General features: G+C 41.0%; 4 protein-coding genes across 13 annotated transcripts in view; 1 reads left to right on the top strand and 3 right to left on the bottom strand.

Annotated features, from left to right (window-relative positions):
- The window catches only part of LOC309340763 (OX-2 membrane glycoprotein-like), a 21,433-nt gene extending 15,683 nt beyond the window's left edge, over window positions 1–5,750 (bottom strand). For both annotated transcript variants that reach the window (XM_081859826.1, XM_081859827.1), the window contains exon 1: window positions 5,623–5,750. In XM_081859826.1, the coding sequence (XP_081715952.1) occupies window positions 5,623–5,634 (12 nt within the window). In that variant the 5' untranslated portion in view covers window positions 5,635–5,750. The remainder of the gene's footprint in view (window positions 1–5,622) is intronic.
- An 8,035-nt stretch (window positions 5,751–13,785) lies between these two features.
- On the bottom strand, window positions 13,786–44,839 carry LOC309340435 (uncharacterized protein). 2 transcript variants are annotated; one of them, XM_081859203.1, is made up of 10 exons: window positions 44,604–44,839; window positions 40,546–40,811; window positions 38,470–38,593; window positions 36,576–36,733; window positions 32,618–32,688; window positions 31,005–31,204; window positions 17,648–17,983; window positions 16,993–17,310; window positions 15,393–15,544; window positions 13,786–14,453 (listed from the first exon to the last, which is right to left on the bottom strand). In XM_081859203.1, exons 2-10 carry the CDS (start codon window positions 40,630–40,632, stop codon window positions 14,349–14,351), a joined length of 1,551 nt encoding a protein of 516 aa, XP_081715329.1. In that variant the 5' UTR covers window positions 40,633–40,811; window positions 44,604–44,839; the 3' UTR covers window positions 13,786–14,348. The 2 variants fall into 2 exon arrangements, with proteins under 2 accessions (XP_081715329.1, XP_081715330.1); XM_081859204.1 differs by lacking the exon at window positions 44,604–44,839 and having other exon boundaries at window positions 36,576–36,730; window positions 40,546–41,623.
- LOC309340863 (uncharacterized protein) lies at window positions 19,646–25,832 on the top strand. Of its 8 annotated transcripts, none has more exons than XM_081859957.1 (6): window positions 19,646–20,677; window positions 21,042–21,130; window positions 22,304–22,350; window positions 23,097–23,131; window positions 23,879–23,923; window positions 24,450–25,832. In XM_081859957.1, the coding sequence occupies exons 2-6, from the start codon at window positions 21,105–21,107 to the stop codon at window positions 24,648–24,650; spliced, it is 354 nt and encodes a 117-aa protein (XP_081716083.1). In that variant the 5' UTR covers window positions 19,646–20,677; window positions 21,042–21,104; the 3' UTR covers window positions 24,651–25,832. The 8 variants fall into 8 exon arrangements, 7 of the variants coding, with proteins under 7 accessions (XP_081716083.1, XP_081716082.1, XP_081716080.1 ...); XM_081859956.1 differs by having other exon boundaries at window positions 22,301–22,350; XM_081859954.1 differs by lacking the exon at window positions 21,042–21,130 and having other exon boundaries at window positions 22,301–22,350.
- A 2,077-nt stretch (window positions 44,840–46,916) lies between the features above and the next one.
- LOC309340690 (suppressor of tumorigenicity 14 protein homolog) lies at window positions 46,917–70,309 on the bottom strand. Its single transcript, XM_081859572.1, has 18 exons — window positions 70,109–70,309; window positions 69,795–69,963; window positions 68,756–68,880; window positions 67,638–67,705; window positions 66,368–66,564; window positions 66,240–66,278; window positions 63,661–63,877; window positions 62,370–62,512; window positions 61,352–61,449; window positions 59,455–59,567; window positions 57,653–57,786; window positions 54,960–55,064; window positions 54,258–54,371; window positions 53,109–53,228; window positions 51,845–52,028; window positions 50,535–50,809; window positions 49,902–50,038; window positions 46,917–48,981 (listed from the first exon to the last, which is right to left on the bottom strand). Exons 1-18 carry the CDS (start codon window positions 70,187–70,189, stop codon window positions 48,823–48,825), a joined length of 2,478 nt encoding a protein of 825 aa, XP_081715698.1. The 5' UTR covers window positions 70,190–70,309; the 3' UTR covers window positions 46,917–48,822.
- Window positions 70,310–71,273: the final 964 nt, after the last annotated feature.

The raw sequence follows: 71,273 nt of genomic DNA, 5'->3' as shown, positions 1-71,273 counted from the left end.
CAAATGTTGTTGGACTTCCAACTCCCATCAGCCTCAGTAAGCACGGCCAGTGGTCAGGGATGAAGGGAGTTGCAGTCCTACAGCATCTGTAGGGCACAACATTGGTTATCCCTAATGCAGTGGGTTTTGATTCTTAAATTTCAGGAGGGCCAGTGGCAGTCCAGCCTGCTAACCTTGTGTGGAAGCTTTCTAAACCACTATTTTTAGAACACACCACAGAGAGCTACGATTTAGCTAAGTGATTGGAACTATGCTGCATACATACCATGCATTTAATATGCATCGGATGCATATCAATTTCCACAAAGAATCCCGGGAATTGTAGCATGTTCAGGGTGCTGGGAGTTATAGCTCTCTGGTGTAAACTACAGTTCCCATGGTTCTTTGGGGAAAGTCATGTGCTTTGAAGTCATGTGCCTCAAGGACAGCCTCTCTCCATATGAATCAACTTGGACTCTGCAATAATCATCTGAGGACCTCCTTCATGATTGGTCCAGAGGGTGGCAACACAAGTACAAGCCTTTCTGCAGGGCCCCCTGTTTGTGGAATGCTCTCCCTAGGGAATCTTGTCTGGTGCCTTCATTACATATCTTTAGGCACCAGGCGGAAACGTTTCTCCAGAACCAGGCCTTTGGCTGATTAGCATGCTAAGGGCTATTGGTTTGCTTTTGTTCTCGTTGTTATTATGTATTTTGAATTTTGTGTTCTCATTTTGTATTTTTTATGTTGTGAACTGCCCTCTTATCTTTGGATGAAGGTGGAATACAAATTTAATAAATAATAATAATAATAATAATAATGTGCTTTACATGTATGATGTTTATTCAGCCTAAGTCAGAAGATGGAGTTGGTAGATATATGAACTGAGTCAGCAGATTGAGATTGTAAATTTTGGGATTGAGTAGGCAGTTGGAGACTGTCAATTTTATCAGGGAAAGTATTTTTTCACATTGTTACTTCTCATGTTCAACTCCAGGCCCTAGCATTGGAAGAAGTTATTCTGGTGATGAGACTCAGAAAACCCCTGGGCTCCAATTAAGCCCTGTATTCTAAATCACAAAACACTGCACAAAATGTGTAGCGCTTTCATACATTCTGAGCTCTTCGTGTTCATGTTCTAGTTGTAGTGCTTACAGCAGCTATCTATGGTAAACCAGTATTAAAACTCCTCCACAATACTACAGGCTGGTTTAAGATCACCAAGTGAGCACATGGCAGTGGTGAAACTTGATGTATCTCAATCTGTAATTCAGTCTCTTAATCATTATGTTATGCCAGCTACTGACAAGGATTAAATATGATTAAGGAACAGACTTATTATCAAAAGGAAATGAGATAATTGTTAAGAAAAGGATGTGTTGTGGGTGGAAACTTAAAGGAAGATAGGCATTTCAGCTTCAGCATCAAGGAAGGAAGCATCTGGGAGAAGAATAACAAGGAACAATGGGGCAAGCAAACTACTTCTCAAAAGAAAAACAAAATGAGCAGTGGGTAGTTAATGCCTTTAAGGTCAATGGAAACTAAATCTAGTCAGTATCTCAGTGGCAAAACGTTCCCTCAAGAGAGCTGGCACAATAAAGGGAGAGGGATTAACAGGATGTCAGAAGTGAGAAAGAAAAGCAAGCAATGTGATTTGTGTTATTGCAGAATGTATTTCTAGAATCTCAAAACCCTAACACATTTTGTTCTCCTTCATATGACAGGCACACACACACAGTGCTTGACACGTTGACTATCTTTTGCACCAAGCGGTGATGCGCATGTGTGAATGAGCACTAATAGATTAATCCCCACCTTTAGAACTTTTGGATTGGCTCAGTGTCAAAACATGATCAATCCCTTTCTCCAAGCAGTGCAAAACTCCTGGCTGCAACACCCAGGTTAGGTTCCCCTCAGAAGAAAATTATTAGATCTTTACATCTGTGCTTATTTACACATATTAAGGTTGAACAAAGGACACTGGAAGCTGCCTGCTAATGCAGTGGTGATCCAGTGTTGTCAGCTCTCCAGGCTTTGAGGCTGGGATCTCTTGTCAGGTCAGCCCATCTTGGAGATCCCAGAGATTGAATCTGGGACTGCACTGCAACCTTTCCCCTTCAGCATAGATGAAGGCACAGATTAAGCACCACAACTGACCCTCCAACAGATTTATTTGGAGAGGGGGTTGTAAACTGCATCATGCTAAGCAGTTTCTTTCCATTCATTGGCTTGTCCCACTAAAATGCGTTTACAATCACCACTGATTCCAGAGGGATTTATTGCCCTGTGATTGCAGACAATGACTTGTTAATGACAGTGGAACTTAAAGCACATCTGCAGCATGGTTCTAATGATGTTTATTGGTAGGACCAGTCGAAAAATATATATTAACACATCGAAAGTGTTGTAAACTCGAACCCTCTACACCGCCTTCTAGGAACGAAGCCCACCTTCTCATACTGAACAAGCTGCAAATAAATAACCTACACTGATTAAAATAAAAACAAAATAAAAAAAATCCTTCCAGTAGCACCTTAAAGACCAACTAAGTTAGTTCTAGGTATGAGCTTTTGTGTGCATGCACACTTCTTCAGATACACTGAAACAGAAGATACACTGAAACTTCTGTTTCAGTGTATCTGAAGAAGTGTGCATGCACACGAAAGCTCATACCTAGAACTAACTTAGTTGGTCTTTAAGGTGCTACTGGAAGGAATTTTTTTATTTTGTTTTGACTATGGCAGACCAACACGGCTACCTATCTGTAACTGATTTAAATAAAATTAACTTACATACAGTATTTAAAATGCCTTGGCAAGGAAAAAATGAAAACCAAATAATACCATTATTTCCTTTTGCCCATGTTTTCCAAATCTTTTTAAACATTGTAAGAAAGTGAACCATACACATTACGGTCAAATGTGCAATGCAAATAATTTAGGAGAGCGTTGTTGCATGCCAACCCAATCTCTAAGTAGGTATGCTGCAGCAAAGAAACAAACAAACAAAAAAAAGCAAAACAAAATACCCTTGTGACATCTTAAAGACTGCCAAATTTATTCTGGCATAAGCTTTTGTGGATCAGAGTCCACAAATAGATGCAAATGCATCCTATGAAGTGGTTCCTGGTGTTTGGAAGTGTACCGGAGATAAATGGATGTATCTTTTAGGTGCTACAAGACACTTCGGTGTTTATATTATAAATGTCCAGCCATTTCTTCACTTAAAGATAGTTTCATTTGACTTCCCAACATCAGCTTTTGAACCTAGATTTGGAGAGAGTGTCTATTTCTGTGAGTCCTCTAAGCTTTTAAAACTTTCCTCTGTAGGTGCACATTTGAAACCATACCTGCATGCAGATTACTTACCAGATAACACACTTTAATCAATTTTTTTGTCATAATTGGGCCAGTTAAATAGTAGATAAAAACAGCAATTTATTTACACAGCTTGCAGTTCATGTATTTTTAAAATAAAATGTATGTGCTGCTTAATTTTCAAAGAAACCCAATGTGACTAACAAATTGAAATGTCACAACAATAAAAAATATAGAACCATCTCACTCCAAACCCAATTATAAAGTCAAGAATTTACATAAAAAGCAATTGAAACCACAATAATAGATCAGAATTAAAACCATGCAGTGCATATTAAAGAATGGGATAAGAATTTCAGACCACAGCAGTGATTTTGAGTGCAGACCCAGGAGATTTATATGTGAAATCTCCTGCCAGTAACTATGTTAGTGACGTTATGGAAATAGCACCCAGAATAATACAGTAATGATATAACCCTTGGAAATGATGAGAAGTTGGGGTTGATGGATTTTAGTACCATAAACAGTCATGCTTGAAATCTAAACTGCACAGAGCCTGTTCAACCTAGGAAACCACTACATGAGTCAAGCAGACTTACTAATATTACAACATCACCCCCAAGGGTATAACCTGTCTAAAATTTGTGGTCTTCATTAGTTTCTACCCCACATTAACAGTATTCACACATACACACAGATAGCACCAAAAGGATTCAAAAACAAAAAGGTTGCAACTCTGTTGCACATTTATCTGTGACCTAGCCCCATTGAACACAGTAGGATTTGCTTCTGCATAAGAAAGAATAGGATCAGGCTCCATGGAACTCAAATCCTGTTCTGCATTTCTCATGTTCATGCTTCAAATATTCCTATTACATTCACTAGAAGACAAGGGTGATGGCTTTTCTTTTCTTTTCTTTTTTTTCTTGCCAAAGTGTGAAAATAATCCTATACATAAACACGATCTTACTTATAAGCAAGAGTGTGGGTTTAGCGATTCTCATGTGTGCCATTGTTTTTGCTGCAACCACACAACATCTTTGTCATATTCCCCTCTCCCCATATCTGCCCCTCAGTTTTAATCCATATTCAGTCTTTTTGGGGGGTGGGGGTGGGAAACCCAGGAGTCAAATACCTGTTTGCATTACTAGGTCCCCACCTAGAAGCACCCTGAATCTCATGCAGTTCAGTAAGATTTACCTTTCAGTTAAGCATGTGGAACATTGCAGTCATAAAAGCACCTTTGTGCTTCTCCTGAGCAGTGCCAAATTTATGTATAAGCTAAACAAACTATAGTTTAGGCCCCCACTCTCTTGGCCCCCCCAAAAAAAAATTAAAGGAAAAAAAATGTGTAAATTGTGTTTCTAAAGGAACTTTTGTTATTGCCAAATGACAATGTGTTTGCATTGTAAATTTCCTTTATTCGACCGATAGTCAGAAATAAAACACAATACAGAATTATAAACTAAAACATCATAGGGGTACATAAATAAGATAGGGCCACAGTACTAAACCTCTCACAGATAACCCACATCAAGGCATTCAGTTATACATTTCCGACACTTGAGTGCCAGGAAAAGGAATTTAGCCACTGACAAAGTTGTTTTCCCAGAAGATTTATTTAGCAGATATGCTGTCTGCTTTCCTCTTTGATGTTTGCATTGTTAAGTTTGTTATGAATAAAAAATCATTTTAAGTTAGAGCTTAGTAATTATTTCACTATTAATATACTTCTTAATTGTATTTTAGTTCAACAATTACTTTGATAAAATACCTATTTCGTTATGTGCAAATGGCTTTAGATATCTATTAGGTCCATCAATTACCATATAGCATATATTCAACACACAAAAACAGCGACAATTTATTGTTGACAAAGGACAGCTGGACATATAAAGGGCCCCATTATCTTCAGTAGCTTAGGGCCTCATCAAACCTTAACCTGGCCCTGCTCCTGAGCAATGGCATCGCCAGGGCAGGGCTGGGCCGCACTCCAGGCAGCCGAGCAGAAGGGCTTCCAAATGCAGCAATCTTGGATTACCACATTTTGAAGTGAGCACACGCCTCATGACTATCTAAAGTGAGATGTGCCCCTCGTAAGCCTATTTGAATCCAGAGGCTAAAACTAATTGCGCCACTACTCTTGAGCTAATTGAATGCCGGAGGCAAACTGAATTCAGGCAGTACGGCTTTGGACCGATTTAAGCAAACACCAATTTCAGCCTCATTTGAGAACATGCAGGCACTTTCTCTTTACTTTCTCCCTATGTTCGGAGACAAATCCCCAAGCTTGTGCCTTGGACTTGCATCACAGCAAGCATCTTACCTTGGGACGCATGCTCTGGTATGAAGAAGAGTGCACACGAGGGCAGTTGCTGCCTCCAGTGAAGGCTGGAAAAGCCACAGTGTGGAAAAGGAAAGCAGGAAAATGCGTTGGGAATGTCTAATCTCCCGTGTCCTCCCTCCCTAATGGTTGGGGGGTGGGCAGTGAACTCTGAGAGACAGAAGTCTAAAGCATGCTCTTAGAGCTAAACAGAGATTATAGAGCAGTAACTGAGAGCACAAATTGGCCATTACCTTATTAGCGTCTGTTTTGAAAAATGATGCTTCTGCTAGATGTGTGACTATGGTGGGGAGCATATAGTTAAAGAAAGGAAAGGATATTTGTATAAAATGTTTGTGGGATTATCAGGGGCCCTAACTAATGATGCCCTTTACTAGGGAAATGCTTTAAATAAAAATCCGAGGTCTTTACTACTGTTCCTGTTCTATTTTATGACTGTGCTTTAAACAAATCCCAAAGTCCTGAGACCATAAAATTTTCTAAAGTAAGAAATGACCTATGGGTTGTAGTCAAGTAAGTTTTACTCAGGAGTAGCCTATTGAAATTACTGTAATGGCTCTAACTTTGGCACGTTCATTCATTTCAGTGGATCTGCTAAGAGTAAAACATGTTTGAATACCACCCTATATATTCTACAGAGCCGGAGTATTAAATATTGTTTCTTAATATTGTAAATGCAAGGCAGTTGGTACACAGAGGCATAGCTGGCACACATAGAAGGAGTAAGAGAAACTACAAGCAATGAGGAGATGTCCCTACTACGCCAAGAAGAAATGTATACTCAATGCTGTGCCCATGTTTTCCTCTGCCTCCATCACCGCAGGCATTTGGACCTTAGAGGTTTGCCCAGAAGTGGGGGTGGCCTTTATGTACCCCATCCCCGGTGTTGATACTATTGAGCTAGGTGGACCAATTGTCCAACTTGGGATAAGGAAGCTTCCTGTGCTCCTCAGTTCCCTGCATCTTGATTGGCTGATGCTTGGAGCTCTAGTCTAGTATTATGAAGGAGAAAATCTCCATAGCAGCTTTCATCGGGGGAAGGCATTAACTCAGTGGTACATACAGACATACAGACATATATACATCCATCCATCCATACCATTTAAACCATGATGGCCTACATCATGGGAAAAAAATACAACAGTTCAATACATTAACTACAACATAGTAAAAGTAGTCATAAACAATAAACAAAACATTAAAAAATACACAGTCAAACAACAATTTCCACATAAATCACAACAAGATCTAAAATAAAACACCAGCAACAGCTTCAGCTGTTCAGGAGCCTCAGCTACTGGTAGAGCTTCTGTGTTGCATGCGGAACACCTCAGCTTTCAAATCCTGTCATCTCCAGGTAGATAGGCCAATGATCTGACTCAATTTAAGGCAGCTTTCTATGTTTCTGCATTCTTGTCTTAACAGATACCCTTTAGGACCTGACTGGAGTTGGTTACTCATTCCCAATTTGTTCGTCCCGCCTTTTGTACAATGCTGAATGAGCATCCCCAATAAGGAACTACATTTTAGATTCTGTTTTGAATATTCATGGGAAAAAAGGAACTGAAAATTTGTCACTAGGATTGCCATAAGTCATGACATGTCCTGGTTTTGGGGTGTAAAAATGGGGAAATCACAATTTTGCGGGCATCAGGAATTTTACTTTTTAAAATATGGCAACCCAACTTCTAACCGACCTCAGCCTCCTCCTCTCATGTGTGCAGCCAGTGAGTGAGCAAGGCGGTCTGGAAGAATGGTCTGGGTTGCATTCTTTCATAATAGCTCTTTGAGTCATAATAGCTCTTTGAGTCATCCAGCTGCCACTTCCTAAGGAACACAAATTTGATTGCTGCTCTTAGAGCTCCTAGATGACTGGTTTATTGAGCTTTCTTCCTGATTTCCTTGCACGAAGTTTACATACAGGATATATATAGTTGCCATATCTTGAAGAACAAAAAGAGGACAGCCTGAGACGCTAACAGACCAATGGGAGAAAGAGAAGAAGAAGAAGAAGAAGAAGAAGAAGAAGAAGAAGAAGAAGAAGAGGAGGAGGAGGAGGAGGAGGAGGAGGAGTTTGGATTTGATATCCCACTTTATCACTACCCGAAGGAGTCTCAAAGCGGCTAACATTCTCGTTTCCCTTCCTCCCCCACAACAAACACTCTGTGAGGTGAGTGGGGCTGAGAGACTTCAAAGAAGTGTGACTAGCCCGAGGTCACCCAGCAGCTGCATGTGGAGGAGTGGAGTCGCGAACCCGGTTCCCCGGATTGTGAGTCTATCGCTCTTAACCACTTCACCACACTGGCTCTCATGCAGGCCTCTTTTGCTGGCTCAGGCTGGCAGCAGCCATGGCATGCAGAGCAGCCTGCACCCAAGCTGCCCACACCTGAGCCAACCCCCCCCCCCAATAAATACCCCCAAACCCCTGGACATTTCCTATGGCAAGGACAAAATTTGGTGTCCTCCACTTAAATATTTATTATTTACACAAAAATTCCTTTTTTATTTATTATAATTTTGTGTGCCCTCGGCTTGGTGCCCCTTGCAGTGAAATCATCCTATGATACCCTAAATCGGGCGCTGATCCCATTTTCATTTCTGAGTTGTTCACAAGATATTTCTCTCATCCATTCATTCCACACTTTTCACAGTTTGGAAATAGGTTTTGCAAGAGAAATTGACCCCTGGCTCAAACCAAACTCAGCCATTTTCTGGTTCGACTCAGGTGCAAAAATGTATTGCCCAGCCTTGGTCTCTTCCCTTGTTTATTTCTTTGTTATTGTTATGTTAATGTCAAAAATTAAGAAAAACGTAAAAAAATAAAATGCAAAAAATTATTCCAGCTATTATCATAGTATTATTTTTGCTTTTGAATCTCTCAACTGCTCATTTTTTGGGCTCTTGTGTATAGCAAATCTCAAGAGATGCCAAATGAGGAATAGCATGCTATCATGTTTAACAAAGAAAGAAAAAGAAAGACATTTCTGGGATCTCACTTCCCCAATAAATCTGTTCAGCTTTGAAAGGCTTGGGTTGAGAAGTTGACAAATTAAAAAGATTCTGTAAAGACTGTAGCTCAGTTGGTAGAGCATGAGACTCTTAATCTTTGGGCAAAGATTTGGGCAAAATAGTCTTGCATTGAAGGTGGTTGGATTAGATGATTCTTGTGGTCCCTTCCAACTCTTTAATTCTATAACTGAACTCTCTCCTCTACCACCAGGTGCCCTTTGGGAAGGGTCCTGATTACTTTTTATATGTTAATTACTACTTCTTTTGTTTTTTAAAAATACATCTTACTGTAACATGTAAGTTGCCTTGAATCCCCCCCCCAATAAATTATTATAATAATATGGCCTCTTCTTTAACAGTTTCAAATTACTGTTATTGTTATCAGCAGCCATAATTACGTCATCAAAATGATGGTGTCTTCTCTTTAACAGCTCCAGAGGAATATATATATATTCTTTCTTTCTTTCTTTCTTTCTTTCTTTCTTTCTTTCTTTCTTTCTTTCTAAATTACTGGATGAATTTGCACTACCCCGTTTTGAAAATAAACAAAAATTAAGCACATCTGTTTCCTTAAGCAATGAAATGAATCTATAATTTTTGTTCCAGTGTTAAGGAAAAAGCTTAGCAGTCAAACCAGTCAGCTTTTTAAGCGTTCCTGCTGAATTTGTACAAGAGCCATCTTCTTTATTGTCACAGATTCATGAAACTGATATAAAGGGGAAAGCAGGTTTTTGAAAAGGATACTCTTGTATAGAGCATTGTTTTCAGCCTGCCTGTTTAACAATGAAAAAGTCAAGAGGTAACAGACTATTTTAAGAGGTATTCAATTCATAGATCTTAAAGGGGCACCCAGTTCTGAGATCAGATAAGGCCTCGGACGAAATTGGCAGAAACAGCAGTAAACAAAACACAATTGCACTGAATTAGTTCTCATTAAACAGATAGTGCCACTCTAGTGACTTTGGAAGAGTAACGGCATTGTCTGAAGGCCTTAATAGGCGATATAATATACTGGTCTTCTAGCACCAACTTTGTTCAATTTCTTTTAAAACATTTTAGGCTCTTACATAGATTATTGAAACTGCTGTGTCCTGAAGAAACAGACAATATCCTTAACCCAAATATGTTTTCGTGTGCAGGCTGTTTCTTTGGCCCTCTTGAGGTCCTGTCTTCCAAGCCATTGTAACCATGTGAAGGTCAAGAGTGGGTCTACACTTATTTCCCTTTCCATTCCATCATGGTATAACAGCTCAACCCCATCCTGGTGTTCACACATAGGCAGCCGCGTACCATGAGCTCCCAGCACCCGGGGTGGGCATGCGTGCTGGGGGGAGCATGTGTGTGTGCCAGGGAATGGGTCACAAAGGGTGGAGGGTGGAGGATCTCACCCCAGCCCCCCAGCCCTCACCGCTGACACCGCCAGAGCGACCCCCACACAAGAAGAGCCACACTGTGTTGCCTGCCCACCCACACAGGAGGAGCCTGGCCACTCAACACAGTACTTGGCAGGCATGAATGAGGCACACCCACAGCAGTGCCCCCAGCATGGCCTGACACGGTGCTCCTCTCTGTTGGTTCCGCTGACTCTGGGAGAGGTATGTAACAAAGGAAATCCCCTGTGTTGCAAAAACAGACAATATTAAGCAATACAGTCATACCTCGGGTTGAAGTTGCTTCAGGTTGAGCGCTTTCGGGTTGCGCTCCGCAGTGACCCGGAAGTAACGGAACATGTTACTTCCAGGTTTCGCCGCTCGCACATGCGCAGACGGTCAAAATGATGTCATGCACGGAAGGAGCGAATCGCGAATGGATGCGGGTTGCGGTCGCTTCAGGATGCGAACAGGGTTCTGGAATGGATCCTGTTCATATCCAGAGGTACCACTGTATTGTATTTTTTTTTTTAAAAAAATGACTTTTATTAATTTTCCAATAAAAAACATCCAATTAATATATCCAATCATAATCCAATTAAAATAAAAAACTAAAATAAAGAAGACCAAATTATAATCCAAATTATAATTATTAATTTTTCAGAGCTCCCCATAATCTGGACCTCTGAAGCATATCTCCACATCTTAGTTCTGCCTCTCCTAAGCAAGATTGTTATTTAAGCAATGACAGGCAACACGAGGCTAATAATGTTCTTGTGTATATAATTTTTATTAATTTTCAACTTTTAACAATTATATAATACCATAACATAACAACCGTTATATCATTTGCTCTGCCAAGCTTTCGACTTCCCTCCATCCTTTTTCTGGTTTCCTTTTGTTACATTTTATTTTGCACATTTATAACATCTCCATCCTATATTTAACGTTACTTGGCTGAAATAGAATGTTGATTCTTCTCATGAAGTGAGCCCTATCTCAGTCCTGCTGGTGTCTTTATATGTGTAGAGTGAGTCTCTAAGTATAATATAAATTTAGTCCATTCGTTCTGGAATGCTTGCTCACTCTGGTTCCAGATGTGTCCGGTCAGCTTTGCCATTTCTGCATACTCCATTACTTTCGCCTGCCATTCTTCTATTGTTGGTAGCTCCTGCTGTTTCCATTTTTGGGCTCGTAAAATTCATGCTGCCGTTGTAGCATACATAAACTGTTTTTGATCTATTTTTGGTATTTCCACTCCAATCATTCCTAATATAAATGCTTCAGGTCTCTTTGGAAAGGTGTATCTGAACAATTTATATATATATATATTAAATCTTTTTTTATTTCTGTATCTGATTTTAGACAGACTCTTGCACAGGGGGCTCATACCCATCAGCTCGCTCTACCTTGGCACCAGTTTCATCACCTGATGGCTTTCCAGCACCACAATTTTTTAAACTCATTATATATTTTGAAGCTAATAATGTTCTAACAAAATATATATAACCTGTATTATTTCACAATTCTTAAACAGAGAATATATGATGGAGATACAAATAAATCAATATTGTATGAACAAAATACAGAAGGTAATCAATCAATATCACAGAGGCAAACAAGCCTTTCAATAGTCCCAATCCTGTAATCATGCGATAATAGAAACTCCAAGCGTAGCAATTCTTGAACAGAGAATATGTAATAGATTTGCAGAAAATAAAAGTCTATCACTATTGCATGAACAAATTTAGACAATATAGTCCATCGGTAACCTCTCTATTGGTTCCACTGACACTGGGAGAGGAACACTGCACCAGGGGCGCCTGCATTGCACCCCCTCAAAAATATGCACCCTGGACCACTGCTTCACTGCCCCCCCCCCTACACTGTGCCCTTGCGCATTGGCAGATATGTCTGTAGAAAGGACTCTGCATTGTATATGCTTCAGCAAGCACACAAAGTATAGCACCTTACAGGCAGATGACTTATGCCTCTGGAGAAGGTGGTGGTGCATGAATATTGCTGCATGAATTTTCACTGACAAAACCACACCACCGCCACCTTCTCCAGAGGCATAAGGCATGCTCAATTCACACACATTTATAAGTATGGCGGGGAATGTAAATAGTGGAGGAGGGAGGAAGACCAAAAATGCAAGTGGTGAAGTCTGTGGTGTTTCTCTAAGAAGCTCAGAAGTGACTTCAGCTTGCATTGCCGTTGGTCGCAGAAGCACCACCAGATGGCATCAGACACTCTTCCCATCCAACGATGAGTCATTTAGCTGAAAATGACAACTAAACTCAAGCCCAAGAAAATACAACCCTCTTCTTGGTATTATTTGTGTAGAATGGAATATGATGGGACTGCATAATAAAATATTATATAGCCAATGACTTCAGTTAAATAGGAGCCACAGTTTTATGCATTGGGTCTGACAAAAAAGAACATTGCAAGAATTGGGAGTTTGAGGTCCCCTCACAAGACTATCCTGTGAAAAGGTATGTTGAATGATGACACCACTTTTCCCCAATGGCATTTTTCCTTTTCTTTTATGAATGAGCTGTTGCCCCCACCTGGAGATATTAAGGTAAAGGTAAAGGGACCCCTGACCATTAGGGAGCCGGTGTTTGTCCGCAGACAGCTTCCGGGTCATGTGGCCGGCATGACTAAGCCGCTTCTGGCGAACCAGAGCAGTGCACGGAAACGCCGTTTACCTTCCCGCTGGAGTGGTACCTATTTATCTACTTGCACTTTGACGTGCTTTTGAACTGCTAGGTTGGCAGGAGCAGGGACCGAGCAACGGGAGCTCACCCCGTCATGGGGAAGCTTAGGCTAATAATGATTTTGTCTCCTTTTCCTTTTATGATTAACTCTCACTCCCCTGGCTTACTGGGACATTGCTAACACCATTAAAACTACGGATTCTAAAAGTTTTTAGAAAGTTGCTTTGAGACTTTTTCTCATATAAACCACCGACAAATAAATTAAATAAAACAGCAACCATTATAACAATCTCATTCGGAGGCCACCCTCTGAGACACCTTTATGAGAACTGTGATTCCTCATGTTGTTTAATTATAACAGCCAGTTGAAATTCCTACATCACAGGGGGTTGGACTAGATGACCCTACATCTCTTCCAACTCTACAATTCTACAATATTCCACAACTGGCTGCTACCACCAAGAGCATCTTCTTCCCGGTAGTCACCTGCCTCATTTCACTTGCCAGAAGCATCTGAAGAAGCACCTCTGAAGAGGATGTCAAGACTCAGGTAGGTATACATAGGAGAAAGTGGCTGGTCTCAAATGGTTTAGAGCTTTTAAGGTCAACTCCAGCTTAGAACCACCCTTTGGTGTATTTTTTAAAGCATCCTAACATCTTTCCAAAAGGCAAACCAGAAGCGTTCTACCAGGTTTAGATACAAGAAAATAGGGAGCAGCCCTGGTCACTAGTAAAGGTGGGAGTGAATGAGAGTCATCTATTTTTTTTTTATTTTTTTTTTGGATTTGGATTTGATATCCCGCTTTATCACTACCCGAAGGAGTCTCAAAGCGGCTCACATTCTCCTTTCCCTTCCTCCCCCACAACAAACACTCTGTGAGGTGAATGGGGCTGAGAGACTTCAGAGAAGTGTGACTGGCCCAAGGTCACCCAGCAGCTGCATGTGGAGGAGCGGGGAATCGAACCCGGTTCCCCAGATTACGAGTCAACCGCTCTTAACCACTACACCAATAGTGTAGTATTGTGTAGTATTGTAGTATTATGATTCACCAATATAACATATACACCCAAGCTTTCTCAATATTTAGTGAGCTGTTTTATCGTGACTGCCTCACATATATACTCACGATGTAAAAAGGTTCAACGAGTTTCCTTTTTCCCTTAACGATCTTGAAGTATTTTAATATGTGTTTTCCATACATGTCACCTCCCTTAACCCAGCAACAGAATCAGAACTTTATCTTCAAGCCAGTCATGTCTGTCTCACTTTTATCAGATGGACTGAGTCATTTTTCATTTGAATTTCCACTGCATTTTTAAGTGTCACAACAGCAAACTGGCCCTCGGAGTTCACAGTTTCAGAATTCCAGTGCATGCATAAAATATGTAGCAAATAAATATGTTCTGTTTTTATTATTCTAGTCTATATAAACAGATTTTTCAAATAAATAATCATAATATTGGGCAACGTAGCTTAATTCCTGAAGATCCTACTGAAGATTTTATATGAACGTAATATAGAATCCAGCATGCAATTCTCTGTTCACACAGAAACATTCTGAGTTCACATTCTAAAAAGTCTGGTGTTGTTTGTCCAAAATATATTTCATCTGTTCAGAGGGCTTTCTTCAGGAAATGGTTCCACTACAACTTGTTCCTGAGTATAGGAATAGCTTGTACCCGTCGTGCATCCAGGACATACAGAAAGAACCTATCAACAGAGACAGATTTTACTTCAAAGATGGTGAACTAGATGGGCAGTTCAAGAACGCTGACTTTTGCATGTAAATGTGTTCTCTTCAGAAACTGCAGCAGGGAAATATCTTCTCACATTGACCATATATATTGGCTTCAAACCATTGGCAAGTATGATGACTTCTAAAGATGCAAAGGAGTTTAGTTTTTGCAGCAGGGCCATCCCTAATGTTACGCAGAGGACCTCAGAGAGCAGGTGCTGGTAAGAACTGGTGGCCTGCTTCAATGGTCCCCTTTACTGGAGTTGCATGTACTACATGGTCTACCCATCATCCCCTAAGCTAGTCTGCTGTTCCATCACCAGTTCTGAAATCAGATTCAACTGCTAGTCCAGTAGACTTCTGTACACAGAATGGAGAAAGGGCACCTTCTAGTATTGCAGCTTAGGCTGGAAAGTTTATGAACCATTCCTGCTGTAAAGCTTGTACCAATTTTTCTCTTCCTTCTCTGTCACTTCTACAGAATGTTGAAGCATTACAAACATTGTGAGGTGCCAAGTTACTAGTGAACTTTATGATGGTTGTCACCTAAGGATGCTCTGTAGGACAGCAAAATCAATTGCCTCAATATCTAGAACATAAAAGAGGCTGGATGGTAAACTTTTGCTACTTAAGAAGGCATTAAGAAGTTTGGAGGTTTTTTAAACAAAACAAACAAAAAACAAAATGCATCAATATTTTAGAATTCAAATTCAACTTTTGAATCTTGTTTTTGAAATTCAGTTTTCTAGAAGCCTGAAATCTTAAGTCTTGTGGATATTTTTTTAAAAAAACTTTTTTGTACAACTTTGTCAAATTCTTTCTTTCTTTCTTTCTTTCTTTCTTTCTTTCTTTCTTTCTTTCTGAATCAATCAATCAATCAATCAATCAATCAATCAATCAATCAATATATTTACCATGCATAGAAGGTCTTGCTTCTCATTGGCTGGGTGTAGCCTCCTCCAGCGGTACCAGATAAAAAAGAGCAATAGACCAAGGGAAAAGATGGCCACCAAAATGCAAATTGCAATAGTGGCAGAAGTTCCTGGCAGCAGATCTTCATTTTGAACTGCAAAAATAAATAAATAAGAATTGCTACTGAAACAGCACCAGAAAAAGTAGTGGAAAATGGCTTTATGTCTATACATAATAAGCTCAGCTTATATACCAATAGGGAGGAATTTCAATTCACTTAGTAGTTTAAAAACAATACATGAACCCAAACACAGCCATCCTTCAAAAATTACACTTATCTGAATTTTGCAATGTCGTTCTCCAGCCAAGTAGCATGTGCAAAGGTACATATGTTGGGGAAATGTGTGCATAAAAATGCATATATAAGTGAAAATAGCATACTAAAACACATTATTTTAGGGAAACCTGCCTTGTAAAATGTGTATATCATGCAAATGTGCATACAGATATGTGAGACATTAGCACTAAAATGCTGTTGAAATGTCACGAGGAATTAAAAACTGATGTAGAAAAATGTATCTCAGACTGGGAAAATGAGAAACTGGGAGAAACTGAAACTGATAGATTTGTCCCTCCATTTCTTTAACTGATCCCCAAGATCTACACTGTGTGTCATGAAAGGTGTGCATTTTGGCAGCACTATAACATCTGTGCTGTAGGCAGGTGTGGATGCTGGTCATACAAGTTGTTGTTGTTGTTGTTGTTGTTGTTGTTGTTGTTGTTACCACTGGCATATGCACAGTATCTGAGGAAGTGCCATGGCATAAGTACCATCTTGTTTCCTAACATGTCATTTCTTTATAAACATACAGTGGTACTTCAGGTTAAGTACTTAATTCTTTCTGGAGGTCTGTTCTTAACCTGAAACTGTTCTTAACCTGAAGCACTATTTCTGGGTTAGCAGAGTCTGTAACCTGAAGCGTATGTAACCTGAAGCGTATGTAACCCGAGGTATCACTGTATGTATTTTATCATGGAAAGATTCATCACATTATATAAACAACACAGCCAGAACCACAGTCAACAGCCAAGGACATAATTTTATTTTCACTCCCCATCTTCTGTCTGGATTTTAACACATGTAAGATAATGATTTGTGAAGCTGCCTTTCTTTCAACCGACCAGAAAACAATGTCTCATTTTTAGCTATTCCAAAAGTGTAGTATGGTCTTCAAAATCTCTTTCGTATATCCCACCTCCAAAAACATCCATGTTTTGTTCAGATTGTGGCATTGGTGCATTTAGAAGATGCATATTCTACAGAGTGCTAAAAAATATTGGGAGTGCCAAGTAAAAGTAATGTTATAGAACTACTGATTTGGCCAAAAGCAGGACCCTCCACTCATGGGGAAACCTGTGCCCAACAATGCGGATCACGAGCCACAAAATTTCAAGCACCCTGAAGAAAAGTGGCTAAAAGACTAGAGGTGATGGGCACACCCTGCAATCAAGTTGTCTTCTTTTTTAATGTTCTATGCAATCAGCTTTTTTAAAAAAAAGAGTAAATAAATTAAACCCAGAACCATCTAAATTCAAACTCACCATGTATAATCCCAGGTATAATCCCAGGTAAAGTCACCTCTTGTTCAGTGTTTAAAGATGGATGATGAACAACACAGCTTATTGTGTTGTCCCAGACATCTTTGAGGAAGACATAAGAAAAATTGCTGACAACAGTCACTGTCTGGTTTAGGTGCTGGGTGACATACTGCTTTGGCTCCACCAGAAGAGGTTTGGTGACCTTCCAGGTGATCTCTGGAGCTGGTCTCCCTGTTGCTGAGCAGCTTATCTCCACCACTTCTTCTTCAAAATTGCCTGGATCCAATACACTCCTCACCATCACTTGGGGTTGTGTTAGAGCTTTAAAACAAAAGAAGCTAGTTAAAATGTCTTTGTAACTGCTAATTAAAAACTAAGAAGCCTGAGAAAGCAGGTACATCTTCCACTTGGTGCTGAAATGGCAAGAGGTCTTGGTGTACTCATAAGTACAAGGCACCACCAAGGGAAGGCTGTATCTGTCATTGCCATTGGATGTAAGAAAGAGAGAGCCCCCTCTGCTGATCTGAGAGCATGGGAAGGGTTGATGTAGGAAACATTGCCCTTTCAAGTACAAATGTTCTTGCTCAAAAGGAATGACATGGTATTGTTGGCCTTCCAGTAAGATCGGAGGCTTCCTCTAAGATCATACGACTCTTACCATAGACCTTGAGACATGTCCTGCCTGTGATGGGTCCTATGGGAAATACATTGAAGATGCACTTGTAACAGCCTTCATCCTTGAGTGTAACAGCATGGAAGGTGATAGCAGAAACCATCAGTCCACTTTGGGACAGGTGGACATTTCTTTTGAATTTACTCAGTATTGTAGTGCCACCAGCCTCACTGTAAGTAGCCATGTTGGTCTCTTGTTCCCCCTGCTCCTGCTGCCAGGTGATCTGAACAACGTCATGCTTTTTGGCCAGACGACATTGCAAAGTGACATTTTCTCCTGCTGTGATGTTCCGAAACCGCTCGTGAATCACCTGTGTTGCACCTACAAAAGAAGCCAAGACTGCTTAAATTCTTGGGAGCTCAACAAATGCTTAGAACATAAGAAAAATTCTGCAAGGTCCATCTGTTCTCACAACATCCTGTTCTCACAATGGCCAACCAGACGCCTACTGTATTTTCATAAATAGGGATGGTCAAATTTGGCAATCTCAGATTCTCATTTCTCCTATCTTAAGCTCAGCTCTTCAAATTTCCACCACTGTTTTTTTATAGTCCTCAAGAATAGCATCTACATTTCCGTGCAAAGTTCACATAATGTACCTGTTTGCATGCAGATTTTGCCTAATACACAATTTTTTGCAAAATAATTTCCCCAAATCCATTTTTATATTTTCTTTTCACTAATATATTACCTTAAAATACCTCCTGGAGTAATGGACAGCTGCCGTATAGCAGCAAAACCACAAGTTTTCACTTGGAGTCCTGACCAAAAAATGTAAAAGGGGATGGTAGCATCAGACCTAGTGGGACCAACAGTTGCCCTGCCACCCCAGGCACTGACATCCCAGGGCCTGAATTAAACTAGCTTGCCATGGTGCAGTACTCACCAGATAGCACCATCATGCAGAATACGAAGGTGAGCCGAAACACAGAGTACATCTTGCCTCTGTAGTCCACTGTCAAGTGATCAGTTCTGCACTGTGTATTCAGAAATATAGCTACTTCTGCTTTGGATACTCCCGGGGGAACTTGCTTTCATAACAGCTACACTTTGATGGTAATTGAACACACACACACACACACACACACACACACACACACACACCCCGGCCCATTTTAACTATAAACAAATTAAATTAATCGGTCTTATCTTTTTCCATTTCAAAAGAGTCTCTGATATTTTCATATCTCAGGGCTTTGGATAGTGAGAAGAGAAACATTTCCATATTAAAGCTAAAGGAAGCTTTGCATTCCTGAATATTATTGTCCCTGTTTTGAATGTGGGACACATTCTAGCCAGGCAAAAGCACTCAAAAAGGGCATGGCCTAGAGAGAAAGTCTTAAGTACCAAATAGAGAGGCCTGGAGTGCCATAATCGGCCTTTGGGTCTGAGATTCCTCACACTTAAGACAGTAAATAAAACCACTGAGCACACTACAACTCTTTGACCCATGACAACACTTATTTCTCTAAATCTTCTTTCCCCCCAAATTTTGTGCTCTCAGGCAAAGGCCGCCACATGTGCCTATATAAACCTATTTCTTTCACCTCTTCTCCAATAGGCAGCAGGGCAGTGCTGCTTACCTGACTTCCCCACTGTCTGTAACCAAGAAGGAGAGACGGAGGGGTGAAATGGTAAAGGAGTCAAATTTCTAGTCTGTTTATCTTTCCAAAAGAGCACAAGGCAGCAAACAACAAAGTAGTAGAAACAGGATAATTAAAAATTGAAAACCTATTTAAAACCTTCAAAAAGAATAAAGGACATCTAAAAATCATTTTTTAAAATACCAACTAAAATCTTTTAATGCTATCCTCGGGCAATGCATTGGCTCAAGACTTTAGCCCAAGGATAGCCAGGTGATGCTCTCTCAATGTTCTTGGACTCCAGCACCCAGCATGGCCAATGGTCGGGGTGATGGGAACTGTAGTTCAGCAGCATCTGGAGGGCACCGTGTTGGCTACCCCTGCTTGGCCCCTTTCACCATGAGTGCTCACATATTTAATTGTGGGGACAGATGCCCAGCCAATTAGCCTTGCACTTTCTTAGCCTTTATACGCCCAAGTTAGTGTGAGATTCTACCAGGGAAGGGCCATATCTCAGGTAGAGCACCTGCTTTGTATGCAGAAGGTCTCAGGTTCAACTCCAACATTTCCAGGTAGGGCTGGAAGAAAACCTTGCCTGAAGAGCAGCTTCCAGTGTAGACAGTACTGAGCTATATAGACTAATGTTCTGACTCTGTATAAGGGAGCTTCCTACGTTCCTACAACAGCATAAGCTCCTCGTAGGCCAGACACCAAAAGACTAGTAAGACCAAATACTGTTTATTGCACTGAATTTAATCATGTTTTACCCTGAGCTTCTATGGACTCCAATGCTCAGCTGGTTCTACAGACCCAAGATGTCTCATACATAGCAGACAAGGTCAATGGTAGGGTTGCCATATTTCAAGGGGTAAAAATCCGGACACAAAAAGTTGTTGAGCTTTTTTAGAGCCAAGCCAGAGCCAGAATCTGAACCAGAGCTGACCTTGCACACACCCCAAAAAATTAAAAACCAAAAATCCTGAACATTTGCTTTAAAATGTAAAATTCTCTCCAGGTGGGCATGTAGGACCCCAAAAAGAAGACATGTCCTGGAATTCCTAAACATATGGCAACCCTGTCAGTAGTGTTACATCCATGACACAGCATTCTAAAGAAGAAACATTTTACTAATCACTTTGGCTGCATAATTCATCATACTTCAAAACCACATGTTGTCAGTTTACGATATGTGCTATAAAAGGAAAACACCCAGAAACCACTAGATAGCAAAAAGTTTACCGTACACACAGTTCTTTATCCCCAAGAAACCAACTTCTTCTTATTTATTTCCTTAAAACACAGTTTTTGTAAGATGATTGTTTAAACCTTCTTCCAGGATTTATTTCTATTTTTGTGCTTGGGGACACTAGATGAAAAATGAGGAGGTGGACATCTGGCTGCTTTGCAAACGAAAGAGGAACAACATTGTGTGGTACGTTTTATGAGCAAACTTCTCTTATGCTATTTTATCACGTGGGCAAAATGTTTAGTCGGAGATAAGGTGATGCACATTGAAAGTCAGATGATGAATCATGATGAACCCCCAAAAAGAATCCCAGCCATATCACCTGGGTCTTTCCTCTCTCGTTACTAGAAAGCCACAATTAGCCTGTTCTGACATATCACTTTGAAGAAGTGACATCATTTATCTCTTTGGCAGCTACACACCTACCTGTGATGTAAAAGGGGAATTTCTTTGCTGTGTCATTTTACTCTATTGATTTTTGTTATGGAAACCATGTGAAAGAACGTTTATACCTTCTGATGGGATTTCACTCTTCTAACGTTATTGGCAGAGCAATTACTATAACACACTCAAAAAAGGAAGGAAGGGGAAGTTGAAAACTCTCACAGAAGAGATGGGGAATAAAGGAACCAAAGAAAGGTATGTCTAGTGTTACTTCAAGTGGGAGGGGAGTCAGGTTATCCCAGCTCCAGATTTAACCTTGGACTTTCCCAGTTCAAGCAGATAATGGACCAAACTTCTTCAATGGTTTAATAAAAGCTGTACTTATAAAATGATGTCGGGAGACAAGGCTTCTTGTATACTTGGCATCCTATGTCTGCATGCTTTTAAATCTATAATATATAGCTATAGATATGTAGATATAGTTTTAATTCTATTAATGTTTAAATGTTTTTTTAATTATTCTTTTTCTATGTTTTAACTGTTCTTATTTTATCTGTAAGCTGCCTTGAGTCCCTGCCAGGGAAAAAGGCTGGGTTAAATAATGCTTGAGGATCTCAAACCTAGATGTACAGAAGAGGGATCCTAAACCTGAAGGATTGTGATGTTCTACCATCTTAAGGCTGGACTTCCTTGGGATGAGGCTGAGGTGTTGGGGATAAGCCCTCCATCCACTAGATGATGCCGTCCAATTTGGCTTTCATGAACTCTATGCATTTTTCTATTAATTCGTTATTTCTATTAATTCATTATCATAAGGTAGCTTCCTATGTTAAGTTGTGGGCTCTCCTCATTATACTGAAACTTTCCCCGTTTCCCTATTAGCAGGACCATTTCATATCCAGATGGGGTGTGGGCATTATTTCATATAAAAATGGACACCAATGCAAAGAGAGAAAGACAATTCCAATGTCTTGTGTTTGCTACTGTGCGCGAATCACTTCACACACCCATTCATGTAAGAGTTTCTGTATGTAAGATCAGTTTATTTCTCTTTGACATGCCTCTGCCTTAGTAAGACACCCAGATGAAACAAGGAGTTGGAGAAATGGGTGCTAAGGGAAATAGGAAGCTGCCTTGTACTGATCCGGACCATCTAGCTCAGAATTGCCTACAATGAATAGCAGCGGCCTTCCAAGAGTTTTAGGCAGAGTACTCTCCCAGCCCTTATTGGAGATGTTTGGGATTGAACCTGAAACCTTCTGCTTGCAAAGCAGATGCTCTACCACTCAGCTATTGCCCTGATCTGGGAGAGGTCTTCCCATCTCAGGTAGGGAACAGATATTCAGAATGGGAAAGCATTTACAGTACTTGTACACTGTGGCTGAACTCCATTCTCAAACAGCTTCTCTGGTTTTTATGTTGCAGCAGAAAGCCTTTGCCCTGCCTGAGGAGAAAGAAATGCTTTCACATCAGAAGTGAGTGAGTAGTTACGTCTTTAAGCCTATTGCAGAGCCTGGCTAGGGGGGCTTCTGGAGCATCGCTAGTTTGGGGCGGCATTCAATCGCACACTGGCAAAGGCAGGTTGTGCAATTAAATTTGGTTTGGAGGTCTTGCACAACAAACCCATTTCCCCCCAAAGACTGGCCTTTCCCCACATGATGGGAAATTGCACAGGAAAGTGTGGGTCACAACTCGCTTGACGCAACGAAGGAAACCAGAATGAAATATTGATAAACAGGCTGTGTAGAAGTGACCTCCGTCTCCAGAAAATGACAGCACTGCAGCAGAACTTCGGGCTTTTCAGATCTACCAGAACCCCAAGATCTACAAACTAGAGCCTACCATAACTGATCAAATTAAAGGACAGGGTGCCTCTGAGCAAAGGGCTTTGGGGTTTTTTCAGTATTAGAAATGAGGTGATCTTTCACAAAAAAGCCCACTCCTAGTTACCATAAGCTTTTCTTATTTCTGCTGCCTAATTTAGGTGGGGAAAGGTAATTTTGTTGTTGCTATTGAAAATCAGGAAGCCTTGCCCACTGGATCCTGATCTACCTTCTGCACACTCCTGCAGTAGGGATTTGATCAAGTGAATAGTTTGAAGATGCTTGATGTTTCCATGCAGCTGAGCAGAGCAGGATCTATGAAATTTGTAGTTTCTCATGCCTACCTCAATGTCGTTGTTATTTTTACACTCAAATCTTATTTCTGCTTCTTCTTCCAGTACAAGCTGAGGATGTTTCATCAGTTCATGATGAGGTACTGAAAGATTTTTTCTGTCCTCTTCAAGATTGTGTTTATTATTTATATTTATATCCTGTTTTTCCTCTGAGGAGCTCAAAGTGGCAATAGTTATTTCCCTTCCCATTTTACGTTCCTAGTAAGCAAACCCCTCTTCACAGGAAACCTGAGTATTGTAGCTTTGTAAAGGGAACGGGGTCTCCTAGCAACTCTCATTACCCTTAATGAACTACAGGATGCCTTGGGGGAAGCCATGATTGTTTAAAGTGGAGCAATGCTGCTTTAAACATAGCACAGGTCAAGGCCGTATTGTATTTATTAATTGGTAAAAGCTGCCTCTTTTGCTGTTTACTCTAGAAGGCAAGATATAAATGCATGAGTTAAATAATTAAAAATCATATTTTTAAAAAGACAACAAATTCTTTAGGTTTACAAAATGTTGCTTCAATATCTTTTCAGTCATATATGAAAACTGGCAGATTGTAATACCTAAGGTCAAGCTGATAAATGAAAAAGAGGCCCTGCTAGAGCATAATTGTGTTACACTAACAAGGGATTATTTATTTACTTGCGTTCTGAACTCTCTTGTCCCATTTGGTTCCTATTCTGGTATCATGCTCTGAGGCAAAGGAGTGTAAAGAGAAGTTTGGGTTTTGCATAAGGATGAGTCATAAATTCTGTGTGAACTTGATGGCCTCATACGAACTGGGAAAATTTACAATGTTTGGCAGAGGTAACCACTGAGAGAATTTTTTGTTGTTATAGGAATGGCTGAGTTATTCTGGGAGACTCATATCTCATTATGCTCAGGTGAATGCCAAGCACAAACCAACAAAATATATTTGTGACTGAGCCCTGCTGAAATCCATGATACTGAAGTGTGGAGTTAAATACTGACAGGGACTCCAGATGTTACAGGACTCCAACTCCAGCCAGTCACCCCTGGCTACTGGTCATGTATACAGTTGCTGGGAGTCCAATAATACCTCAAAAAAGAGTGGCTAAATGAAGTTGGGAGTAAATAATTAATGGCACCCCTCCCATCAAACAATTTTGTGACTGGGGTAGGGGAGTAAACTCTTCAAGGGAGGGCGAAGCCAAATTATTTTGCATTAAAAACAAACAAACATGACTAAGTGTGGAAACCTGAAAAACTGAAGTTAAGATAGATAAAATGATAAACTGGGGGGGGGGGACCAAAATTGACAGATTATCCAGTTTCTAGCTGCACTACCAATGATTGGTAACAGTATTAGGCAGAATAATTTCATTTACAGACTCCACACACAATTGAAAGCTGCATTTTTTTTGTTAAAGTTGATTTCTTTCTTCCCAGGAGAACACTGATGACAAAGTCTCTGCAGAGCCCTCTGAAATATGCTACGCTACCCTTGACCATATTATTAGAGGAAATGACATTAAAGGACACAAAACAAGCACTACCACCATCTATGAAGATGTCATCATTATTCCGAAAAGAGTGAGCTCTTCCAGCTTCCAGTACAACAGTGACTATGATGATGTTGTGAAAGATTAGTTCTCCTCTTTGGGATAAGAAAACATTACATTTCGTAGCATAATGACGAAAATTTCATTGTCATAAATATTTCCCACTACATCAGCTATAGTGCCTCAAGTTATTTTGGGTGGTGGTGACACATGCATTGCATAAGCACCTGCGCTCAGAGATCTGCACTGGTTGCCAATTTGCTACTGGGCCAAGTTCAAGGTGTTGCTATTAGTATATAAAGCCCTTAACAATTTCAGTTTACCTATGAGATTTCCTCCCCTCATATATGACCACTCAACTGCAGTGGAACTGACATGGCTGCAGGTGTCAAATGATACTTGTTCTGCATTTGTAAGAACTCGATCTTTTCATGTGGCAGCACCTCCACTTTGGAACTCCCTGTCTGTTGATATCAGAAAGGATCCCTTCATTGTACTCCTTTTTGCACCTGCTAAGAGCATTTTTGTCCAGACCAGCCTACCCAGATGTTTAGAAAGCTGGGGTGGGTTTTAATCAAATTTTGGTCTATTGTTATTTTAACTTTTCCAGTATCTTAAATGATTGTTGTTAGTTTTTTGTGATAAATTTACTGTTTACTGTGTTAGTGATAATTTTATTTTAGCAATTTATTTATCACTAATTATTATTGTAGTTAGTGATAATTAGGTTTTTTAAAAATAATAATAAAGTGGTATATAAATTTTACAAAATAGATAACAATAAACATCCCTCTCATCCAAGCACTGCTGTTGTAGTCATTAGAACCTTAAGACCTTCATAGTGCAGTACAGTGGTACCTCGGTTTAAGAACAGCCCTGTTCGTGAACTATTTGGTTTACAAACTCCGCAAAACCAGAAGTAGTGTTCTGGTTAGCAAACTTTACCTTGGTCTACGAATGGAAGCCGAATGGTGGAAGGGCACCGGTGGTGGGAGGCCCCATTAGGGAAAGTGTGCCTCGGTTTAAGAACGGCTTTGGTTTAAGAACGGATGTCCGGAATGGATTAAGTTCATAAACTGAGGTACCACTGTATAATGACATCCACACAGATCCAGAGGCATCAGAGAAAGGTTCATAGGGAATAGGGAGAGAATCTAAATCAATGCCTTCAAAAGATATATACCATATTTTTCGCCCTATAGGACGCACTTTTCCCCCTCCAAAAATGAAGGGGAAATGTATGTGCGTCCTATGGGGTGAATGCAGGCTTTCGCTGAAGCCTGGAGAGCGAGAGGGGTCGGTGCGCACCGACCCCTCTCGCTCTCCAGGCTTCAGGAAGCTCTCGGCAAGCCTTGGGAACTCTGCAGGAGTTCCCGTCGGACTCCCAAGGCTTGCGGATAGCAGCCTGCATCCCGAAGCCTGGGGCACGCTGCACAGCGCACCCCGGGCTTCATGCAGATATCGGGCAGCCCCACAAGCTTGGGGGACAGCGGGGAGGCGGAGCACCGCCATCCCACTGTTCCCCGACCTGGTTTGGATTTCCCGACCTGGTTTGGGGGGGAAATAAAGGATTCCCCCCCCTTTATTCCCCCCCCAAAAAAACTAGGTGCGCCCTATGGGGCGAAAAATACGGTATATATATTGGGTTAGGATTTTTTCTGCTCTTTTGATTGTAAATTGTTTTACCTGGTTTTCTTGTTGCATTTTTATATTGTTATCTGGCAGTTATGGTGAATGTAGGTCATCATCAACAACAGCAGCAGCAGCAGCAGCAGCAATAAAGCTCAAGGTGATGAGCGGAAAGGAAAGAAAGCTTTGGTCAGCATGGCTGGTGTCCACTGCCATGGTCTGTCAGTCAAAGGCTGGATCTGATCACATCCCAGATCCCAAATGGAACTGGGCTGATTTAGGTCAGTCTGGGATTTGGTTGGCTTCAGTGGACACAGCAGAGTTTTAATGCATGGGAGAGAAGTAGCGAAGTTTTATTTTATTTGACATATTTATCTGCTGCTTAATTACCTAAGTATCTAGTAGTGTACACCAAAATTATTAAAATTTATACATTGGATGAAAGCAATCAAAAGTAATCATAAAAGCAGAAAGCTCCCTGAAAAATGCCTGCAGAAAAAGAAAGGTATTTGTCAGGCTCCTGAAGTTGAATGGTGAGGGCCCCTGCTTAATCTTAACTGGGAGGAAGTTCCACAGAATCATGGAAACCTATCTGAGAGTTTGCTTGCCCATGAGGGTCTGTCTCCTGGGCTTCTCCTAATTTGGGGTACTTCCTCATCTGAAATAAACTTTGAAGAAATAAAAAAAAAGGTGTTTTCTCTCTTTAAATGTCACAGTGTGGTGACTGATGATTGTGATGGGCCTTGAGCTGTCACTGTAAACCACCCTGGAAATTATTCACATTGAACAATGAGCTACAAATCTATTGAATAAAGAAACTAACACCTACTGATTCCTCTCCTGGGATCCCTTCATAAGAATTCCTTGTTGGTTTTCTTTAATACTGTGATTTGTTAATTATGAACATATCCCTGTTAAGGTGGCTCTAGTCATTCTCAGAAGGGTAGTTTCAGAAAGGAATACTGGGGAAACTCCTGTTGCCTATGATCCATCTTGTCCCTCATGATATTTAACACATACATGAAATTTCTGGGTGAGGTCATTGGAGGTTTGAAGTTCATTGGGTTGGCTCCAACACAGCCATCCCACTTGCGCAATGAAGGTTCATTCTGCTCTCTATCCCTACAGTTCCTTGTACACCCTCATAATCTGCTCCAGAGGGAGCAGATTGGGGGGAGGCAGGAAAGGAGAGGAAGGGTAAGCCATGTTCCATGAGTAGAACACCAAACACACTATGTTGGATGCAACCCAGGACCATCTCCTTCTCTTTCCATCTAAATCCAAGGGAGCTGTTCAAGTTCTGAATCAAACTCCAGCTATGCATGACATTAAATATGGCTTTGCATTGAAAATGTAGGGGTTTCTTTTTAAAAAATGCAAATAGCATAATTATCGCCATAAAGCAGGTAGAGAAGAGTGATTTAACTCCTTAGCCACCTGTTGCAGTTCTGAGGAAAAAACCCTCCACTTAAGCAAACATTTGTATTGGTAGGAAATCCCCCATTGGAGCTAATGGGGCTTTTCCTACCAAAGCATTACTGACACCAGAAGAGGGGTTTTCCTCAGGAGGAAAGAGTTAAATCCTTCCCCACATGAAAGCTCTGATACCATTAATTATCAACACCACTGATATAATTTGCATTTTGAAAAAGCCAGCACAGTAAATACAAACATGTATTTAGTGTCATGTGAAGTCCTCAGTGTCTGATCTTATGGATATGAATGAACAAACTGAAGCTTTATCTAAGAGAGTTGGAGGTGCTTCTGGTCAGTAATAAGGCAGATCAGAGAAGAGGGGCTCAGCCTATCTTGAATAGGGTTGCACTTCCTCTGAAGACTCAGGTTTGTAGTTTGGGCACACTCCTGGATTCAGCCCTGAAACTAGCTACCCAGGTATCAGAAGTTGCCTGGAGTCAGTGGCAAAGCTGTATGCTCTGGCACCGGGGGCGGAGAGCAGGCACGGGAATGGCTGGTGCATATCCCGGGGGTGTGATGCGCATCCTGGGGGCATGGCACACCACCCTGTGGGGAGGGGCGCATAGCATGGTGGCATAGCACGTCGCCCGTGAGGAGCGTGACATGCGTCCTGGGGGCATGGTACGTCACCTGTGGGGGCGTGGTACCCGGTGCAGTGGGGGGTGCATGGTGCATGTCTGGAGGGCGGTCGCAATGGTAACCCCCTCCCTGATGGTGCCAGGGATGGTGCACTCCCCCCACCCCACCCCTGTTCCTCCTCCAGTGCCTGGAGTGATTTTATACAGGTATCTGCCACTGCTTCTGTTCCTCAAAATGTCAGATCTGGATTCAGTGAGACCTGCCTTAGTTACATCTCTGGGCTTGCCATTCAAGAGTGTTCAGGAACTCCAGCTGTATCAGAATATTACACTCAGACTATTGACCAAGGCCAGTGATAGGAAGCATATACCTCTCATGTCATGTTGTAGCAGCTTCAGTGACCACCAACCTGTTTATAGGCACAATTCAAAGTGCTGATTATGATCTATCAAAATTAAGATATCTGACTAACTATTCCCTGATATGAGTTTCCTTGCATCTTAATATCTTAAAGATATTATACATTTCAACTTCTCAAGCATGTTTGGTGGGAATTTGAGTGGACCTTCTCAGCGTCAGCTCCCAGGGTTTGCAACTTCTTGTCATTAGATGCAACGGAGGAGAATTCAGATTTCAGAAAACAAAACTATCCTTGTAGGGCCAATATGGTTTGCTTTGTCCATTCACTAAACACACAGATTCTCACTCCAGGGTTTTGAAACAAGCATACTGTACTGATGGCACATTTCATCCACCATAAGAGGAAAATGAAGCAACCGACATAAAAAAAAAATTGGTTAATTAAAAAAATAGAACTTTGTTGCTTAACATTTAAGGCATTTTAGCACAATCATTTTATTATACAACAACTGAGCTTTTGTTTCTATTTGTGTCCCTCTAGATGTCCCTTTCATTGCACACTCGTGATGATTTATGCCTCTGATGCTATTGGATCACACATGATCCTGCTTACCATACTATTTATGCCTGCACATGTTTTGGGGTGGTCATACTACTTCATTGTCAACCAGAGTTTATCCTGTAACTTTTCATACCACACAAATGTTTGGGGGTTTTTGTCCAGATTTTGTCACATTATAGACCCCTCCAGGCAGCAGTAATGTGGATGCAAGAATAACAGAGCAACTAACAAATCAGAATATATCCACCACTAAAACACTCTTATAGTGTCATAACATACCCACCATAAAACATGAGTCTGGACATCTTAATATGCACAGTTCAGCAGTCTGCTGAGAAACTTGGAAAGACTTTTATATCTGAGAAACCAAAATGGCTTTCAGAATGATCCCTTACTAACTTTGGGTTCATGATACTAAGGAGCAGCTCAAGCTTGAATGAAGCTTTATGTGTCTATGTTCTGGAACTCTCCTTTCATCAAGCTTCAAACAACCAGATTTGGTTGTGGTCAGATAGTCCAACAAACTCATATGTTCTTCTAAACAGGCATCTGTAACATTGCCAGGGGCCACCATCTTATCCACTTGACTGATGCAGTCATATTCTCCTGAAGTTCTTGATTTCAGTAAAATTACTGAGGACATGCTGGAAATGATCCATAGTTCATTGAACAAGATGTCCTTGTTTCTATATATGATGCTTCCTCTGATGACATTTTGGAGCTCCACCGCTTACTATTCACACTTCCTCGTACTATTCACCAGTCTGTATTTCTTTAGAAACAATAATATTATTACTTTTGAGAAGAAGAAAGAATACAATTGCTAAAACTAATAACTGATTGGCACATCTCCCCTAATTTATCTTCTCTAATTTACACCCATCCACAAATATACAAACATATAATCAACTGTTATATATGTGCCATACATACATACAAACACACACACACACACACAACACAACACAACACAACACAACACAACACAACACAACACAACACAACACATACACACACAGCCTATTTCTGGATCATAAAGTTATTATCTATGCAATATTTGATCAGACATAAAGGCCACATCCACACTGTACATTTAAAGCACTATTATACCACTTAAACAGCCATGCCTTCCCTCAAAAGAATCTTAGGGGCTGCACTTGTTTGAGCAGGTTAAGCAAGTGGTTATTAACTCCACTATGTAAAACCAATGACAATACAGTCGTACCTTGGAAGTCAAATGGAACCCGTTCCGGAAGTCCGTTCGACTTCCAAAATGTTCGGAAACCAAAGTGCAGCTTCCTGCAGCCAATCGTAAGCCGTGGAAGCCCCATTGGGCATTCGGCTTCCAAAAATAGTTTGCAAACCAGAACAGTCACTTCCGGGTTTGCGGTGTTCAGGAGCCAAAACGTTCGAGAACTAAGCTATTCGAAAACCAAGGTGTGACTGTACTGTTGTTTTATACTCTGGGAATTATACAACAGTAAGGGAATCAGAATATTCACAGAATCTGCATATAAGGTTGCATAGAGCAAAGTTGTTCCATTGGCACAAGAATGCATGCCAGCACAACAGGTCTTCCTTTCCCTGCATCCCCACCTTCAAATTTTCTCCAAAAGCTTGGAAGACACCCCAGAATAGATTAGGGTTGGAGGAGGCACATAAGGAAAGGGAGTCCCATTGTGCAGGTGTAAGTTATTGTGCTAATCAGATAACTTCCCAGGGTATATGCTACGGGAGTGAAATATTACAGAGAGGTTCATTCACTAAATACCCTTTCTAGAAAATTCACACTTTTAAAAATAAAGAGTACAGTTCTTCATTGCATGAGGTACTTACGCGTTACTGAAAGGGAAGTTGGATCAAGCGTCATGTTTGTGCAATCAGGTATATTCAGCCCATCCATTTCTTCCTTGTCATAAATATTTTGCCTTAAAATATTCATCACAAACCCTTCACTCATTCTAGACTTCATAAACTCTTCAGTCTCAGGCGGCACTGTGAACCATAAAAGGTAGGATGCTGAGTTGTTTTCTTTACTGTAAGAAGGAAAGAAACATTGTGGGGATGAGAAGTCATTGGGTTATACAGCTATTCTTCCCCCTACTTTTTATACACTTCATGAGGTAATGTGATAAATGCACATTTGGGAGCAAAAAACAAAGAAAGACTGGGGTGTTCTCCTCTGCATCAAAGGAATGTAAGCTGGCAGAATAAGAAGAAGAATGAAGAAGAAGAAGAAGAAGAAGAAGAAGAAGAAGAAGAAGAAGAAGAAGAAGAAGAAGAATTTAAACCCTGCCCATCTGGCTGGGTGTTCCCAGCCACTCTGGGCAACTCCCAACAGAATATTAAAAACGTGATAAAACATCAAACATTAAAAGCTTCACTGAACAGGGTTCCTTCAGGTGTCTTTTAAAAGTCTGGTAGTTGTTTATTTCCTTGACATCTGATGGGAAGGTGTTCCACAGGGCGGGTGCCACCACCGAAAAGGCCCTCTGCCTGGTTCCCTGTAACCTCACTTCTCACAGTGAAGGAACCACCAGAAGGTCCTCAGCGCTGGACCTCAGTGTCTGGGCTGAATGATGGGGGTGTAGACACTCCTTCAGGTATACTGGGCCAAAGCTGTTTCATGTTGGAGTGGCTTTTTTAAAAAAAAAATCTCACTGGGAGTGTGTACCAACAACTTCTTAAAGCCCCAAAGCTATATTGTAGGGCTCCTGCACCCTTAATCATTGTGGAGAGGAATGAATGTAGCTTGCTGGGCAGACTGATATTGCATCGGCCATCCTTAATACAGTGGTACCTCGGGTTAAGTACCATACTTAATTCGTTCTGGAGGTCTGTTCTTAACCTGAAACTGTTCTTAACCTGAAGCACCACTTTAGCTAATGGGGCCTCCTGCTGCTGCTGCGCTGCTGGAGCATGATTTCTGTTCTCATCCTGAAGCAAAGTTCTTAACCTGAGGTACTATTTCTGGGTTAGCGGAGTCTGTAACTTGAAGTGTACATAACGTGAAGCGTATGTAACCCGAGGTACCACTGTACTTTAATAGCAACAGGTTAGGGCTGTCATACATCTGGGTTTTCTCAGACACGTACAGGAATCACTGAGAAAAATGGCATCCTGGCAGATTTTTGCTGAACTGGCAAGTTGGGCTAACAAAAAAATGAGGGGGTGTTTCCCAAAAAAGCTCAACAACTTCAACAAAAAAAAAGCCTCCATCCGGATTTTCACTTTGGGAGAAATGGTAATCCTACAACGTTGGTGAGTGCTGAACGAAGTAGAGCCAAAACAGGGCCACCAAGAAACAATTAAAAAAAAAAGTGGACTGAACATTTTAAGAAATCGAATATGGACTGTGTTAAAATTTTCTCAACACACTTCCCCCCCATTCAGTTTCAGGTGTTCTAAATCACATAATTGAATCCTTGAAGCTGACTCCCCTTTCCTACCTGAAGGAAACAACTTCAGCCATGACGAAATACCGTCCAAGTGCAGGTGAATGACTGTATACATCTGTAAGCTTGAGAGAGAAGACATTAATTACTGACACATGTTATTCACTTATTTATTTATTTATTGCATTCATGTCTTTCTAAAGAGCTCCGTGTGGTGTACATGGTTCTTTTTTTAAAAAAAATAATATTTATTAAATTTTCCAGAATAAAAAGGAAAGATAAAAAGAAAAGAAAAATATAGTTTACACTTAGTTTCAGTAACATCTTTCCCGGACTTCCTCCCCCCCTCTTGTATTCCATTTCCCTTAAGTTGATTCCACAAATTCTTACCCCGAATTTTAAAGCCTTATTGTAATTTTAAATAACCCATTTATTCCAAATTAATTTATCTTATTTAACCATTTCTCCTTATATTTTATATACTTCCCTAAGGTCGACCCCATTTCCCTTCCACGAATTCCCCTATTTTCAAACAACAGACAAGAAAAAAAAGAAAAGAAAGAAAAAATATGTAATTTTACAGCCTTTGGGTTCCAAATCTCCCCTCCCCATTCCCCGGTTCCGATCCCCAAAGTTCATCCATTGTCTACTGCCAGCCTGGTGCATCCACGTCTATATCTCAGTTCCACTTTGCCGTCTTTTGATAGCTTTTAATTTCAGAAAGTCCAATCTCGGAGAAACTCTCAGAAAAGATCATTCTTCTTCCATCCAGACCTCTATGTTTAAGAGTATAACTCAAATTCTGTTTCTTGATCCTTTTAAAGTCTGGATGTTCCAAATGCTCCAACTTCAAGTTTAGTCCAGCTCTTATTCCTCAGGTTGCTTTTTCCTGTTCTGCTGCAGAAACCTTCTAATTCAGAAACTTCTTGTTCTCCACAGAGGCTTTTGTTATTCAGGAACATAAACTTACGTCAAGTCCCTTCCTTTCTTCAATAGATAAATCCATTGTCTCCTTTAGTATAGAGACCTCTGTAGACAAAATAATGCTTCGTTTTTGCAGCTTTCCCAAGAGATAACGAATCCTGCTCAAATCCATAGTATTTTTCCACTTGCTGCTACTGTTGCAATGTCCCGGCCTCCCTCTAGAGGGAATATGGTAACTTAATTTCTTTCCAGATCAGACCCAAAAGTCAAATAACTTGTTGCCTTTATTTCCAGTAATTTATGTCCAAATTGTAACAAATCTAACCAGCAAAGCCATCGTAACAAAGTTCTCTTTTATTTTCCTGCTTTGACAGCTACTTTGACAGCTGTCAAAGTTTCTGTGTCTCTTCGCCAGTCTCTCATAGCGGATCGTTCCCGGTTCCCGGGGGGGTTGTACTTTAGCTCCCACAAACCAATCTTCTCCTCCAGCACAATTATTGTAATTTCCCTTCGTGAAGTTACATTTTTTTTTCCAAGTAAGTAAGTTCATCTCTTGATCTTAGTTGTCAAGTCCTTGCGTTAAGCCATCTACAACGGGGGGGGGGGGGACTTCCTTTTTGCACCTCCCCCGCTCGCTCCAAATTCGTAGATCAAATTTCCCTTTTAAGTCCAATAAATTTACTCACGGGTTGTTCTTTTTAATCCAAATCCGAAATTTCCAAAGAAGAAGTCATTGCTCTCCGCCGAATGGCATGCGGCTTCACTAGGCAGGGGAAGCAGTGGACTCATAGCACCACCCCCCCCGTCACCCGCTCCGCAGCCTTTAAAAAGGCTCCTTCGCGGGTCGGGGGGGCGCAAACGGTGCCCGCCGAGTCACCAAGTCCATGGGCATCTCCGCCCATGGTTTTTGAGGGTCCCCGCGTCGCTGGCGCGGCAGGACCCGACCCCTACCCAGCAGACTCCCTCCGGAGCTCGGAGGGAGTCCACCATTCGGCGATGGCGCCGACCCGGAAGTTCCATGGTTCTTATCCTCTTAGTTTATTCCCCACATCAACCTTGTAAAGTAACAGATAGGTAGCCGTGTTGGTGTGCCATAGTCAAAACAAACAAACAAAAAATTCCTTCCAGTAGCACCTTAAAGACCAACTAAGTTAGTTCTTGGTATGAGCTTTCGTGTGCATGCACACTTCTTCAGATACCAAGTGTGAAGAAGTGTGCATGCACACGAAAGCTCATACCAAGAACTAACTTAGTTGGTCTTTAAGGTGCTACTGGAAGGAATTTTTTTATTTTGTTTTGACTTGTAAAGTAAGTTAGGTTGGGAGACAGTGACTGGCCCAAGGTCAACCATTGGGTTTCATGTTTTTTCATTTTATATTTTTATGATGTGAACTGTCCTGTGATCTTTGGATGAAGGGTGGTATGCAAATTTAACAAACAAACAAACAAAGGTTATGAACCCAGGTCTCTTCCAGGTCCTAGACCAACACACTAACCACTGCACCACACTGGTTCCTGATATCGCACATTGCATTGATATTGTTTAGCTATTCTCCATGACACTCTGTGACATTATGGGTTATAACATTTCAGAAATGTCAGCTACAGAGTTACAAATTACTTTAGATAAATAGTAAGTCTCCTTCTGACATTTTGCTTGCCTAAATTACACCCTGCCTTCCTTTCTTGAAGGCAAAAGTACACCTTCCTATCACTTTTGTTTCCCAACTAGTTCCCAAGTAGCGATCCTTCCTGTTTTTCTAAGGGGGGAAATGTTGTCTTAACATTCTGACTAGGTTACCCAAGGGATTACCGATATGCACAATGCAAATACCACCATCAGTTAGACCAGGCTTCGTGTAGCTTAGAAGGCCCTAGTGCAATTGTCACTGCATCATATTATTCTCAGGGACATTCCTGGAAGGGATGCAGCTGACCTGTTTGGGCAATGAGAGGAGTCATTTTCTTCCCCCAAGAATGATCCTGGGAATGACAACACCAGAGGCACCCAAGATTGAGGGGTCCTAGTGCATGGCGCTCATGTGCACAACAAGCATTGTTGGGAGGAGGCTGAGTGTGGGTCCCAGCATGACACAGCTTCAATGGCTGGTGGCTCCTCCTCTCTTGCACTCAGGAGCCAGCCACTGAAGCTGTGCCATGCTCAGCTCAGCACTGGGCCTCCTCCATCCCCTCAACACTGAGGGGCTCCTAGCAGATATTGGGGGGGGCACAATACCTTGGCCCCATAGAGCTGTTGCCCCTGGACAACACATCATGACATAAGAATGATGTCATTGGAATATTCTATTCAAAATGGAGAGGGATACCTTGTTTGGCTGATTGTTGCCACCCCAAGCAGCAGTAAGGATGGATGGCTCACCACAGAGCCATTCTGAACAGATTTCATTTTCCCCAGAACTGGCTCCATGTTTGTTTGTTGACGGGTGGACAAATCCACCCACTTTCACCAAGAGGGAGGGAAGTGCTTAGGGATTGGTCCTAGGGCTGCCTCCTTATTTCTTCAACCTTTTAAATATTTTGGTTTGTTTAGAGCAGCTTTGTGGCTGCACAGTGTGTGTGTGTGTGTGTGTGTGTGTGTGTGTGTGTAAACAAACTTCTAAGAAATGACTTCCACATGATAATTTCCTACCTGGAGATTGTATGGGGTGGAGGAGATGACTGTCCCATCTTTCCCTCCTTATATTGACTGGCAGTAACTCACCAGGCTTTCAGACAGAGGGCCATTCTCTTCCCTATCTGGAGATGCCTGGGATTGAACCTGGGACTCTCCACATGCATGACAGATGCTCTGTTACTGACCTATGACCCATCTCCTAAGGATGAGGCTCTTGTGCCTTATAAGAATGGGACAGAAAATATGCTCATGTGTGAGATCATGTGATCATTTGAGTTAGAAAGGACCTTGAAGGTCATCCAGTCCATTATACTGCTCAATGCAGGATGAAGTGGCAGAATGAATAAATACAGGAAGAGACGTAAAGGGAGTTCTGTTGCACCACCAGAAACTGTTCAGTTTGTGCAATGATGTCACTGGATACCACCATGGGACTTTAGCTGGAAAACTTACCCTCTTACTAAGATTTTCAAAAATCAACTTAAATGCTGATTCTGAGAGCTCCAGGTCAGGATTATTACAGTGAATTTTTAATATCCCTGTGAAATTATGAAGACTGCCATTTGCTATTGATTCAGGGTCCCAGTAGTCATCTTCATCTATGTAAACTGCTAGAATAATAATAAAAAGTATTTGTAGTAACTCTCACAAGCTAGCCAATATATTTTTCATCATATAGTGATTCTAAATAATAACAACAACAATAACAATGACAACAATAGCAATAACAATAACACCTTCCTCTCAATGAGATGAAATGTATGTCTATATTTCAATTTCATTAAACCAAGATCAGTGCTTTGGGCTGTGGGCGGTTGCAAAATCATAGGAGATTAGAGTTGGAGGACATCTAGACAAACTTCTTGCTCAGTGCAGGAACCTTGCAAATACAGCCCATTCTATCCCATGTACCTGTGGACAGCAGTGGGTGAGCAGAGAGTAGAATGATGGCTTTATGCCCAGTCATATACCTGCATTTAAGCACAGATGACTCTATCTGCATACAAACTGCACATGGAAAATTCAATTCACATGATCAAGATTCTTGAAAAAGAGGCATGGAAAAAATGTGAAGCAAATAAATAAAATCAGTGACCTTATCTTTGAAAAGTTTTCTAAGTATATGTACAATCTGTACACATTTAGGCTCTTTCACGCTCTCCCCCTTTTACATTTTAGTTGAATGTTCAGTGAATGTTCAATACACATGCAGATGACATGTTTACATTTACTCCCAGGGCCAATTTCAAAGCAGAAGTAATGCTAGCATACCCAGACACTGGTGGTGCCTCTTTTTCACAGCATACAGACACAGCTATCTCTTGGGACCTAACTAGACACAGTGCATAGGATGAATAGCGTCATGTGCTTTGTATAAATAAAGCGGCTGTGGTGAAAGTTCAGACTGGGATCACAGTGCTCAGGAGGGGAATTTAAATTAACACTTATCCGTTTTATGCAAACACACACACTTTATGTGTAATAAACATGTTTCACTCTTAGTGTTGATCTATAACCCCCAAAGAAATAAAAATGTGTTGAAAACTGAATAAGTCTGAAAGCCATTTTTAAACCAACTATAAATGTTTTGTCAGTTTTGCCTCATAGTCAAAACACAGGCATAGGCAAACTCAGCCCTCCAGATGTTTTGGGACAGCAACTCCCATCATACCTAGCTAACAGGACCAGTGGTCAGGGATGATGGGAGTTGTAGTCCCAAAACATCTGGAGGGCCAAGTTTGCCTATGCCTGTCAAAACAGCTTTGTGAGGAGGAATCCTAATTTTTCTTTCATAGATGGAGAAAGGTGAAAGACATTGCCCAAGATCAAATAAGAAATTCAAGGCAGAGGTGCACCTTGATCCAAGTCTTCAGATAAATGTCTAACTGCAGGAGCAATGCTGGTTTTAAATTCTTTGCCATTTCTAATCCACAGGAGTACCCCCTCCTCACATAGAACTATCATAGAAACACTGTCGGTATACACACTCTACATTTAAAGCACACACCCCCCAATAATCCTGAGAACTGTAGTTTGCGAAGGGTTCTGGGAATTGTAGCTCTGTGGGGATAAACTATAAGTCCCAGGATTCTTGGGTATGTGTGTCCTTAAAAGGTATGGTGTGTATGCTGCCATAGAAGTCCCTATTGCTTTTCAGTGGGAATTCAGATTCAATCCTATACCCACTTACCCGGAAGTAAAGCCCATTGAACTCAGTAGGACTTACTTTGGTGTAGACATCATATAAGGACTGCCCTGTTAGTCACAAGTAACTTGAGACCATGGTGGGGAATAGCTCTCCCTACATAACTTTGATGTCATTTCATATTGGAAGAAGGGTACATACCTGAATAGAAAACTAAACTTAGAATAGTCACAAGAATCAACACCAGAAAAGCGGAAGTTAAAATCATCCACAGCTTGCATTTCCAAAAAACAGTTTCAAAACATGACTTGAAGTAGGCTGGCGTCTGTCACAATAAAAGAGTAAAAGGGGGGAAATACATTAATAAGTTATGTGAAAGACTGAAAGCAATCTCTAATTGAATTATTCTAACACACATGTATTAGATTTGACCGTGTAGATCAAGGTAACCAATGCCTCTAGATGTTGTTGAACTACGGCTTCCATGATCCCTGGCCATTGCTCATGCTGGATGGGACTGACAAGAGTTGGAGTCCAACAACATCTCAAGAGCATCATTCTTCCTACCCCCAAGTCTATAACAATATTGGAAACCCCAAAAGGAGATGTTGGAGCTCGGAACTCAACAAGTAGAAGCTGTCATACTAAGTTCCTAACTTGAAGAGCTAACAGTTACACCTTTAGTAAACATCTGTGTTTGCTAAGCAGGATGTTTGCTATCATATGCATACTTGCTTAAACCAGCACCTTCTTTGTTGAGAATAAAGAGCGATAGGGTTACAACAGTTTCAGGTGTGAATAGCTGTAGCCTTTGAAATCCACGTTCTTGCGCCATAAATATGATAGTGAGCACATCACATTAAAATTAGAGTTGCAACATGTTGCATGACTACCTAGGAATAAATCACATGCAGATTTAAACATTTTATTTTAACAACTGAGACCTGCAATAAAATGTTGCAGTGTTGAGTGCCTGAGTGCACTGTTCACACATTGTACTGTTGACCGTATTGTTTGCTTCCCCCACAATACTCCATTCCATCCCTCTTCTCACCAGATTCCCGCCTTCCCAACATGTTAGGTCCCCCTCCCCCCAAGATTTGTTTGTACTTCAGCAAGCCTTGGGGATCACCTCAACCTGCTGATAGCAACATCTTGTTTGTGTATTATTGTTTGTTTTATAAGAAGCAACACTTTGAGAACTGAGATTGTTGTTAGCATGTTGAATTTTAATATCTGAACTTGTAAAAGTATATATCTTTTATTTATGTGCAGATTCCCCCCCCCCCAAGAACTGTTAATGACTGGGGGAGAGTGATAACCCTTTTAAGGCAGCCACCTTAGAGACATTTACCTCTCCCATTGAACTTGTTGGCTCTTGCTTCTGAGCAGACATACATAGGGCTTAATTGTAAACTAATCACAACCCACCTTGGTTTTACTAGTCAAAAACCATATATACATAAACACACATAAATGTAATACTTTTGATAATGAAGGGTTAAAAAAAATGACCATGGCAACATGATTATTGTAAGAACACAGTCGTTTGTGAGTGAATCATTTAAGGTTCCAGTCCAGGAAAGTAGATGTAGAGTACTCAAAACTGCACACTCAAAAAGCTAAAATCTACTGATTAACTGTTTGTAAGGAAATGGGAAATGGATGCAACTGAATCAAAGGTCTTCAGTAAGCCAGGAATTCATTGAAGCTAGATTGTGACACATGTGCCAACTTTGTGGATTGGGGAACAAAGTTTTGCAGTACTCTAGGAGAAAGTGTGCATTAAACAACACACAAAAATCTATTATATTTTGAGAAACCGCTTGCCAAAATGTGTACATTAGATAAAACTGAAAGCATGGATGTGTATATTAAGAGAACACACACGCAAATGCTGGTGAATTTTCACGACAACTTTTTAAAAAGTTGCAAACTGATGTGGAAATGTGGCAAGATTAAGATTAGAAAAATGAGGAAGTGAGAGAAACTGAAACTGGCTGATTCATGCATCGCTGCGCCCCTGAAACTGATAAGTTGGTATTCTTAGTGAGAAACAGGTGTTGTACCTGTTAAATGGGGGTGTTTCACACTGAATTTTCCAATTTCTCTGTGTGAAACACACAACCACACACACACACACACACACACACACCCCTTTAAAACTGTTAAAGTCAAAGCCTGTCCCAAGAGAATTCTTTATTATTCTGAAACAAGGCAGGTTAATTGTAGTAACACAGTTTTACCAAACAGAAAGTGAATAATTCAGTGGCTTACCTCATTATGGGCTTCAGGATTAAGAGGTTCATGTTCCCGTTCTTCATTGCTTAATGCTGGTAAATCAATGGTCTCATGGCCATTCATTGCTTCTTATTCCCCGTGAAGAACTTTTCAACACAGGACATGTGAGCAGGAAAAACTAACTTCCTCTGCATTTTCAGCCCTGGGTATGTTTCTGATGATAACATGCCAGAGCCAAAAAGTTTCTATTGTTCCCGTGTCCCATATCCTGTGCCCCTGAAACAGGACGATAGACTGGAATGCTTCAAAACAAAAACAAAAAATAGATTTCAAGTGAGCTCTTGGAAAAATCAATACGTAAAAGTTGAGAAGTCCCAGTTTTATCAGCGTTCGGGAAATGCAAAGTCTCGTTCGAGGGTTGTGCAAAGAAAGGCTGGATTTTCCAGTTTGGTAAGCCTGCCTTCTGCAGACACAAGCAGGTAATATAACCTGAGGCAGCCCAGCCCTTGCTGGAGTGACAAATAAAAGCTCATGCTTGTACAAGAATGAAACTAGATCCTTGACAGTTATGGCCTTATTAGATATCAAAGAACGCTAGCACAAAAAACCGTGATTGTAAGTGAGAGCTGGAAAAATTCAAATTATATACAAAGCTTCTTTTGTCTGACGGTGGCTAATTGCTAGACTAATAACTACATATATCTAGATAAGAGTCTTGCCTGAAGGACCCCAGGAGAACCCTGGCATTTTCAAAGAACATTTGATCATTAATTCCTTGAAGGAATTTTGTAAATATAGACTTGGACCTACTAAGTCAACTGGGAAAGAATGAAATATAATATTAAGGCTGAACTCCTATGCAGACTTATTTGAGTCACATCAAACATGATGGCACTTACAGTACCTCTGAATAAACAAATGCAGAATTGTAAAATTAGAGTACAGTTGCAAGGGTTCATAGCACAATATTCTGCATGTCTACTTAGAAGTAAGCCCCATTGACTTCAGTGGGATTTATTCCTGGGTAAGTGAGTTTATTATTGCAACTTTAGAGTCTGTTTATTACTATTGAGATATCACACTTGGTTTCTATGGCTGTAAAGGTACGTCATCTGAGACTATAGTTATACATCTTCACAGTAACTAGTTCAAGCTAAACTTAATGTATGTCCACCCAGCAGTAAGTAAGTAAGTAAGTAAGTAAGTAAGTAAGTAAGTAAATAATTTATTATGTGTACCCCGCCCATCTGGCTGGGCTTCCCCAGCCACTCTGGGCAGCTTCCAATAAAGATTTAAAATACATTAAAATGTCACATATTAAAAACTTCCCTGAACAGGGCCGCCTTCAGATGTCTTCTAAATGTCAAGTAGTTGTTTATCTCTTTGACATCTGATGGGAGGGCGTTCCACAGGGCGGGCACCACTACCGAGAAGGCCCTTTGCCTGGTTCCCTGTAGCTTTGCTTCTCACAGTGAGGGAACTGCCAGAAGGCCCTTGGTGCTGGACCTCTGTGTCTGGGCAGAACGATGGGGGTGGAGACACTCCTTCAGGTATACTGGGCCGAGGGCATTTAGGGCTTTAAAGGTCAACACCAACACCTTGAATTGTAATCAGAAATGCCACTGAGCCCAATATTAAATATATGTTTGAACATAAAGTGCCCTGACCTGCCGGTGAGGCTATCAGGGGAGAAGCCTATGTTTCAAGCAGTCCTCTAGCCAAAGCTCTGTCCAGCCCAATCCAGTTTTAAAGATATGAAAAAACAGAGGATGACTTGAAATTATCCAACAGTCAGTTTTGGACACCACCAAAGCCATGTGGGTCACCTGTTCTTTGTCTTCCATACTACAGTGAGACACGTTTCTGTTTAAATTATAGGAATTATTTCTTAATTTGCATCATTTCAGACATATAAATCAGCACACACTAATACAAACCTTTCCTCCTCTCTTCTAATAATGCATTTATTCCTCCTTTTTCTTTTCTTTTCGATAAATCTTACATGGCCAGTCTACCAGCCAGGGAACAAGGGTGTATGAAGAATTCTAAATACAAATGGGTCCACCCCACGGTTCCTACAACCAAAATACAAACATGTAGCCCTGTTACTGATACATGATTTTAGAGCAGCAGACCAGGAGGAAGCATGGACAACTAGCTTTTGTCTTCTTAGAGGTGGCACAATGGGTCAGTGTGTCTGGCTGTTAACCAGAAGTTTGGTGGTTCAAGCCCACTCAGGTACGGCTGAGGGAAGTATTCCTGCATTGCAAAGGGTTGAATTGGATGTTCCTGAGGATCCCTTCCAACTCCACAATTATATGATTTCCTCACCCTCATTATTGCAATGGTTTGAAAGTCCTGCCCCATGCACGGTTTCATCAGGGTAAAGGTGGTTTGCAATAGGAAGTTATCCTTCTGGCCAAGAGAAATGCAATTTTTGTGGTCAGTCTACCTTTTTCTTCTTTGTCAAGAGTTGGGGTGCACTGTTGCACTGATTATATAACAATTATGTTATGTATAATTACAATAGTGCAATCACAAATATTTATGTGATTGCACTATACCCTTCCTGTTATCTTGATCATTTCAGGTGGTCTTTTCCAGGGGTCCTGTGAGAATGAATACGATCACCGCTCAATCAGTTCACTGGTGAATTTGCAACCATCTTTCTGAGAAACATTAGACATCCCATGGCAGGTGTAGTATTGACCTAAGTGCATTTGTGTTTGTTCTCACCGCGAACATGGTGGACCATCCCAAAATGAACAGTCATGTTAACCAGTCCTTTCATGTAATGGATATGAGTCACTTTTTGCTCAATTCATTTTATATTGCCATCCAGCTGAGCACATTTTATTTACACCACTCATGGTAAATAGTTTTCTGTTCCCACAGAAGCCCCAGTTTGAAAATGACAACACTACTCTTTAAGCTGAATAGGAAACATGGAGTTTAAATTCTGTCAGAGCGATTTAAAATAAACCCAGTAAGAAATGTCATATACAACAGGTTTCTGTTTTGTTTTTGATTTTTACCAAAATTAGTTTTAATTTCAATTCCTCCAAAGGGCTTAAAGTTTTACAGCTTTAAAAGCCCTGTGGAGATCTTTGGGGATACATTTGTAGTTTCAAAACAACAACAACCAGTACCACCAAGTACCTGTGGAGCAAATGCAGACTTTGGAATTTGAAAGAGCTGGATAACATTTTACTCATTACATAATTTATTTCTTTTAGATTCCTGACTGATGCTATTCTCTGAGGTTCAGACTCAGAAGGAATGTTGTGTATAGAAAACAAATTGAACTATGACATAGTTGCTGTTGATGTGGATGTTCATGCTGTTTCCTCCAGAAACCGTTACCAACTCTGGGTGTTTTCAGAATGGATTGGACTAACACACACACACACACACACACAGGCATTGTATCAGGGAAATATGCTTTGTAGAAATGTGTATATTAGCTAAAAATGCACACAGTTTAAGCTGTAGCCCTATTCACACTTATCCAAGAGTATGTTCCATTGAACTCAATGGGATTTACTTCTGAGTAAATGTGAGTAGGATTACATTGTTGGTCCTTTTTTGCATAGTACACTTAAGTCACTTTTCTGCATCTTTGGCTTTCATCTAAACAAGAAATGTCTTGCATCTCTTCCCAGAAGATTCTCAGGCTTTGTCAGACAAATCTAGATTCTGATACAGTGGTATTTTCACATGGAAAGCACCTTCCATGACTCAGGTTAATTACCCAAGTTCACAACACACAATATTGTGTGGGTGGGTTGTATCCAACTAAGTTCTATTGAGACTAGGTTCATTGAAATTCCCGTTTCTTTCAGTGGGCCCACTCTGAGTATCACTGACTTTGGCTACAACACTGTGTGAGTGTACATGTGAGTTTATAGTAATGAGCTGTGCAGATGTAATACTACCTAGGGCATCAAAGCTGTACTATATTGAATTAGACAAAATAGGTCAAGTTAAGCAAAAGGGAAAATTGACAAAACACAGGGATATTTTTAAAAATAAAAAAAGCATTTGTCATCACATTTATTTGAGTATACATGTAAAGGAAGAATCTAAATGCATACCTTAAGTTTATGCAGTCCAGCAGCCTGAAATTCTGAATTCACTATGAAGCTGCAATCTTTTAATGTGTGCCTGGAACCCATTATCTTTCCAATGGAATTTTCTCTTGTTTTCTTTTAATGTTTAGTCCCTTTCACTCTCCATTGGCTCTTTCTTAACCAGACAGGGGAGAATGTGGGAATATTCTCTGTTATCACTCAGGAGGTGAAACTGCAGATGAATCATTAACTGTGCTAATGTGTTGCTTCACTTTTCCACATAACCCGGATGTCCAGAGTTCATTCACGGTTCTTTAGCTTCAGTATAATTTAGTATATCGCTCATCTGTTGTTTATCTGTTTATTGCTATGTTACGGCTCTACATTTTCCGTACTCACCACTTCCTGAGCAGAAGGAAGTCACAGTGGCAGGTGTTTACAAGGTTAATGTTGACAAGTCATGTAGTGGTCCCGTAATGCTTGATTTTATTTTATTTTAACAAGTTGAATGTAGAGGAACAAGCAGATACTTAGGCAGCCTGTATAACAAGGTCAGGTAACCTTTGACCCTCCAAAAGCTAGAACTGATGTGAGTCCAACAGTATATGGAAGACTACAGATTAGCCATACTTATTGTATAAGTACTTATTGTATAAGCCCTTTGAATTCCCCAGAGTAACTTCCATCTCAAAAAAATAATCAGACTGTTTCACTTTCATTAGCCCTATCACCAACTGAAAAACTGTTTTTTCCCCAACACCAGCCTTGGAAGATAGGTAGGGCATGCGTTCATTTTGAAACATTGACTGTTTAACTGTTTAGAGGTGCTTTTGAAATCACCGCTGTCCATGGGGGTTCCGGTGGCCTCCATGGAGAAGAGCACTACCCCCAGCTTCGGCCGGTGTGTCAACTGTGTCATTTCCCAGTCAGGAATAATGCAGTCACATGTGTGGCACATGTGTTGGTGTCTTTATGCTTAGTCTATTGCAATGTGTTCTATGTGGGGCTTCCCTTTTGCCTGGGGCAGACTGTGGCTGGTGCAGAATAATGAAGCCCAGGTGGTACATGTCACACACCATTGCTGAAGGATCTCCACTGGCTGCCTATTAAAACCAAACCACTTTAAAAATCCTGTTACTTGCATTTAAAGCAACTTTGCAACAGAGTTACCCGAAAGACCAGCAAAGACGTTTAGATCAACAAATGAAACCTGATTATATTTGCCATGACCTAATGATTTTGGCTCATGGTAACATGGTAAAAAGGTACCCCTGCCCATACGGGCCAGTCGTGTCCGACTCTAGGGTTGTGTGCCCATCTCACTTAAGAGGCCGGGGGCCAGCGCTGTCCGAAGACACTTCTGGGTCATGTGGCCAGCGTGACGAAGCTGCTCTGGCGAGCCAGCACCAGCGCAGCACACGGAAATGCCGTTTAGCTTCCCGCTAGAAAGCGGTACCTATTTATCTACTTGCACTTAGAAGTGCTTTCGAACTGCTAGGTGGGCAGGAGCTGGGACCGAAGACGGGAGCTCACCCCGCCGCGGGGATTCGAACCGCCGACCATACAATCGGCAAGTCCTAGGCACTGAGGTTTTACCCACAGCGACACCCACGTCCCTTGGTAACATGGTAGTGGGCTTTTTCACTGGTGATACCAGTGTTGTGGATTTCTCTTCCTCCTGAAATATTACCATTCCACTGACTCTCAAAGGCATACCTGCTTAAGCAAATATTCCCCAGATCTCCTAAATAGAACCTCTTCTTTTGATTGTTCTTTTAACTAGTGTAACTGTTACACTGTTTTAATGGGCTTGTTTGCTGCACATTTTAATTAATGGATGTTTTGATGAAGTTGTTTTATTGTGCATTTTAATCTTGACTAGCTGTATTTATACTCATTATTTTGCTGTTGGCTTTTATTTGTTTGTAAAAGCAATGGGAATCTTCTTGAAATGAAACGTGGCATATAATTTCTTCTGAATCATCACTATCTACTGAACATTACATCTTAGTTTCTCTCGATGCAAATTTGCCCATGGTATCCTTTATGTTTATTTGGGAGGATACCATAATCTTAGTCATAATCTTAGATATGTTTGGCCACTGATCTGATATTCTTCTTTCACTATTCCATTCACACCAATATGCTCCTTTTTGTTTAAGGAATGTCTGCCCATGTCAACATCCCACAAGTTCCTCTATATCTGAAATCTAAAAGAGGCGGCACTCTTCTCTTTCTGTAGTCTTCCAACAGTGGCAGACCTTGGGGGGTCTCAAATTTCAGCGGCTCCCTGTGCAATGCAAAATTTGCCCCACCCTACCTCTCACCTTCCACTCTCCAACATAGTTACGGTGCCCCCTAGGTTCCATGTCTTAAATCCACCTCTGCTTGCAAAGTTACTGAGGTGTAAGAGAGGGCAGTTGCCTCTTGGCATATTCAGTATCATTCAAAGCACACATAACCTGAAGAACTACCCACCATTAAAGGAAAGGACAGGACGGCTAGCCATGATGGCTATTCTCTGCCTCCACCATCAGAGACAGTATACTTCTAAATATAAGTTGCTGGAAAGCACCAGGCAGGAGAGTGCTCTTGTACTCAAATCCTGCTTCAAGGTTTCCCACAGTCCTTCAGTTGGTCACTGTGAGAACCATATGCTGAACTAGATGGGCCTTTGTCCTGCTCCAGCAAGGCACTTATGTTCTGAAGTGTGTGTACATTGCTTTGCATTCTGTGGTGAAAGAAAGGCAGGTTATAAACAAACATTTACAGCCACAGTCCTCTGGTGAAGTCCTTTTGCTTTTATTTTCTCTTGCTTTGCTTCTCAATCTCCCTTGCTTTTGTGTATAAGGCTCCCAGATCATTTCCTCTCCAGGAACTGACCACATTCAGACCTACTTATCTTCAACAAGCTTGCTGCCTACTATGCCTTCAAATCATGGAACATATCACTGGCATTCTAAGAGCTACTGGTGATTTAGATTACATTTGCCAGGCCAGAAGCTGTGCTTTACAAACAAAATTAAAAAGAGGGAACTTAAATACAAGGTGTCATGTGAATAGTCTCAGTGAAACGAAAGTGGCTCTAAATGCTAGCAGGAAGGACATAGTTTGATTGTACATAAGGAACTTGACAAAACAAGGATGTTGAACAGACTTTTCACTCAAACTGATGGAACAATCTCTTTGGCTTAGCTTGTTACACAGTTAGCTAAAGGTCCTATACAATTCATTATCTAACCTAACACTAATATTACCAGGAGTTGATGATGGGTGGGTGAATAGATGGTTAAAAAGTCCACTAAAAATAAAACTAGGAATTCTGAAAGAATGAAGAATCTTATGGCACCTTGAAGACCAACCATTTTACTATGGCATAAACGTTTGTAGGCTAACAGCCCACTTCTTCACTGTATCAAAATGTTAGCCTAGGTAACAGGTGTAAATCCACAGTGGCTTCAGAAGAAAATGAAATGTAGGAAGAACAGACAGTGGTAACTTGTTAAAATAACTCACCACTGCATTTCTGCATTTCATTTACCTTTGGCCTCACTGTTTATAATCTTCTTCTTCTTCCAACAATTAGTATCTATAGACTTGTAACTCAGGATAACACTTCATATATCTGATAAAGTGGGACATTGTCTGTGAAACTTTATACTTGTTAAGCTTTAAAATGCTGCAACAGTTTTTGACGTTTTTGCTGCAGCCAACCAACACAGCCACCTTCTGGAAACTGACAGAGAAGGGAAATTGAAGCTTCATCAGTTTCTAACTCCCATCCCAAAAATTAAAGCATCCTTTATTTTCAGCATATTTGGTATCTTCCAAAGGTCTTCATACATCTCAGAAATGGACAGTTTTTGTTGTCAGGGAAGAAGAAAGCCTGCATGCCTCTTAACAGCAAATCATCAAAAGCAAGATCAAAGCTAATGCAAAGCAGAAGCTGCATCAAAATACTTGCAGGCAAATAGTGATCAAATGTGCTACTCCATTTACCCATCCCTGTTGATGGAACACCAAGAAAATCAACAAAGACAGTGAAATAAACCTTGTGGCTGTGTTCATATTGCTCTTTGCAGTGGGAAACATTCACTGATTTTTGCCTGCTTAAATTTTATATATATTCCATATGCCCACACAAAATATATCTGTAATGTCTCTCCTTTATCATAGTATAAATCCTGTTTGGTTCATCAATAAGAATGTGTGCATACTTTTGGCTTTCTCCAGAACTCATCTGTCATTTTGTGTATTGACGAATCCAGTCATAAAGTGTTGTGATCTTGGTGTAAACGCCAGGCCGATTCCGTCGAGCACATCCTTCACCCCAGCTGACAATGCCTGTAAGGTACCATCTGTTCCCTCTTCCTAAACAGGCTAACGGACCCCCAGAGTCACCCTAAAAGGAAGGACAGAAGCCTCACTTTTTGCTTCATTGCATAACTAATGCATATTTGCAGTTAGGATTGTGATATGATACACACTTTCACATTTATACAGTCATTCCCAACACCCGTAAGTCACCATGTGCAATTGTGGTCTGACGATATATTGTCTATCAGGTTCACATGGTGTTAGATGATACTTGTTCCCTGATGGGTGTGACTGGTTAAATGAATGCTTGAACTCCTGTGATTAGTGTTGTTGTTAACACTGTTTGGCACAATGTGTCGGATTCCCAACTAACATACTACGGCAGTCAAGACAACATGCTTTTACAGGTACACGACTTGAGCCAGGATTGGGAAGAGAGTCACCATGAGGAAGCCTGCTTCCACATAGCCTCAGAGATCCAGGAGATTCAGTTACTATGTAGGTGTATGTTGCATGTGCCTCAGATATTATTTTATTTTACTCCAACATCAAAGGCAGAAAGGAATGAGGTCAAGATTGATATGGCTCAAGAAGGCGTATGTCAGTACAAATTGGTACTCATTTAGGATTCAAATGCAAGTATTCTTGAAATTAAAAGTTAAGAAAATAATATTTAAAGAATCAATGGACACCTCAGATAATTTTCTAGTCATGCTTGGAGTAGGCCCATTGAAATCAATGGGACTTAAGTTAGTTGGGACTTAAGTTTTCAATTAGCAATAGCTCCCATTGATATCATTGTGGTTACGTTTATTTAAAAAAACTTCTATCCTACCTAATTTTCAAAATAAACTCAGTGGGTCTACTCTGACTAAGTCTGGATCCAACCCAGATATGTCTAATTTCTTTTTCCTATGGGAATAAGAAAACATTCCTGGAAAAAATAATTTTGAAAGGACTGATGTACAAATCAGTGTCACTTTTCAAAATCATTTTCCACTTTACCTGACATGCATCAATGCCACCATTAAGGTTCCCAGCACACAGCATCCGAGAAGTAATCAGATCATCATAAAGCTTGTTGCAAATGCTCTGATCAATTATTTTCACCTTCGCTTCTTGCAGTGTTTTTGCAAGTTCACCTACAACAACAGAAACATTGTATGGGTTGAGTATGATGGTTCTGATTGCAAAGTGAGAGGTGAAAAAAATAATAATCAAGATCTGCCTTAGATCTTTTAATTTTTCCTTGCCTATATGTTCCCAGAATAAAAAACGATTGGCACAGCACATGGTGAATTAAACTGAATAAAGGTTAATCTAATTGAACATTTCCAAATCTAAGCATATTACCTTCCTAGTGGCTTCTTAAATTTACCATCCTCTAGAATAAACTGAAATTAAAGAGTTCCATCATTTGTCACTGAGGATATGTATTTAGAATTGCCACAAGTGATATCCAATTGAGCTAGGCCATATACCTTAAGTTCTATTAATGTTATTATTTATTACATTCATTATACTCCACTTTTTAGCCAAGGATGGATCCCAAAGTGGCTCACATTCACAATCCACAAAAAGGTACAATATATTAGGATGCTTGGCATTTGCAATAAACATATCCAGAAATGAACATACTATTTTCTTTTACGGCTCCCCAGCCAGTTACATAGCAGACAGTTCCATAAATTAATAGTCTACGACTGCTTGGTAAACATATGGGCTGTACCAGCTCATTGAAGAATACTGGTGACTCCATTTCCAACAGGGCAATGTCATAGTCTGAGATATATTGGTCATAATGTGGATGAACAATAATCCTTTTGATCGATCTCATCGCTACGTGATTATCATTGTTTCTGTTAATGACCTTTATACCCATATATGCTGTCCAGCCAGATGCTATAGAGTATCTGAAAAACAACAAAACATGCAGTTTTCCATGTGCTCTTCTTATACGGGTCTCATTCATTTGAATGGGAATTGCATAAATTATTCATTTTTTTATTTGTATTTCTAGCTCAGCCTTTACCAAATTGTTCAAAAGACAGGTTACTAAAAAAACAAACAAACAACCCCCCCAAAAAATTCCACATAATTAAAACAAATACAAGTTCTAATAAAATCATAAAATAAAACAACAAAACCAAGAAAATAACCAAAGCGGGCAACAGCAAAGTTCAGCAATCCAGCAGGAAGGAAGACTCCATTCAGCCCAAAGCCTAGATCTTGATCAATCATTTTTTTTAAAACCCTCAAGGTATCACAAAATACACCTTTGGGGAGGGGTCATTCTACAACCTAGGACACCACAGAGAAGACCCTCTTCTGTATCTTCATCTCTCGGTCCAGGGAAGGCAGCGATACTGTCAACATGGCCTCTCCTGTTGATTTTAACACCCAGGCAGCTTGATGCAAGAAAAGGCACTCATTCAAATATTTGGGACCCAAGTTGTGTATATGTCGGTGTTACCACGTTTAATTGGGCTCCATACTGCATTGGTACTTTCAAGACTGATGAACATCCAGGTGATCCAAATTGTAATGCTTGGGGGTGGGGGTGGTCCTGAGCTCTTGCAAGAGCCAGCTGACAAGTGCCAGAGCACCGGAGCAAAAAAGTGGACATTCCAGGATCCAATAAGAAGCTGGTTTCTGTGATTTCTGTAATTCCTCCTTAAATCAGGTTAAATTGTATGGTGTTAAGCCATGAACAACCACCAGCAACTCAGGTCACAGTTTTCAAACCCTCTTCAAGGGTATCCCCACGTAGAGCACATTGCAAAAATTAAATCTGGAAATAATGATTCTAATCAGAACAAACAGAGAGGATCTGAAACAGACTGGGCTGCCTCCAAGTGCTAGAGACATAGAAGGCAAATCTTGTGGTTACTGTACGCCCCCAGTGATTATTTATCAGTAATGAATGCTTCACATTATATAATGCGTACCTTATCGAATCGGAGTCCTGAAAGCAATGGGCAGCAGATACCAGCCAACTATTTGAAATAATAGATGCACCACATATATGGCCATATGTTTTTAGCTGCAAGCTGGCTTGCCAAGGCCACTTTCCATACTTTGCATCTTCACCACCAACAATTCTGGGTCTTTTTACCTGACTCCTTCCACATGCTAATAAAAAAATGAAATACATATGGAGGTTATGTATGTAAAAACAAAACACTCTACCAGTCATGCACTGCAATCCTGAACAGACTTTCCCCAGCCACCCTGGGTGGCTCCCAACAGAGGACTAAAAACAGAATAAAACTTCAAACATTAAAAACTTCCCTAAACAGGGCTGCCTTCAGATGTCTTCTAAAAGTCTGATAGTTGTTTATTTCCTTTACATCTGATGGGAGGGCGTTCCACGGGGTGGGCGCCACTACTGAGAAGGTCCTGTGCCTGGTTGCCTGTAACCTCACTTCTCGCAGGGAGGGAACCGCCAGAAGGCCCTTGGCACTGGACCTCAGTGTTTGGGCTGAATGAAAGGTGTAGAGATGCTCCTTCAGGTATACTGGGCTTTAATGGTCAGCACCAACACTTTGAATTGTGTTCGGAAAAATACTGGGGGCCAATGTATGTCTTTAAGGATAAACCCTAATTCAGAGCCATGTGTGTCTTGCAGTGGATGCAGCGCTCTAACACTTTGCTGATTCTTTCTTCAGCAGAGAAATCACACATGTCAACATATCCCTTTGAACACATAGAGCTACTCCTTCCAGTTAAATGATGAGAAATGTTCTGACAACTCCTAGAGCTCCTGTGTTGGCTAACTCTGATGTAAGGCCTCTATGAATGACAAGAACCTCAGTATAATGGTCAGGGAATCAGGGAGGAGAAGTGGGGAAGTACACACGTTGTGGTCTGTAGAAGAGATTGATAGCAACTGGAGTGAGACATGGTAATGGCACCCTTTCTTCTTCTCAATCCCCCTAAACTACAACCCTTAGGGATTACTATATGAGAACCTCTTCTCCTTACTGCACTGGACAGATTTTGAGCTCCAGTGTAGGCCTGGGCCATCAGGACAGAGCATAGAGCAAAGAGATAATATAGCAACTATGTCACTGAGGAAAAGTACCATATTCCTAGATAATGGGTAACCTAGGAGCTCCATGTGCACATTAGTGTGTAAATAGTTCTGATCTAGTTGCTGAAATACACAGACACATTTCAACTCACTTTGTCGTTCACTCATTATTGACTTACCACAGTTCATTTCATCAGATCCATCTGCACAGTCTCTTATTCCATCACACTCTGGGTTTTGCTTTATTGGACACTTTCCATTTAGACATTTATATGCATGCTGTGAGCAGCTTCTATAGGCTGAAAGAATAGAGTGACAGATGAGAAACATAGCAACGATGCATTTCATGGTGCTGCCTCATAGGTCATGCAGCATAATTGAAGCAATGCATTTTCTAAAAATACATAGAATCACAGAGCTGTAGAGTTGGAAGGGACAATGATAGTCATCTAGTCCAACTCCCTGCAATGCTGGAATCTTTTGCCCAACGTGAGACTGAAACGCACGTTCCTGAGATTAAGAGTCTCAGGCTCTACTGACTGAGCTAAATGTATCATTTCACAGGTGTCTTGGCAATATGTTAGATAACCTAGACCAGGGCTATCCAACATGGTGCTCTCCAGATGTTGTTGGAACTTCAACTTCCATTATCTATTAGCATTGGCTATGCTGTCTGAGGCTGTCGGAAGTTGGTCTAAGAACATCTGTTTTTTATCCTTGACTTGCACATGCCAAAAGTTCCATTTTGCCACTGGAAAAGCTGTTTAATGTAAAGATATTCAGATCTGATTCTGAAACCTTGTGCCCAGTAAAGAATGCACACTTCTTCTGTGTGCGCGCAATCTGTTGTGTGGCTAAAGCGCACAGGGGAACTGGTCTTCTTTTTAAAAAGCTTTTAGCAAGAATTTTCTGCTTGGGAATTGTTTGCCCTTACATAAGCTTCTTGAGCTGTCAGGAAGGGGCAGCGCACTACACCTGGCATCCCATCCGTGGCATTCTTAGTGCTTACTGAGAGAGGGAGGGGTGCAGCAGCAGAGAGGTCAACACTGTGCAGATGCACCAGTGAGAGCACTGGATTAGCTCTGCTAGTGTGCCTGAGCTACCAACCTCACCCCTGCCTTGCTCCTCCCCCTCTTCCTCCCATAAACACTAGTGAGACCACTGATGGTAGACCAGATGGGTGGTAGCATCCCTCCCTGCCAACTGTTCCTGCAATAAATAAGAGCATGGTGCATATCAACATAGCCATGAGAAAATGATGCAAGAACACCCTACGTTGCTGGCATTTTCGTAATTCCCAGTCTAAAATTTGTTTATGTTGTTCTTACCGCAATTGTCTTCCTCCTCATCACTCTCGCTTTCACAGCTGCCATCTCCTTTGCAAGGCCTGGAATGGTGTTTACACTTTCCATTACCACAATTAGACTTCACGGGATTGCAACCTAGGGAAGAATTTTATCATCAAGACTGTGGCATTTCATTCAACAGCAAATGTCCCCAGAGAGCACATATCTACTGCCGTTGCTTCCTTTAAAATGAACCCTGGGAATTGACCTTAGAATTCAGTTAGAGAGACCTAGTCCCACCTGCAACAAGTCCAAACCCTGGACTGAAAACTAGGAAGTACTATTAAACCAATATGAAATGAGAATATGTCCCAATAAAACATGGTCTTCTCATGCAGTAGACCAGGAAAATTTACTGCTATTCAGGAAAATTTTGCTATTCAAAGTTCTTTAAATGAAACGAATCTCAGTTCTCGACTGAGCTGTTAAAACACTTCACAAAATGAAAGGTATTTTTAATAAATGAATGGGTTACTGAAGGGTCTGATGACCTGTAATGATATTCAAGCTCTATATGCTTAATGGCTCTGATTTTATTTATGTCATAAAATTCATAAACTGTTTGATTGCTTAAAACCAACCAACCAACCAACCAACCAATCAACCCTGCAAGCTGTTTTCTTTCCAGCCAATGCCTTACCAAGTTATATTTACAATATTCTAATTAGCTCATGATGAACTCACCACAGTTTACCTCATCACTTCCATCGGCACAGTCTTTCCACCCATCACATCTACTGTTTAAAGAGACACATGTTTTGTCGGAACATTTAAATTGCCTAGGACAAGCTGAAAGAATTGAAAAATATCAGACTACCATAGATAATCATGATGACACTGAGTCACAGAGTAAAATTCTGTACTGAGTTATGACTGCTGAGTAGGATAAGATTTCTCCCAAACCCACTTTGGTGACAAGGGAAAACATATTAGAATAGCTATAACCTTGTACCAGAGGACCAAAGTCAAATGGCAATGGACATACCCCTTAGACTTTCCCCATCTCTTCCCACCATGCTCCTATACTTAGCAGAGGCTAGAAGTTCTGGCTAATTTTGCAGCCAATAGCAGCACTCTACCAGAAGCATATAAGCACTAACAAGGTAACTATGATCTTACAGTATCTCAGAATCTGAGACAATCGTGTGGTGCCTATTGTTGGACTACAGTTCCCATAAGCCCAGCTAACATCACCAATGGTCAGGGATGATGACAGATTTCATGAATCCCATTTCCACTGCTGCAACTAGATACAGGGCATACACATTGATAGATCCAGGTAGGAATCCCATATCTCCAAGTGAGACTTCTCTGACACCATCCATCTCTTAACCCAAGCAGAAGACAGCAAAGATCTTAGCTATAGAGTGTTCCACCTTTGTCTCTGCACCTAAAATATGTACCAGCTAGACAACGTTTGGTGGCATGACCGCTGACATGGAGCCACAGAAAGGTTATGAATGCTGGTGAGGTCCCTAGTTCAGACACCTTTGTTGGTGAATGCAGAGCACTTCACTGAACTTATTGGTATGGCTGGCCAAGCATTTATTATTCATCCTTCCCTGAAGGATATGAATCAGCACAAGAAACATAACAGTCATTGGAGACAGAGTTTCAGTGCAATTTCTTACATGGGATGGATGAGTGTTGCCCTAATGACTACACTATATTTTCATAGAATCATAGAATCATAGAGTTGGAAGAGACCACAAGGGCCATCGAGTCCAACCCCCTGCCAAGCAGGAAACACCATCAGAGCACTCCTGACATATGGTTGTCAAGCCTCTGCTTAAAGACCTCCAAAGAAGGAGACTCCACCACACTCCTTGGCAGCAAATTCCACTGTCGAACAGCTCTTACTGTCAGGAAGTTCTTCCTAATGTTTAGGTGGAATCTTCTTTCTTGTAGTTTGGAACCATTGCTCCGTGTCCGCTTCTCTGGAGCAGCAGAAAACAACCTTTCTCCCTCCTCTATGTGACATCCTTTTATATATTTGAACATGGCTATCATATCACCCCTTAACCTCCTCTTCTCCAGGCTAAACATGCCCAGCTCCCTTAGCCGTTCCTCATAAGGCATCGTTATTTTCTAACAGGTTAGTAACCCAATACAGACTTTCAGTCTGCCGCTAGGAGAGAGGGAGCTTGGTTGGGAATGGAATAGTGTCTTGTTGATAAGAGCCCTTTTTAAGTCACTCATCACACTGCCCATGACTTTCTACAGGCAGCCAAACAGTCCTTCATCACTCACAGAGATACCAAGCCATTGAGATCCAGTGTAGTATAGTGGTTAGGCTGTTGCACCTGTAGGACCTGGGCAACCAGGGTTCAAATCCCCACACAGCCATGAAGCTCACTGGATGACCTTGGGTGACCTTGACTATTTGTTTATTCACAAGCCCTCAACCCACATGTATACCCATCATTAGGGGTCAGCATTTTTCTAGCAAACTGAAAAATCAAACATTTGTTGAACTTTTAATTGTAGCGTCAAATCTGCTGACTCCTCCTGCTTCGTAATAGGGATAGACATAGGTTTGAAGGAGGCACATTTGGGACAAGCTAGAAGAAATGTCGACAAAGGTCCATATAGTAAAAGCTATGATTTTCCCAGTAGTGATGTATGGAAGTGAGAGCTGGACCATAAAGAAGGCTGATCGCAGAAGAATTGATGCTTTTGAATTATGGTGCTGGAGGAGACTCTTGAGAGTCCCATGGACTGCAAGAAGAACAAACCTATCCATTCTTAAGCAAATCAGCTCTGAGTGCTCACTGGAAGGACAGATCGTGAAGCTGAGGCTCCAATACTTTGGCCACCTCATGAGAAGAGACGACTCCCTGGAAAAGACCCTGATGTTGGGAAAGATGAAGAAGAAGAAGAAGAAGAGTTTGGATTTGATATCCCGCCTTTCACTCCCCTTCAGGAGTCTCAAAGCGGCTAACAATCTCCTTTCCCTTCCTCCCCCACAACAAACACTCTGTGAGGTGAGTGGGGCTGAGAGACTTCAAAGAAGTGTGACTGGCCCAAGGTCACCCAGCAGCTGCATGTGGAGGAGCGGAGACTCGAACCCGGTTCCCCAGATTACAAGACTACTGCTCTTAACCACTACACCACACTGGCTCTCAAGGAGGGCACAAGGAGAAGGGGATGACAGAGGACGAGATGGTTGGATAGTGTTCTTGAAGCTACCAGCATGAGTTTGACCAAACTGCAGGAGGCAGTGGAAGACAGAAGTGCCTGGCGTGCTCTGATCCATGGGGTCACGAAGAGTCGGACACGACTAAACGACTAAACAACAAAGAAGAAATGTGCTCATGCTCAATCAGTAAATTACCATGATAATGCTATTAATACTAAGTGCATCTGTGTCCACTTACGGTCTGCGTGGCTGAAAGCTCTGAATTCAATATAAAAACCCCTGTGTGTGACCAGTTCATCTGAATGGAAATGGATGGCCACTGAATAGCCATATTCCTTGACCCTGCTGCCTTCCCCAATAGGTTTACAATATCTGATAAGAATAAAAGACAACAAAATTACAGATATATAATACATCACTATAATAGAATGAGTATATAATAGAAAGAGTGTATTTACAGTGCGATTCTACAGTGCATGCTTACTCAGACATAAGCCTCATGGAATTCGATGGGACTCCTAGGTCAGTAAGTATAGGATTGTAACCAAGCAAAGCAACCATAAAATGATGGTGAAGAGATTATATGGTGGACGGTGTAGAATAAGGGTCAGTGGAAGGGAAAATAAGTACCCCATCACCAAGGCTGGCATAGTTCTTTGCTTGGTTTGGTGACGCAGTGGGAAGGTGATGGAGAAACCAGGAGGTCTTTGGACCCAAGGCATCCCTTTTTCTTCCCACTGCCTTCAGCTCACTGACAGTGGAAGAGTAATAGCAGTGGAGCTTTCTATGGAAAGGGGTGTCCATAGCATCCTATGGTCTCTCAGCCTCCATCACAGGCAGCACAGGACTGGTCCTCTTTTATTGCATTCATCATAACTTGTCATTTTGACAACTTCTCATGACTCAGATTGTGTTACAGTTGTCATTTTCAGAGTTCCAGTCCAGATTAAGGACTCATCTGTGCTATACATTTAAAGCAGTAACATTTAAAGACCTACATTGGCTCCCAGTACGTTTCCGAACACAATTCAAAGTATTGGTGCTGACCTTTAAAGCCCTTAACAGCCTCGGTCCAGTATATCTGAAGGAGCGTCTCCACCCCCATCGTTCTACCCAGACACTGAGGTCCAGCGCCAAGGCACTTCTGGCGGTTCCCTCACTGTGAGAAGCCAAATTACTGGGAACCAGGCAGAGGGCCTTCTCAGTAGTCGCACCCTCCCTGTGGAACGCCCTCCCACCAGATGTCAAAGAGAACAACAACCAGATTTTTAGAAGACATCTGAAGGCAGCCCTGTTTAGGGAAGCTTTTAATGTTTGATGCATTACAGTATTTTGGTATTTTGTTGGAGGCTGCCCAGGGTGGCTGGGGAAGCCCAGGCAGATGGGCGGGGTACAAATTATTATTATTATTATTATTATTATTATTATTATTATTATTATTATTATTCCACTTTTAACAGTCATGGCTTCCCCCAAAGTGTTTTAGGAACTGTACTTTGTTAAGGGTCCTGAGAGTTGTTAGGGGACCCCTGTTCCCCTCACAGAGCTCCATTGTTCAGAAGGAAGAGGGGGTGGCTGTTAAACCACTCAGAGTCAGTTGAAATTTGGTCCCATTGTGGTAGGGTTGCCATGTGTCCTCATTTTCCAATACACGTCCTCTTTTTCAGGGGCATCATTTCTGTCCAGATAGATTTTTTTTAATTTGCCAAAATGTCTCCAGCTATACTTGCTGGATGTGACATAGACATAATGAATGGTCTTCTCTTCTCCTGCCCCGCTCAGCAATATATCAGAGCTTCTATAGCCTACATATAGTAGGGGTATTTAAAAATGAGAGTCATCATAGCGTCCTCTTTTTTGCTCTCAAAAATATGGCAACCCTACATTGTGGCAAAATGTGGTCAGTTTTTCAAATTTTATTATTCTAATTTTACTTACAACCCTTTCCTTTTTTAATTATCTATAACCATAAACGACTCTTCACCTATGGATGTCAACAGAGTTGTTTCAAGAAAAGTAGCAGAAAAGGTTGTAGCTCACCTAATTCCATCAATTTCCAACCAATCTTTATCACATCTATTGGATCCAAGGGATGGCTCCTGAACTTGTATTACAAGAATTTTTAGCAGCAATCTATAGCCAGGCAATGGTGCCTAAGATATAAAAAAGCATTTTAAAAATAAAAAGCATGGGGAAGAACATTTATTGTACTTTTTATACTTAAAAACAACCTGTCTATTGATCCTAAACACATGAACAGTGCGATCCTGTCCGGTCTACTGAGATGTAAGTCCTACCAAGTTCAGTGGTACACCCAGGGAAGTGAGCATAGAAGGTATGGGAAACTTGTGTGGCCATCCAGATATTGTTGGACTACAGTTCCCATCATTCCTAAGCACTGCTCAAGTTGGCTGGGACTGATGGAAATTGGAGTCTACCAACATCCAGGGGACCACAGGTTCCCTACCCTAGATTATAGAATGGGATCCATTACACACATACCTGGAAAATACCCTCTCCCCTGTTGGTTTCTGTTTGTGCCACTGTGCAGTGCTTGGAGTCACAAGACTCAGTTTTGCATTCCAGAGATTCCAGGCTGTTGAAAGTCTCACAGAAGACAGGAGATGGATGTGATGTTACAGGTTTCCTGTTCCTTTGTTGTTCAGTTGCTCTCTGCTTTCACAGAGAGAGCATGTATATTTTTTTTTCTGTCTGCGTAGTGAGAAATAAAGCCTAGCAATGTAGCTCATATTTCTCATCCCTTCTGCTGTTTTGGATACTCTGCTGAATGGGGAACGTGCCTGGAGCCTAATCAAAGGCTCAGGTCGTTAATCATCATCGGAGGAGATTCCAGAGGGCTCGACTGGAGGAGTAGCCCAGTCGTAGCGGAGATTCCGACATCCCCACTCCCAACTGAACATAGGCTGGATGATAAGGGAAACAAACCCCCTTCTTTGAATGAGCATGAGATTGCAAGGTGTTTATGTGTCCCAGTTTTCCCACTGCCGAAAGTATACCATATTGGCCTGAATATAAGCAGCACCCGAATATAAGCCCCACCTTTAAAATTGGAGGGGGGAAAGAAAAAATACCCGGATATAAGCTGCTCCATTCCTCGCTGCTCCTGGCTGCATAATGGGCAGGAAGGTGGGAACTGTGCTGTGTTGGTGGCGGCCTTTCCCCTTCCTCGCTCCTTCCCTTCCCGGCCTTGGGGGAGAGGACAGGGGACTACATGCGGGGTGGGCGCCGCTTTGCCACGCTCCTGGCTGCATACTGTAAGATCACAAATATAAGCCACACTTTAACTTTTCATGGTCGGAATTTGGGGGAAGGGAAAAGTGAGGCTTATATTCAGGTCAATATGGTACTTTTAAGCACTCTGCCTTGCTTACCAGGCTCTGGGAAAATCTTACATGGGCTCTGTGGGGCTTCGCAAAATGTAGTGATATCTCAGATGGCCCAGAGAGATCCCACAAGGGCCTCCAGAGCCTGTGTGAGACCTTCCCTGAGCCTGGTAAGAAAATCTGAGAGCTTTTAAGCTCTCCACCTTGTATGTGTTTCATTTGTCCAGTTGCAGCTGGCCAGCTGCCAAGTGCATAAAGCTGTGATCACACACGGTACATGTGGCAAGACATGAGTTGACTGCAATAGAGAGTGCAGTAGGCTCATGAATGCTACCCTGGTCTCTCCGAGGAAGATTAGGACACAATGTTATAACAACCCAAAATCCATGTTAGGCTGATATAATGCCTATTTCTCCTCACCTCACAAATGATAATCACATATATGTAAGATCTGTCATTTCATTTAAAATTCTTATTTCCTTCTGTTTTTCTGGTCTCCTTGTTTTAGAAGAGCTTATTCTTTTTTGGGGGGGGGATCAAGTTTTAAAAAGATTTTCATTAAAAAGTTCCCAGTTACTTCTAAGAGTACATACTCTAATAATCCAGTGGCAGTCAATATTTGGTGGATAGTAACTTGGGTAGTATGGAGAAATTACAGTCCCATTCCAAGAGATGTATCGACCGCCACATACTAAGGAGAAAATAAAACAAAACATTATTATTCTGAAGAACTGCTCATCTATTGTTATGGAAAGCATGGGAAAAGCTCTTGTTGAAGTGAGTGGGAGGTTCTTTTTCATATGCAAGTAGCTGGTATGAGGTGGTGGAGCAAAAAAGAATTATTATAGGTGGGTAGCATTATATTCACACACCCCACACAAACACACATTATTGTCAAAATATAGATCAGGTGTGCTGCGTGGGCAACCTGATTTTAAAATCCTGCATTTAAGTGCATAGTTGTGGAGCTAATAGATCATCTGGCTTTTCCCTCAGGAAAGAAAGAACTGCATAGAAATAACTCTCTGCACTCTGCTAGGCCAAAGGGGTTCTTCCTTTCTCATTGTGGAAGGGAAAACACATACAAAGTACCATGATTCACTTATTTCCCTCTATGCATCATAAAACAAATGGCATTTGGAACCCCCTTCACTGACTTTCAGAAGCTGGTTGTTTTGCTGCTCAGAGAATATGCTTTCACAGTGATGATATGCGGAGGCAGCTCAGTTCGCCACTATCCGCTTTGAGGAAAATTTGCAACAGATTTGTATACCTTTGTAATAAGAAGGGTGACAGAATTAGTATTCCCACCAAAGCATCTTTCATCACTTGGCTCACTCTTCTCAGTGCCGTTGTGAACTTGACAGAGCTACTGTCCCAAGTCACTTGAATCACGAGTCATTCAATACAGCCAAAAAGTGGATCGTTACATGCAACCCATGTCAGTCTTAGAGAACCCTAATATTATTATAGAGTCAGGTCAAAATAATCCTTGAATCCATGTCTTATTCCCCATTTTAAATCCACATAAATATTTCAAATATAACACAACTACATGTGAGCCATCAAAAGTTGTTCACAAACAATGCTTGGCATCTGGCAACTACATACCAATTTTAGGAACTGCTTGAAAATATGCATTCAATATATTGCTCTCTTTTCTTCGGTCCAATGAGAATGTGACCAACATGACATTACTCGATGAAGTTAAACGTATAACTGGGGACGTCCAGGCCCCGGACGACCCACACCATCTGAAATACATCCAGGCAGATTACAAAGCTGATTTGGAGAGCAGAAAGTCTCTTCCACTACTATACGTACCACCCAAGGGGCCTTGGGATACAGGGTGCTCTATCCCATGTAATGAGAGAGAGAGAGAGAGAGGGAGGGAGGGAGCACTGCTTTGTGTCTATGGAGCAAACTTTTAATTTTTATTTATATAATTTTTATTACATTTTCTAATTTACATTTCAAAATATTCATTTAAACAACTTTAAACCAATGACTTCCCTTCTTCTCTTTCCACGGTTCATTTCACATACCTTAAAGGTAAAGGGGCCCCTGACCATTAGGTCCAGTCGTGGCCGACTCTGGGGTTGCGGCGCTCATCTCGCTTTATTGGCTGAGGGAGCCGGCGTACAGCTTTTGGGTCATGTGGCCCGCATGACTAAGCTGCTTCTGGCGAACCAGAGCAGCGCACAGAAACACCGTTAACCTTCTCACCGGAGCGGTACCTATTTATCTACTTGCACTTTGACGTGCTTTCAAACTGCTAGGTTGGCAGGAGCAGGGACCGAGCAACAGGAGCTCACCCCATTGTGGGGATTCGAACTGCGACCTTCTGATCAGCAACTCCTAGGCTCTGTGGTTTAACCCACAGCGCCACCCGCGTCTCTTCGCATACCTTACATCCCTGCATATTTTACATAAACTAAACCATTCTTTAATCCATTGCTACATCCATCAAAACTTATTTACACTGTTGGATTTATCTTAAAGCCACCAGCATTTTTAAATGAACACAGTTTTCATCCATGTATACTGTAAATATTTTCCGGTCTTCTTTAAACATACATTCTTCTTGTTCTCTATATGTTAAAACTGCAAGCTGTGCGTATTCCATCAGTTTAAATTGGCATTCTTCTTTGGTTGGGACCTCACTCATTTTCCATTTTGAGGCTAGCATACATAAATAGTCTTTTTTGACACCTGGGAATTTATCCCCAACAAAAAGGACTCTGTTTTGTTTTTGTTTTTTGAAAGGTACTTTTAAACATTTTCCCCCAGTTCATTATATATCATTTCCCAATACTCTTTTACAAGTCCACCACATATGATAAAATGTACCCTCAACCTCATTAGATCTCCAGCATGGAGCAAACTTTTAAAATGCTCTTACCTTGTAATGATCTTGTTTTGCAGAGGGAGAAGGAAGTCATATGCGGATAGCCTGTGAGATGCACAGCTCCCAGGAGTCACGCTATGCAAGGGAACAACCACTAGTCTCACAACGTGGTCCGATGGAACTCGCAGCCTCCACTGATAAAAAGGTCTCTTAGGATTCATCAGTGTTAAGGTCCTATTATTACCAGGCTTTGCATAGAGGTCAAAGGCCACTGGTAGACAAAACCAAAATAGATCAGTGGCTGAAAAGCAGAAAAGCAGAGAAATGAATCCAGACCCTGTCGGCCCAGATCCCAGGAACCAGTTGTCTACGCCACAAAAGGCAGGCTTGTCCATCACATCAGACAAGGACTGAATACATTATGAGACAGCTCTGTGCTATGCTCTCACCCCATGAAGTTGTCCTCCTTTGGGACAAGGCAGAGGCACAAAGGAGATGAAAAGGGATCTACACTGGGCACCTGATTAGTGGCTAGAAGACTTGAATTTCTCTGTACCAAGCCAGCACCTTTCACCAGATAATTGAATGCAAAGCAGCTCTAAGTGCATCAACTATTGGAAAAAGCAGGTGAAACACATCAGCTTAAGTAGAGCACACAGTTGGAGACAATTCCTCTTTCTTACAGCACTATCTTAAGCACAATTGTTCAGAAATCTTACTGAGGTCTATGGGGCTTACTCCCGACTACAGCTGTATCCTTAAGGTAAATACAGCAGACATCATTTGTATAATATCTAACTCTTCCGGCATTAAAAAGATCATTATGAGCTGCACCATACCCATTGTGCGGATGAGGAATCATGACTGACTTGTCCACAGCTGTTGAGGCGAACAGTTTAATTGTTAGTCCACTAAGTCAAGCCAGCTCAAAATTTCTCAGATCCATAAACCATGTCAGCATATTGGTCTTCTTCTTTTTACTTTATCCAGAGGTTAAGACCATATTGTGGCCCAGCCAGCAGGACTAAACAATTACGGTTCTTCTCACATATCATCCCATTAATTACAGTCATATTGTAGGGACAAAACAGCTCAGAACTGATCTGCTGTTATCATGCCATAATCTTTGAGCAGCATGCTTCAAGGCACAGAAGCAATTCCCAAAAGAGAGGGAGATTTTTGTTCTTATCTTTGGTGAAGGGCTGGAGCAGAGATCAAGGCTTCTGGCCCCTTCCAGAGATCCTACTCAGATGACATCTGTGGGGGTAGCAATACATGGATGGAGGGAACAGTACTGGTCTTGCTGCCCTCATTTTCCCCATCTGCTTGTTCACCTAAAGCTGTGGACAAAGCCTATGTGTGCTCTGTTTACTACTTCAAAATACAGGAGCTGGCCAGCAGGTGCACTCCTGATACTCTACTGCTGCCGCCGCCACCACCACTCTCTTCCACATGTCTCTAGCAAGTTCTTACACAGCCTTTATAAAATAAGCAAATAACTCCACATACCTCACATTTTGAGAGAGTGCAACATTGATTTAAATTGGCCAATTATGCAACTGACAAGTGGGGCCTGTAAGAAAAATGCTGCAGTGTGGAGCTCTCCAGCCAGCCATGTCCTCTTCTAAGATAGTCCATTCCATTCCCCCTTTTCCTCAGTTTTCAGTCACAAGTACACACAACTGTCAATCAGCTCAGTGCTCATTTTGGGGTTCAGTTCTCCTTATATCCCTTCTCTGCCTGTTGTATGATTATTATCCCTCCCTCTTATGCATGGATAGTGCTATTTTGGCAACATAGGGATCCATACACAGACTTCAGTTTGCCACTGTTATAATACCATCTACTGAGAAACTTTGAATGGATTACAGTCCCAGATTTAGAAGATTAGGAGAAGGCCCTTTGGAAATGCTTAAATACTTTGGATTCATTTTTATAAGCTGAAAATAGGGATGCAGAAGAAATTTGATTTTGTTTGCATTTTAACAAGGAACTACATAATTTGCATTTCTCAAACCGCAGGGTGAACCAAAACACAACTATCCTTCAACATTCTCACTTTTCAAAAATTTGCAGTCCAGTTCTCCATCTGAACTCTCTCTCTCTCTGGCATCTGTTAGGGGAGCATCTATGCAAAATATCTTTATTAGTGAACATAACATACAAAAAAGGGTTTTGTAAGGGAAAATTGCTTGCATAAATATGTATATTAGTCAACACTGGATGCAAAAATGTGTTTATTAGGATAAATTCATGTCATGCTAAAGGGCTGGTGAATTTTCATGAAGATTTCACAAAGATTTTTTAAAGTGGCAGATTGCTGCAGAAATGTGGAGAGCTGAAACGAATAGGTCCATCCATCTTTGCAGACAATAGTTGCAACTGACTCAGAGTGCAATACTTTTTTTCTGCAGAAGCAGCCTTGGAATGAAAATGAGTTGCATAGGAGTGCAAAGGTGGTCTTGAGCAACCCTGTTCATTTCCATGACTCTTGAGCTGGAGATGTTCCTCTTATTCACTGAATCCTTTAGGTTCAACTTAAGAGCAAGCACTGATGAAACAAAAGAAAGTTGTGCTAGAGCAACATTTGAAATGGTGTGCCATTAGACAATGGGGACAAACATAGCTCTTACCTGCTTTCCATGTCACATCATAATCCATAGAATCTGAAACTAAAAATGATGAAGAATCCTCAAAATTAGTGGCATATGCATTCCTATGAATTATTGGAACTTCTAAAGAATATAAAAAATAATGTTACCAAAGAGCTCCATGGTAATAACATCAAAATCCTCCTCCAAAGAATATACTTCAGCCGTGCTGTTTTCAGTTGCAGGTGCCCGTTTACTGAGTATTTGCTTTTGCTTCGTCGAAGACAGATTTTGAATAGAAAGAACCATATCTTTTGGGGCCCAAAATGTACTCCAGTAATAAGCTCGAAGGCCACTCTTTCCTTCACTGGAGGAAGATGACAAAATAAGATTGAAGAAGAGCATCAGCTTGGAGAGGGATGTCTTGTTCCTCTCTGCCTGTGCTCAAGGGTATCAGGGCAGATTTGCAGCACATAGGGAGAAGTTTGTGAGTTAAATGGGGTCACACATTCAAACTACGAGCACCAATCAATCCGTGCTCACAGAGATTTCTTTTTTTCCTTTTTTCCTCCCTAGGGAGATTCCTGCTCACGTGAAGATGGTTGTTTACTATTCAGATCCTGCACCTCACCATAAACTAAGGGTGAAATGCAACCACTAACAATGTGGCTATGTACATCTGCAAAGAGCTGGTGAACTGGGAAGTCCTTGGTTCACATTTAACCTCAGTTGCACAATATTTATGTGGCATTATACATGACTGTAGACCAGTTCCTGTCTATTCTGCATCTAGCGTGCTCCCACCATTGGTTTGGGAAGCTGTATAAACACCATTTTAGCCACAATCCTTAGGTATCCTGCAATTTCTTATGAAATACTATTCTCTGATATCCATCTTCCCCCTCAAACAAACAAACAAACAAACAAAATCAGCTTTGATCCAAACAGAGAAAAAGAGCAACCTAGCTTCACTTTAAGCTGGTAATGTGTACCCAGCCCAAGTCACTGTCTCTCAGCCTCATTCATCTCATGAGGCATAATGCTTGTATTGAGGTGGGAAATGTCTTTTGAATGTGTTTAAAAGGTGTATTGTGTATGCAGCAATGGCAGACATGAGCTGCAATGAACTAAGTTTCATTGCTTTTGTATATGTTCTTTGACTTGGGCAGCAAATAGTCTTAGACCAGTGCTAACCATCCACTGACCTTCACATTCACTTCCCCTGCTTAGACTATTTCAAAAAGGCTCATGATTCATCTGAGATGGAATGGGAAGTTTATTTAGAATTCCAGCCAAAGTCTAATCTGAACTGGAATAAGACTAAATGCCTAATGAGATCCTGTACTTAATATTATTATCATCTGATTCTTGAAAACATGAATAGAAAAGACAACAAATGCCTACAGTCTGAAAAAGGGTTTTTGAAATTCTGGTACTTACCTAAAAGCAGTAATAACAGATGTCAAGTAATAATTCCCTAAGGCAGAAGATCCATACAATTCTGGAAACTGAGAGTTAAATGATTAGAAAACTACATATAAAGAACAAGAAAAAGTCTGTAAAATATACAGTTTTTTAAAAGTGTTCCAAGTAACAAAAACATTTTCTTGCCATTGTTTTATGTCTAGCACAAATAAGTAGGTAGCCAGCACTGGTCGATTCATTTTTACAAGGCAGCATGATACTGATTCTTCATGAAATAGTAGTTATTGAATGACAAAAACCAGTATTGATTTAGACTATTTAAGATCTCTGTCATTTCTGGCTTCTAATCAGGTCATGGGCCACTCATGCAACCCATGCACAAAGCAGCTTTGAGGTACCTGGTGAATTCAGTTGGGAAATGCAGGCTAACAGAGAGATGCTTTGTATTTTCAAGCCTTCTGTTAGCACGGAGCTAGAAAAGTGTATTGATCTCGCAAATAGAGTAAACTTGGGAGAGAAGTGCAAGAAAGCAAGTATTGTTGTGCTGGAAGAGGGAATTTGAAAAGGGGTTTGCTTTAAATATAAACTAATTGTCCAAAAATCTCCACAAAGAAATGCACTAAGGCGGCAATCATATACAAGCTTACTGGGGCTAAGTTGTATTTAACTCAGTGGGGACTATTTCTGAGTAGGCAGAGGATATATATGAAATATCTACAGTGCAAAGCCAAAGAAGACACAACTCTGCTTACAGGAAATGGACCAGAGAGTGTGTTTTTCTAATTCTAGAAAGCTTAAGATAGTTCAGTTCCTGAAGCATAATGTCAAAGTGGCACCCTTGTTCAACAGCAAAAATACAAATGGACCACTTTTTTGGTTGGGTGTGAAAAGTGCTGCCCATACCAGGTTGTCTCGGCATGCTTAGTGGGAAGACTGACATTAGTAATGGTCTTCAGTTTTGCTCAAGCCACCACAACCCTCCCTTTAAGGCAACTCAAAAAAAGATAGGCAAATGTCCCTTAACCGTGCCTCAGCAGGTCTAGTTTTATCAGCAGCATATCCCAAGTACAAAACCTATCAAATTAAATTTGAACCAAAATGTAGTCCTTTATATTTTCCATAGGCAAACTCACACAATTCTGGACAGCTTCAGCTTGCAATATAAACGTATGCGATTTGGGCTGCATTAGGTCACTTGTGTAGGTCAAGTTAGGAATTTCTAGACTTCCACCAATGTAGATGAAAGAGAAGGCAGGAGCTGAAAAGAAGGGAGGGGAAATATTAGCAAAACAAAAACAGGTTAGTTCGTGCGGGGGGGGGGGAGGTTGCTTAAAAAGGCATAACTTCTGTATTAATAGGAAGACCCTTCCTTTTAATACACAACATCAAATCAAAGTCAACTACAAAATTTTATTCAAAAAATACTATCAGATGATCTTCCGTATTCAAATGGAAATCCACTTTCACTGGATTCAATTGAAGACACAACTATTGGATGACTCTGACTTTTGTCAGTGCCTGCTCATAATATTCTCAAGTGATCAAGAAGGTGTATGTAGGACTTTCTTACACACACTATGCAAATGCTTAACATTGAAATGTTATTGATTTTTATCTGTATGTTTTCTAACCATTTTTTTAAAAGGTTCAAGCTAAATTCATACCCAAGGGGCAACACTTTTAAATTATTTGGCTGTGCAGATAGTGTAGAATTAGCAATATTTGCAAACCATAGATCCTGAGTACAGAGTGTTCCCCCAATACATCAACTTTTTGCATTAGTGGAAAGCAGATTTGTTAAAGAAAAGCCACCCAGAGTGGCTGGGGCAATCCAGTCAGATGGATGGGGCTACAATTTATTATTATTATTATTATTATTATTATTATTATTATTATTATTATTATTATTATTATTTCAGCTCATAGATTCCTTTTTGTTGTATTGGGACCACTATCTAATGAGTTTAGGACAAAAACACAAAAAACACAAGATTCTCATAGTGTGCCAAAACTAGTTGGTTATGAATATTTGTCATAAACATGATATCATTGGCAACCTGGAACTAAATAAAAACCCATTAAAAATAGTTTTAACATCAACCTGCTTGAAAAGCAATGAAGGCAACCTTTACATGCTTATAGAAATTAAAAGCTTGCAATAGTGACACTTACATAACATATAGTACAGCACCAGCAGAATCACAGTGACAGTCAAGGAAATCACAGGTAACGTTTGTAAAAGACCTCTTTTCCAGAAATGAAAATGCACTTTTTGGCCAAAAGAATGCTTTCGACTCGCAATATCTTCTTGTGAAGCCTGGCTGTGATGAAAAGGCAGACCCTGTTCAAGAAGGAAGGAAGGAAGAAATCGGCAAGCAAATCGAGGAAAATGATTCTGCCTTTGCTCAGCTGACAAGCGAATTAATCGTTGCATTATTCATGAGCAATTTACAAGCGTGTTAGGAAACCGAATTGCAATTTCTTACCAGTCCAGAGAGAAACTGTGAGTCGCAAGGAGTAGGTATGCTGTATATAACAGAGAGGCGCCTGGATGGGAAAAACCTCATGATGATGCTTCCCTGGTTTGTTCTGCCGTTCTACATATCAAAATCCTTGAAGCAACTAGGGCTTTTGTATTTGGAACCTCAGGGGAAACAATGCCTTTCCCTCTTATTGTTGTCCTTGGTTCTCCTTTGCTATATGACTAAACAGCCTCCCGGCTAAGCACCTGTGGTTCAGGTAGTAGGTGGGAAGGAAAATAAGCCACCCTGACTGTAACTCTTTCTTTTCCAAACGGGGCAGATGGGATCAGGTTTACACAAAAGGAATCTCGGGTGAGATAGCATCTCCTTTGAAAATGGACAAATGAGACAAACCCCAATGCTATTCATGCAAAAACTTTGATAGCAGCGCTTTACATCATGCGCACCAGCATTTCTTAAAACAAAGGGAGGGAAAAGAATATCGGCTGTAATGAGCAACTCGGACAATTACTGAAATAGCCTGAGTGAAATCAAAGGAACTTACTAACCCTTTTAAAATGCTTACATCCTTGCAACAAAACCAAGTGAACCGAGAACAGTAATTAAGAACACAGAGGGATTTTGTTACAGCATGGTTACGATTGAGGGACGTATTTAAAAGTCTGAAAACCTTGCACACACTTTACCCTTTTGAGCAGCACTTCTTGGTTTCTTTGTTTACAGGACACTGGGGGGAGGGGTATTTAAATGATATAGGGTTTTTAAAAAAATAAAAAAAATCTGCTTCTGGAATGATGTTATTCTTAACCTCGCCCCACCCCAAATAGAAAAAGAAAATCTATCAACAATTTAGTTAAATTAAAAGCCTATTATGAACATACTAAAACCCAAGGTTATCTAATATATAGCATAGTTGCCCTGTGCATCTTTGGCATGCTAGCATGCTTTGATGGTATGATGAGATCAGAATCGCAACATTTTACTGGCATTTGTCGGTATTCTTCACTGTGCTGTGTTGTGGACTTTCAAGCAGGAGAGGTAGTAAAGCGGTTCCTCTCTTGACGGTTTAATAGCAGGGCATTCCCCCTGAAGGTAGTGAAGGGTAATAATACACACCATAAATCTGAAACATGTTTAAAGCCTATTGCTTCTCTTGGGATTTGTAGTT

Source organism: Podarcis erhardii (assembly GCF_964252035.2).
Source record: "Podarcis erhardii genome assembly, chromosome: 4".
NCBI classification, from domain to species: Eukaryota; Metazoa; Chordata; class Lepidosauria; order Squamata; family Lacertidae; genus Podarcis; species Podarcis erhardii.
Note: the sequence above shows the minus strand (reverse complement) of the source record. Positions and strands in the feature narration are given on the sequence as shown.

What these genes read in the sequence shown, in the direction of transcription:
- LOC309340863 (XM_081859953.1), top strand. Translation starts at nt 21,817, where the DNA reads ATGCAAAGAGAGAAAGACAATTCCAATGTCTTGTGTTTGCTACTGTGC. An exon ending in CACTTCACACACCCATTCAT is followed by an intron (nt 21,891 to 22,300) that starts GTAAGAGTTTCT and finishes TTTATGTTGCAG; the next exon opens with CAGAAAGCCTTTGCCCTGCC. An exon ending in TCATATCTCATTATGCTCAG is followed by an intron (nt 23,924 to 24,449) that starts GTGAATGCCAAG and finishes CTTTCTTCCCAG; the next exon opens with GAGAACACTGATGACAAAGT.
- LOC309340435 (XM_081859203.1), bottom strand. Translation starts at nt 40,632, where the DNA reads ATGAATGGCCATGAGACCATTGATTTACCAGCATTAAGCAATGAAGAA. An exon ending in AACTTCCCTTTCAGTAACGC is followed by an intron (nt 17,984 to 31,004) that starts GTAAGTACCTCA and finishes CTTCTTTTGTAG; the next exon opens with GTGCAACACAGGTGATTCAC. An exon ending in AGCAAGACCTTCTATGCATG is followed by an intron (nt 14,454 to 15,392) that starts GTAAATATATTG and finishes CTCTGTTGATAG; the next exon opens with GTTCTTTCTGTATGTCCTGG.
- LOC309340690 (XM_081859572.1), bottom strand. Translation starts at nt 70,189, where the DNA reads ATGAGGTTTTTCCCATCCAGGCGCCTCTCTGTTATATACAGCATACCT. An exon ending in AGCTTTCAGCCACGCAGACC is followed by an intron (nt 55,065 to 57,652) that starts GTAAGTGGACAC and finishes CAATTCTTTCAG; the next exon opens with CTTGTCCTAGGCAATTTAAA. An exon ending in ATCTGATGAAATGAACTGTG is followed by an intron (nt 52,029 to 53,108) that starts GTAAGTCAATAA and finishes TTTTTTTATTAG; the next exon opens with CATGTGGAAGGAGTCAGGTA.